Here is a 71,007-nt window from a genome sequence, read left to right on the forward strand (position 1 = left end):
TGGAAGGAAGCTCATTTTAAAAAGGGGTTTAGTGCAAAATAGTCCTTAATAGTGTGTGAAATTAGATAAATGTCAATATTTTTAATTTTGTAATAAAATAGCCTAGCCATCTTTTTATTATTACATATTATCAAATATGCCATTTAGCAAATTACTATTTTATTCAAAATATTTTAATATTATGGTATATGTACATTAGTTTTGTTTAATTTGTTTTTATTTTAAAGTTATTTAAAAAAAAAATTCGTTTTTTTATAGGTTATTGAATGATATATCATACCACGTTGAAAAATAATATACCGACAAAACTTACAAAATTATTACTAAAAAATGTATATACAATGATAACAAAATTATATACTACCATTAAAGTGTATAAACCATGATACACAATTATATTATATAATTATGTATAATAAGATATAAACTAAATATCATAAAAAATGATATATCATACCACAAAAAACATATACACTAGTTGGAAAATAATATAACAACCCATAAAAAAGTTAAAAAATCAATATAATTTTAAAATAAAAACTAATATCCATACACCACTATATTAAAGTCATAGGGTTCTACATAAAATAAAAAATTACAAAGAACAACAATTTAAGTAATCAACCCTGTAAAATTGTCATTTTTGCAATTTAGCAATTCATTAACTTCTTAACGCCACTGTCTCGGTCCATTTACCATAATTTCCTCTTTTAAAAACTCACGCCCAAAGTTAAAAACTCATCCAACCAAATCATAAATAATGTGGTTTTTAACTTTTACATTGGCAAATTGACTTTCTTGTCGTTTAAACTTACTCTCTTGCAAGAAAATTGTCGTATAATAGAAAAAGTTTTGTTTTCCCGTAGTTGGCAACAGAAAGCATTTCCGCATCATTATTTATTTATTTTGAAAGATCCGCATCATTATCTACCAGCATACGACCATAACGAACATAAAGCATATTCAATGCCACACACAAAAAAAGATAAAGAACAGACCAAACTCACAGCAACACAAGAAAATACCCAATTGACATGCAAGTATTTGTATCTAAATATTCAAAAACGGCTTAAACATTCTTTACACAGTGAACACAAGATTTAAACAAACTGGAAATATAATACACAGCAACACAGAATATGATCTTATGAGTTCATGGTACAGCAAGAAACTTGCATTAAATGACAATGGTGGTACTGCTTTGATCGCCACCACAGTACAGTAACACCCCAATAAGAACCTCACTTTTGTTAACAAATACACTCATAATAAGCATTGCCTTATCATTTGGCAGCACAATTCATTGGCCCAAGATATCCGATACTGTTTTGTTAACAATTTGGAAAAGCTCTTCCCTGTAAGAAAGAGAAGAAAGTCCATGAAAGTCATTGCAGAGTATAGAAAAGAAACTACCAAGTGCTAATAAGCTGCTTCGTTTTGTATGATTTTTAAGTATTAGAGACCAGTACATAATGGTCATGCATTTGGCTTAATCTTACACAGAACCAAACGAGAAAGTTAATCTAAAACTAGCAACAATACTTAACTGGTTTATATATATTTTTATTAATATTTTTGAAGTATGATAATATTCCAGTTAAGATTCTTACAAACTATTGCATTACATTAGTTCATTTTCTCTAATATTTACTTCTTAAACTTAAATTCTCTATACTCCACAAGAGTAAGGTATAGGTATGAATGATCTACTAAAAAGTTAAGGGAATGATAATCGTAAGGTGAAATGTTACTTACCTATCAGGTTTGAATAAGAGGTAGCGATAGATAAACCACTGAAAAAAAAGCCGAGAGGTTCTTGTCAACTTTTGAATGTAAATCTATAATAGACAAAACACACATGCTCTGGAGAAAAAGAAACCAAGAACTAGTTTCTTTCCATTCCAAGAGACAAATAGAAGAATGCATCATATGTACGTATCATGATACTTACTGAAGAAAACAAAATGCCCACAATTTCAAACACGCTTGGGATAACAGGCAGCTTGTCAATGGCCTAGTCAGTAATTGGAAACAAGATTAGGGGAGGAAGAGGAAGACAATCAGAATCACACTGCATATGATTAGCATCTCAAAGAATCTTAGAATTTGAGCATCTCAAGCTCCACTCGAAAGCCGAAAAAGGCTACCATTTCCAGTCTCCTTTCTATCAGCAATACTAACTCATCTTCTTGAAGAATATAAAAGAAGAAATAGCTTAGAAAATTACTGAAACCACGTTAACTGATGTCCATAGAGCTGCTATAGCCGCAAACCCTAACCCGAAAAGAGCTGGCCTGTCTTCAGAATTATCCCACTGTTTACAATAAAAATACAAACCCAAATCAGAAAATGTTACGATATAAAAACACAACCATTAACTTTTTATAGCTACCTTTCAGACTTAGTCTAGCTGAAATCACTACAAACAAGTTTCTTCACTATCTCCTAGTGAAGAACAAGAATCCTTGCAAGCCAATTAGAAAATAACTCACTATAAGAAAGCAATATTTATTTGGCTGCTTTGTAACTTGGAATAACACGAATATGGGAAAATGAGAAACTGAGAAAGAGAACTTACTATGTTTTGAACTGACTTTGTAACACTTAGGGAGCTAGATGACTCGGAGTTCTCCCCAGTAGCCTTAACAGCAACAGAAGCACGGTTTTGTCTCACTGCAATATACAAAACTCAGTAGACCGAAATGCAAGGAAAAAGAGCATCAAAGAGATAAAGTGCATAGAACTATCAGAAATCATATCCAGCCATTTTAACATAATTACCAACCTTTCCAGCTCTCTAATAATTAGAAGTTCGTGTTTCAGAAATCAGCTTCCAATGGACTTCACATTGAGTTCAGTCCAAATCTTGTTGGCGAGTCCCACAAACCAACCTAAATTATTTGTTCTCACTTAGAACATTGAATGAAGTTCCCTCTCTAGGTTAATATGATAATTTTACCGGAATTACTATTGTGCAAGTTTTGGGTATCTTCTTCTTTTTTTTCTTTTTTCTTTTCAATATTACCATTCTGTTTAAATCATATAATCCAATTTTCCACAATCTTACAATCCAAATCTTATGCAAATATATATAACTATGGCTCTTATATAGTTAATCCCCAAGAAGAACATTCTTTCCCTATAACCCACATCTTATAAAAAATAAATAAAATAAAAAACCCTTACTCCACTCCAATTAAACTTGTCAAAACGAAACTTCAAAATAAAATCCAAAACATCGCTTAAACCACTGTTAGGCTTACCTTGAAAGGAAGAAACTGGAAGCTTTGAGAAAGCCCTTGAGAGGGTTTTACTGCTTTTGATCAATAACAGTGGAGGTAAGCTTACAACAATGGAAGCCATGTCTGCCTGTGAGAAAATTTAAGAAAATAATGCCAAAAGTATTTTCTTTGTATATATATGTGATGAGAAATGAGCAATCTAATTGGAGGTTCAGGATAATTATGGATAAAGCAACAGGAACAGGAAGAGGAGAGCCGGAAAAGATTCGGATTTGACAAGATAATGATGATATGATATTATGATAGTGTCTCTTCTCTACACTACTATCACTAACATTGCTAGCTCTGTTCTTGTTTAGTAAGCACCACACAAAATTATTGTATTTTTATTTTTATTTTCAAATTAATTAATGTAAGTAAGGCCTTTGGAGGCAAGCAGAGGGTTACTTTCCTTGTGCCAAAATAGATTACAATAACAAGCCTTCCCACCCCCACAAAAAAAAATAACTTTAAATTTTATTAAGCAAATTTAGATCATTTTCGATTTTTTAGTTTAATCGTCTAACTCGTTTATTATTCCATTAATTTCGGATAGATCTCTTTATACTAAAAATGAGTATTTAAAAATTCTCTTAATTTTTTTAAATTATATATTTATTTTCAAACAGTCATCATACTTATTTTTATGAGATTTTTCTTAAATACATATATTTTTTTATTTTTTTATAATTCTTATTTTATTTTAAAAAAAATATGTACTTACGTTTTCAAAAATATGATTTTCAAAGTTTCATAATTACGAAAATACATTTTTTTAGTAAAAATAACTTTAAAACAAGGGGCAACGAGCAAAATAGCTCCAAAAACAATCATTATTTAGATAAATGTCATAATTTTAAAAAATATCAACAAACGGCCATGTTGACGCGGTTCTTCGGCAACAGATAATTATACGAATAAACGGGATGGATTAGTGCTAGATGATGAACCGTAATATGCAAATATTTATATTCTAAACTGGCGAGAATAGTATAGGGGGAATGTTATACCTCCTTTCTTTTTAGGGTGGTTCGAAAGTTAAAATCCCTCTAGTCCACCAGCCAATATTATTGATATATCTCTAGTATTCCTTACAGGGGGTTTCTTTACAAACTAGACGCCAACCCCTTGCAACGTCCAGGGTCTCCATATTTATAGGGAGAGGGCACCTGGGTGTTGGTAAAGGGGGTCGTCCCATGACCTTCTTACCCATCATGTCACTTCTGTGACACTTATGATTAATTCCTAAAACCTGACAATGAAGTGTTGTTTAATCAATAGATAAGGGGGATAATGGGCCGCATGGCCCAAACCAGTCGTGGGGTGCCTGAACACGCACGTTTATGCTGCGTGTCCGAGAATTCAGGAATGGAGTAGACACGTGATGTCTGATATGCGCACGTTTACATTGTGTGGTTGACTTCATAAATGGTCGGGGGTGTCAGCTCTATGTCATACCTCGAGCTTGATGTAGTTCCAGCTCGTGGTGTCCACACTGCTGACCCGATGCCTTCGAGTAATCTTACTAAACCTTTTACTACCTCGAGCTAAAGAGGTGTAGACTCGTAACAGCAGCTCCGGGTAGGTGGCTTCCACGTGGCGGATAGAATTATGCCATTTTCCAGCTCGCTAATAACCCATGGATGTTTAGGGCGTACATTTTCCCCCCAAGCCCCTGCTCGTGGCACGTGACGTCACCTGTGGCCACAGTGGGGGCTTTTAGGCTTCCTTGTCGACTCTTCATGTCCCGCCTATTGCGCTGGTATCGGATACGTGGAGCATCGTGGTTGGTGACGGTCCGTCTTCCGAGAATCGCATTAAATGGCCTATTCTATCTTCGACCTTTGTTTCGTCTTTCGAGTTGTGACCCTCGTATCCCACATTAAGACGATCGAACGACCCTCGTTCCTTTGCCTTTTACGTATATACAAGGTTGGCCACCTTTCGCATGAGCCACCCTTTATTTGAAAATTTTACTCATCTTCTTTCTTCTCTCTTCTCTCTTCTTAGCCCCAAAACCCTTTTTTCTTCCGGTTATCGTTCCAGAAGTCCCTAAGTTTCAAATACAAGGGTTTCTCCGTGACTCCGGTTCTAAAGGCTCCACCAGGATTCCAAATTTTACGCCCTTTTCGACTTTCCAACAGCAGAAACTTCTGTAAGTCTTCTGCCTGCTGTATGTTCAAATGTTTCCGTTTTTTTTTTAGGTAGACTCCTTTTTTAGTTGCACACTGTAGGTTGTTTTTTTTTTTTCTTTTTGGCTGGTAGTTTATGCGTAGGTTTTTATCCTAGGGGTATCGACCATAGGAAAGAGAATGCTTAGGAACATGACGCGTAGGACAAGATAATTCTGGGGGGATTTTTCTGGGTAATCTCTTTAAATGCCTGTTTGGAGAGGGGAAGGCAACGAATTTCTAGGGTGCAAAACCGGGTAGCTTAGGGGCCACGCTTCCCAGGCGGTTTTGCTTTTTGGAAACTTTCCCTCCAAGGCAAGCATTATCCTGAACCTCCTGACACACGGATCCCGAGCAATCGAGGACCCGTTGGGAGCATAGGCGCGTGTTCATAGAACTGCGTGGCCTCACTCTTCGCGGGCTGAGATTACCTCAGCCCGTGTAAGGAAAATCATTCCTCGCGCTAGATTCCCTTTCTTAATTTTAGGTTGCCTTTCTAAACTTTCTTCATCTTTGTTCGTTAGGCGACCAGATGGGACCCAGGAAGAATATGCCCAAGAAGAGTGCCGCCAGCTCGTCATCCCAGCAGACCAGTAAGGGGAAGGAGGTGGCAGCAGATTCCCTTATCCCCCACTTCGGTCCCACCATGGAGAAAGAGGTCGAGGTGGGACCTGATGCCTTCTTTGAGGCAGAGAGGATCGCCTCGAAGGTTACAACTCAAGGGAAGGTCAACAAGATCCTGCTTTCCCATAACATCGAGATAGGGGCAGGCGCTCTTGTTGCCCGTCCTCCCCTTGAGGGCGAGCGGAGCTGTGCACCGCTCGACGAGGAGTTCGCAGCCTGGAGCGACGAACACCTCAAGGCCGGGGCCTTTCTTCCCCTGGACCAGTACTTCGCGAACCACATGAACTTCGTGAAGCTGGCCCCCTTTCAACTCCCCCCTAACTCCTACCGCCTGTTAGCGGGGCTGAGGTACCTATTCCTGAAGCAGGAATGGGAGGTCCCTACACCGGCGGACATTCTCTACTTCTTCTACCTCAAGGCCAGCCCAAATCAACGGGGGCGAGGTGACGAGTTCTACTACTTGACCCGTTTTCCCAACTCTGCCGCAGTCATCGAGCTGCCCAGCCACCCCAATGACTTCAAAGACCAATTATTTATGTCGACGGGGTTCCGCAACTGCAAACACCATTACTTCAACCGTCCTCATAAGTTCTTTCTATCCTCAGCTCACAAAATCATCGCGAACTTGTTTCTTTCCATGCGTATTGACTTGAATACTATCATGCAGCTATTTTTGCGAGGACGGCTAAATCGGTGACCCTCGGGGGTCAATACGAAACCTTGGCGGGGCTCCCTCCAAGAGAAAAAGACTACCGCCAGCTCGTGTCTGATGAGACGATGCTGGCGTGTAAGTTAATTTCTCCGGGCTAGACTCTGGCCTTGAGGAGGCTGCGGATCACCCCAGTAGCTCGCGAGATGGCGCCCATCCCCGAGGAGGGGGCCGCGGATGACTATGAGGAGGACGAGGAAGACGAGGTGCCGCTCGTGCATCGGAAGCAGGCTCTTGAGGTCGCCCATGGGGTCAACGTGGAGCGGGCCCAGTCCAGGGCAGCAGCCGATCCCTCCGGCCAAGGTAACCCATACTTGTTTAAGAATTTAGACAGAGCTACCGCAGACCTACGACTTGCTAGGTTTAAACCCAGCCAACTCGTTCGCCGTCACCGAAACGACCCAGATCGTAACATAACTCTACTCCAGTGCGTTGACCAGCTAGTGTTGCGTCATGACATGGGCCGCCCTAGGGGCACTGTAGTAGTAGACAATACCCTGGCCTTTACGTCGGCCTTTTTTTAGGAGTACGGGACCAACCTTAGGTTGTGGCTCTCCCTTCTGGAGGGTATAGTAGCTCCGGGGCTTAGGCAGTATGTAAAGGAGTCCAGTCCTGAGGCGGATCCGGACCCAGAGCCCCCTCTCATTCGTGAAGTTATAAACTTAAACTCCCCCGTAGGAGCTCCGCGGCTGGAGTTCGTGACAATAGATTCCTCCTCTAGCTTGGAGGGTAGGACCTTTTTCAATATATTCGTCTGGACCCTTGGTGAAGAGGCTCCAACTGACCAAGAAAACTCCCCCTCTCGGGACCACCTCCAAGTCTCCTGCCAAGGGGAAGGGCCAGGGTCCTTCCACCACAGAGAAGGTGCCTCCACCCTCTTCTGCCACAGAGAAGATGGCTCCACCTCCTCCGCGACCTCCTGTCTCGACCCGGGAATTGGAGGTACCAACCGGGACCTTGCCAGCTCCGACTCCCACCGTGTGCGTCCCGGTTAACACTCAGGCCTTCGAGAAAATCCCCGAGGCCTTTCGGGGGACGGTTTACGAAACTGCAACCGATATGGTGGATCACTGCTACAACGCCAACGCGAGGGACTTGCGGGAGATTGAGACGAGGAGCCCCGAGAATGTTTTGGAGTCTTCACTTGGGATGACCCTCACGGTAAGTTTGCTTTACCAATGGTTCTCTTTGCTTCTTCTAAAGCACTTGCCTTGTTATCTTTTTATCTTGCAGGCGGTTTTGGCTCTCCACCGAAGCATATCTCGGTCCAGGGCCAGGATTGACGAGATCAAGGGCGAGCACCAGGCTGCCCAGGCCGCCCTCGCATCTACTCAACAGCAAGAGCAGGATGCCAAAGCTGCCCTAGTGACTGCCAGGGAAAGCGAGAAGGTCGCGAGGCTGCCTTGGTTGCTGCGCAGGCCGACCTGGAGGCATCCTGGGCGAAGCTGCTAGAGGCTGAGGCTACCAAGGTTGCCTTGGATGCCGCGAAGGTCAAACTTGAAGAGGCCAAGGCCGCCCTTATGGCGGAGAGGGCATCTTCCAGCTCCTCCATGGAGGCCATGTTGTATCATTGCTGGGCCTTCAACCAGGATGGTGACTTTTCTTTCCTGGGGCGAGAGGTGTGGGAGTCCTTCCTAGAGAAGTTCAAGGCTCGCCTTCAACAAGAGGCGCCCTCTGAGACTGGGGAGACTTCCGCTGCAGCTGAGCAGGACGCCGAAGGGGTGACTTCGTCGGAGCGACCTGGTGGGGCTTAGGACTTCTGCTCCTTTTTCTCTTATTAATATTTTTTTTATTTGTAATTTTATACCACGAGGTTTTTATCCTTGAGACAATTGGTTTCCTCAGATTTACTTTAATCTACTTATATATATTTTTTGTGGTTTAACTTTATTGTTACTCCTCTTAAACGCATTTGGTGAGAACTTAGTCTCTGTTGGTGTTATGATTGACATCTCATGCTTTTTAGGAAAAAAAATCTATTAATCAATTTGAACCAACTTCTAAGTTTTAGGATCTGGTTGTATCCAGGGCATTGATTTTAAAAACTTAGTTCGCATTAATCCTTTATTGATATCTCGCGCTTTTTAAGAAAAACATCGATCAATTAATTTTAATAAACTTCTAAGTTTTAGGACCTGGTTGTATCCAGGACATTGATTTTAAAAAACTTAGTTCGCGTTAATCCTTGATTGGTATTTCGCGCTTTTTAAGAAAAACATCGATCAATCAATTTGAATCAACTTCTAAGTTTTAGGACCTGGTTGTATCCAGGACATTGATTTTAAAAACTTAGTTCGCGTTAATCCTTTATTGATATCTCGCGCTTTTTAAGAAAAACATCGATCAATCAATTTGAATCAACTTCTAAGTTTTAGGACTTGGTTGTATACAGGACATTGATTTTAAAAACTTAGTTCGCGTTAATCCTTTATTGATATCTCGCACTTTTTAAGAAAAACATCGATCAATCAATTTGAATCAACTTCTAAGTTTTAGGACCTGGTTGTATCCAGGACATTGATTTTAAAAACTTAGTTCGCGTTAATCCTTGATTGATAGTTTGCGCTTTTTAAGAAAAACATCGATCAATCAATTTGAATCAACTTCTTAGTTTTAGGACCTGGTTGTATCCAGGATATATGCCCCCCCAAGTAATCAGGAAATGGCCTTTCATGGTTACTTGACGTTACATCCATAAACATATACGATAGTGCGAAAAGATTATCTCTTATTACTTAATAAACAAAGGTGGCTTTTCTAACTAAGCCTTACAAAGATATTACTGATGATATTTCTTTAGGTGTATAGCGTTCCAAGTCCGTGGGATTGCTTCTCCATTAAGCCGATCTAACTTGAAGGTTCCTTCTTTCACGACCGCTGTTATTTGATAGGGCCCTTCCCAGTTTGGTCCTAACACTCCGTTCTTGGGATCCTTACTGGCTAGGAAGACTCTTCTAAGTACTAGGTCGCCAACGCTAAAGACATATTTCTTGACCTTTGAGTTGAAATAACGAGTGATCTTTTGTTGATAATGCGCGAGCTGCAACTGTGAAGCTCCACGTTTTTCATCAATTAGGTCGAGGGATGCGCAGAGCAATTCGTCATTCCGGTCTTGGTCAAATGTTTGGACTCTATGTGAGGCTACCTTTACTTCGACAGGATGGACTGCCTCACTCCCGAAAGCCAGGGAGAAAGGAGTATGACCTGTTGAAGTTCGGTGTGAGGTCCGGTATGCCCACAGTACCTGGGGGAGCTGTTCGGGCCAAACTCCCTTGGCTTCATCCAGTCTCTTTCTTAAGGCTTGCTTTTAGCGTCTTGTTGACAGCCTCGACCTACCCATTGGCCTGGGGATAGGCCACGAAGGAGAAGCTTTTAACAATGTCGTGCCTCTCGCAGAATTCGGTGAATAGATCGCTATCGAACTGCGTTCCATTATCCAACACGATCTTCTTTGACAGCTCAAATCGGCAAACAATATTCTTGACCACAAAGTCGAGGACTCTCTTTGAAGTGATCGTCGCTAGGGGCTCTGCTTCTGCCCACTTAGTGAAGTAGTCGATAGCCACCACCGCGTAGCGAACTCCTCCCTTTCCAGTAGGGAGGGCACCAACCAGGTCAATCCCCCAAACCGCGAACGGCTATGGGGACGAGATCATCTTCAGCTCGACCGGAGCAGCCGGGGCAATTGTGGTGAATCGCTGGCACTTGTTACACTTTTGGACGTAGGAGATCGATTCCTTTGACAGAGTGGGCCAATAATACCCTTGCCTTAGTATCTTCAGGGCCAGGCTTTGCCCTTAGTGTGATCCCCGCAAAATCCCTCGTGCACCTCCTGCAAAATGGTCTTCGCCTAGCTTGGCAGAATGCACCGTAGGAGAGGTAAAGAGAGGCCACGTCGGTATAATATCCCATCTATCACTGTATACCTTAGAGCCTGGGAAAGTACCCTCCTCGCGTCATTTCGCCCATCGGGTAACTTTCCTGCAGTGAGATACTCGAGGATGGGAGTCATCCAAGTCGGTCGGGCGTCGATCATCTTGACCTTCGCCCTGATTTCCTCTATGCTTGTTCTTTCCAAGAACTCTACCGGCACCAGCCCCAAAGTCTCCGCCTCCCCAGAGGTAGCGAGCTTTGCCAGGGCGTCCGCATTGGCATTCTGCTCCCGAGGTATCTGCTCGATTGAGCCGCGCTCAAATGCAGATAGCCCTTTCTTTACCTTGGCCAGGTAAGCAGCCATCTTGGCTCCCCGTGCTTGGTATTCTCCCAACACTTAGTTTACCACGAGTTGGGAATCGCTGTAACACGGGACGGAGCTGGCCCTCAGCTCCTGGGCCACCCTTAGCCCAGCCAATAAAGCTTCGTATTCGGCCTCGTTGTTGGACGCTTTGAATCAGAATCGTAACGCCGAGTGGAATCGATGTCCCTCTGGGGATATCAATATGATTCCAACCCCGGAGCCATTCTCGTTAGACGAGCCATCTACGAAGACCTTCCATAAGGCCTGAGCTGACTCTTTTACCGGATCTTCTCGTAACCCTGTGCATTCTGCCACAAAATTAGCCAGGGTCTGGCTTTTTATTGCAATTCGCGGTATGTACAGTATCTCAAATTGGCTGAGCTCGATAGCCCACTTCAACAGACGCCCCGATGCTTCAGGTTTCTGCAAAACCTGCCTTAAAGGTTGATCGATTATGACGTGTATTGAGTGAGACTGGAAATACAGCCTGAGCTTTCGGGAGGCCGTAATAAGGCAAAAAGCCATCTTTTCCATCAACGGATACCGAGATTCAGTTCCGAGAAGCCTCTTGCTGATGTAATAGACTGGCTTTTGAGATCGGTCTTATTCTCGGACTAATACGGTGCCTACTGCATCTTCCGTGACAGCTAGGTAAAGGAAAAGAGGTTCTCCTGCCGTTGGTTTGGATAACACGGGCAGTTCGGCTAAATGTGCTTTCAGGTCGAGGAAGGCACGTTCGCATTCCTCGGTCCACTCGAATTTTTTATTTCCCCGGAGCAGGTTGTAGAATGGCAAACACTTGTCGGTAGATTTAGAAATAAATCGATTAAGGGCCGCCACCCTTCCTGTCAGACTTTGAACGTCTTTTCGTGACCGAGGTGGGGGCATCTCAAGTAGTGACCTGATCTTATCGGGGTTCGCTTCTATTCCCCTGGTATTGACGATGAAACCCAGGAATTTTCCTGACGCAACCCCGAAAGTACACTTTTGGGGGTTTAGCCTCATGCCGTATTCCCTCAAAATCTTAAAGCATTCCTCCAGATCGAAGACATGGTTATCGGCAGTTTTTACTTGACTGACATGTCATCAACATACACTTCCATATTCTTCCCGATTTTATTGGTAAACATCCTATTTACCAACCTCTGGTACGTAGCTCCTGCGTTTTTCAGTCCGCAAGGCATGACCTTGTAACAATAGATGTTGGTTTGGGCCATGAAGCTAGTGTGTTCCTAGTCTGCCGGATTCATGGCGATCTGGTTATAGCCCAAGTATGCATCCATAAAAGACATGAGCTCGTGCTCCGCCGTGGCATCTACCAATTAGTAAATCCTTGACAAGGGGAAGCAATCTTTAGGGCAGGCTTTGTTCAGATCGGAAAAGTCAATGCAGGTCCGCCATTTCCCGTTGGGCTTCGGGACCAACACAAGATTGGTGACCCAGATCGGGAACTTTGCTTCGCGGATAAAGCCGCACTTTAAGAGCCGGGCTACTTCCTCCTCTAGGGCCTCAGCTCGGGTCGTTCCTAGGCGCCTTTGTTTCTGGGACTTTGCAGGCACGTTTTTATCCAAGTGGAGGGTGTGCATGATGACGCTCGGGCTGATCCTTATCATGTTTCCATGAGACCAGGCGAACACATCTAGATTTTCTTGCATAAACCTAATCAGCTCCGCCTTCCTTTCGCTACATATATTTTTCCCGAGCTTTACCACCTTCGAGGGGTCTTGTGGGTCGATATTTACCTCTTCGAGCTCTTCGATGGCCTGGAGCTCGGATCTATCCTCGCCTACTCTGGGTTCGATATCATTATTTAAGATGATATCCTCCCCTTTGGCATTCTGAGGTTTTTCTATCTCAGGACTAGGTACAATTTCCTGAGATTCCTCACTCCCGCCCTGGATGGTCATTGTCTGCTGCCCGGGTTTTGATTTTCCCTTCATAGAAATGCTATAGCATTCCCTGCCAGCGAGCTGATCACCTCGGACGGTGCATGTCCCTATGGAGGAGGGGAATTTCAGTGCGAGGTGACGGATGGAGGTTATGGCTTCGAACGCTACCAATGTAGGTCGGCCCAAAATAGCATTGTACGCGGCAGGACAATCGATGACCACAAACTCGAGGAGTTTTGAGACAGTCCGGGGTCCCTCTCCCAAGGTAATCACCAACTCGATCGTTCCTATTGCTGCCGACCTTTCCCCAGAAAATCCATATAGCATCATGGAGGTGGCTTTCAACTCGGTGACAGATAAACCCATCTTTTCTAGCGTAGACCGGAACAGCAGGTTCACCGAGCTCCCATTATCGACCAGTATCCTCCTAACTCTCTGGTTGGCAAGCTGGGCGGCTATGACCAGAGGGTCATTATGAGGGAACTAGACGTGACTAGCATCTTCCTCGGTGAATATGATTGGTTGCCTCTCCAGTCGTTGCTGTTTGGGTAAATGCTGCTCTGGGACAAACTCCACTCTGTTATGAGCTTTCAGTTCGTTGACATATCTCTTGTGGGCACCTCTACTCGTGCCGGCCAGATGGAGGCCTCCGAAGATCGTGGAGATCTCTCCTCCTATCACAGGAGGAGGGGTGTCTTGATTTATCTGAGACCCGGGCTGACTTATCAGAGCTTCTGGAGCGGGTTGACCAGCGGGAACTCTATTCCGCGCATACTGAGCCAAGGGCCCGGCTCTGATGAGAGTCTCGATCTCATCCTTCAGGCGCCTACAATCGTCAGTGTTGTGGCCAATGTCGTTGTGGAATCGACAAAACTTGGAGGGGTCCCGCTTAGGCTTCTGGTGCTTCAAAGGCTCCGGCTTCTTCCAGGGGAGGCGAGCAGAGTTTGCTAGGAAAATGTTCTCCCTAGTATAAGTCGCGTAGACTGGCTTATTCTTTTCTACGGGCTTGTTCTTCTTCGGGCCGTGCTGGCTGCCCTCGCCGCTCCCTTTTCTCTTGCCTCCACCCAACTGATTATTCTGTGTAACGGTTTGAGCCATTTTTACGACATCCGTTTCCACTCCAGCAGGCTGTTCAGGGGCTTGGCTGGTTCCCGCCACTGATGCTCGTGCCTCCTCTAGGTTTATCCATCCCTGGGCCTTGTTTAGGAACTCATCCACGGTGCTGACACCTTTTCTCTGTATCTCTTTCCAGAGTCTGCACCCAACGAGGATCCCAGTCCTCAAGGCCATAAGCTTGGAACTATCGTCCGCGTCTCTGGCTCGAGCCGGGACGTTGGCAAATCTGCTCAGGTAAGCTTTCAAAGGTTCCTCGGGCTGTTGCTTTACGTTTTCCAGGGTGTCGGCTTTGACGTGGGCAGCCTGAGAAGCTCGGAAGGCCCTCTTGAAGTCGGCAGAAAAGGTTTTCCATGAGCTGATGGATTGTTTTTTATTCTGCTTGAACCATTGTCTAGCCGGCCCAATCAAAGTGGAAGGAAATATTAAACACCTTAGCTCGGGACCGATGTTGTGGGCCATCATCAGGGTGTTGAACATTCCCAAATGATCTGACGGGTCCCCGTCTCCATCAAACTTGGACAAGTGAGGCATACGGAAACCAGGTGAATACGCCGTAGCTGCTATGTTGGGGGCAAAGAGCTCGAGTTCGTCCCCCGAGTCGTACTCATCCTTTTCTTTTTCCGATAAGAGCTTCTTTATCAGCTCCTCCATCTGAGCTAGACGCTCTAGTGTTTGGTCCTTACTTCCTTGGTTGTTATGGGGCTGTTCAACAGCTCAAGTTCCATTGAAAGCGTTAGGCGGGTTATCGTCCCTCCTAGCTTGAGCTAGGTTATGTGGGGCATTCCCGCTGTCACGTACTTCCGACAGACCCTCCCCTTGGCGAGCACGACTACCATTTCTAGCTGGATCTCCTCTCTGAGAGTTGAGGCGATCTCGAAGGTCGACCCTTGGGGTGGCCCGAGGGCTTTGAGCCAAACTCAAACAATGGCGCAGGTCTTCGCCGGAGATGTCACTTCGATGACTCCCGGTCCAGTAACTCCAGTTTGAAAAACTCGGAGCCCGCTGCTGAGGGTGAGGATCCGGGATTTCCCCGCGCGTCCGACTGCGATGGGAAGGTTCGGCGGAAGGAGGATTTCTCCTGCTACTCCCATGAGCTGGAATGTCTCGGACTGGACGGGGAGGAGATGGGTATCTTATTGGTGACAAGGGGTGCCTAACTGGTGATGCGATCCTGGTCCCGTTAGGGCGGACTAAGCTAGGTCGTGGCTGCCTCGCTCTACCATTCCCCGCGTCCTGCGCTTGGTGGTTTGACTGTGGTGCAAAATGGCTGGCCGGGGCAGGCTGTCTGTAATGCCCCAACCCCAGGGACCGTTACGATGTGCCTTGTAAACAGTGCTAAACTCGCTAACCGAGTCATTTGGCCAAAAAAACGTGAACTAAGTATGATTAGCAGTTTAGGGATTAAACATTTTGGATATGATGTAACGTTTCACTAGAACGTTTAATATATACATTGGGATCCCGAAAATATAATTTCAGAGTTTATTACAGAAAATATTTACAACAGGCCGTTCTAAGCGGCAAAACAGGGTTCAACCCTAGTTCCACTTTAAACCTCGGTCGTGGCGGACGAGCAGCTGCATACGTACACGTCATCACCTAAGCTCTCCAACTCAAGGATGGTCCAGCTTCCTTTTGCCTTTACCTGCACCACGTAGCACCCGTGAGCCGAAGCCCAGCAAGAAAACACAATATAACATGATATAATATCAACTATAACCATAGTAACCATTTGGAACCAATGGTCCATCCAGATAGGTGACAATAGCCAAAAGTCACAATAATGAGCATCGCTCCTTTTAGCCATGTGACGATAGGGTCACTAGGGCTTAACTGATAAGTGATCCTTTCATAAGTTTGATTAGGACAGGTGCAAGGTGATTAGTCACCGACATAACCTTCCTCACGACTCTAGAGTCGAAACTAAGGACAGTGTCCCCCAGCCATGTGACAACCAGTCACCGGGGTCATATACCTTGGCTGAAATCATCTGGTCTCAGACCAGGCAAGCACTTATAGTTCTCATTGACCTTCCGGTCGGTCTAGCATTAATACCCCATATGAGTCATTCAATGCCGACCTCGATTAGATCTAATCTTTATTTGGCCCAGCGTTCACAACGCACTGCCACTTCTGACCCTTGGGTCGGTAAAACACGACCAGTGCTCAGCCCGCAGTGAACCTAACCAATAAGTCATAGCTTCACAAGCGGATCTGGCACCATTGTCGATTCTGACTAATAAGTCAGCGCTATACACAGGTAAGCCATGCCACCAAGCATATATCACATGTCCAATATCCATAAACAAGTTATTTAGCATGCTTACTAACAGATACCAGTACAATTAGGACCATGCACAACCACAGAGGCTCAAGCTCTGAACAATATCATACCCAGTATACAAAGCATGTCCTAACCACATGTTTCTCGTGCATCACATGCATCATACTCAACAATCCAACATGCACCAATAACCGCCATGCATGTCACGATCAACAATTAACCAACATGCATCAAGAATAGCCATGCATGTCATACTTAATAATCAATCCACATCCATCAAGAATAGCCATGCATGTCATACCTAATAATCAACCAACATGCATCGTAATAGCCATGCATGTCACATATACACAGGGTGCAGTTTTCTTACCTCAAAGTTGAGCTAGAACGATTAGAGGAACGACCCTTGAGAACGATCAACTTTTAGTCCTTTAGCGGTCACCTTGTCATAACCAGATACAATCTCCAATTAATGAAAATCACCAAAGATAGGGTCTTAACCTAAACTCCACTCTCGGGACCTCGAAACATGCCCACACGGTGAGTAGATTCGATCCCGGGCCTTAAGGATTGAAACCCTAAGCCAAAAGCCCTTAAAAACACCCAAAACAGGGTTATGAGGGAACAGGGTAGCGCTACAGCGCTGCCCTTCTAGCGCCCCAGCGCTCAAGGCAGAACCACCAACCGCCCAGCCTCCCTGTAGGTAGCGCTGTAGCGCCCTACACTGGGCGCTGTAGCGCTACCTTCAGCCAGCCAATTCCCAGATTTTTCCCTCTTTCGATTCTACCATTTCTAACCCAATCCAAAAGCTTCCAAACATCAAACTAACTCCCAAATGAACCTAAATACCATCTCCACATGTCCTAGGGACCACAACCCCAAGAACCCTAGCCAAAACTCCAACCAATTCCCAAGTTTCCAACCCAAAAACCAGCTGAAACTTAACTTAGAAAACAGAGCAAAATCAAGAGTTCTAGTGGCTAGAAACTCACCTTAATCTTGGCAACATACCCTCTTCAATGGTGGAGCACAACCCTAGCTTGGCTAAGCTTGGTTCCTTGGCTTAATTCCTCAAACTGAGCTTTAAAATCCAAAGAGAAAAGAGGAAGAAAATCTATCGGGAGAGAAGGAAAAGAAGCTCTGTTTTTCCCCTGTACTTCCACAGCTTTCTAACACTTAAAAGCTGATATAAATCCTTAGGGTCAAAAGACCATAATGCCCTTAAGCCAAATAAACCCCTTTAAAAGCTTCCAAGGGTAAAACCGTCTTTTCCCGTCTATCTCGTTAATTATAATTAACGCTATCCAATTCCTGCTATTCTTAATATTCCCAAATACTAATAAATCATACTCCATTACCTTTAATTCCCGGTAATGCTCTAATTATTAAATTCACCCCGAGACTCACCCCGAGCCCCAAACTTAAACCCGTTATGACTAGACCGAACACTTACATCTCATGATCGTCTCATGCCAAAAAGCTCGAGCCATTCCACCTTATAATGTGGCTGTATTAATTAATCACAACCATGCACCCAAAATATACAATTACGCCCACAGTGGCCAAATTACCAAATTACCCTGATAATTAATATATGAACCCATATGCATGCATTCACCATCATATAATAATATAATTCATGTAGGCATGCATATAATCATTAAATACCATAATAAATCAATTATGGCCCTCCCGGCCTCCTAATCAAGGTCCTAAACCTTATTAGGAAATTCGGGGCATTACACTGTCGTTGCGAGCCCTCCCCAGATCTCCTTCACGAGCTGCCTCGGGCCCTCCTGGGTGTACTCGAGGGGGGAACTGAGCTAGGAGTTGAGGTCCGGACTGATCGACTGAATTGCTGGTCAGCCCTAGGAAGTTCCTCAAACACAGTTTCCTGGTGGTGTGACATGGGAGTAGAATTCGATGTCGAGGTTCTGACCGATCGACTGGGCCTGGACCGGTTACCCCGGCAGGACTTATGAGTCCCACTATGCCTCTTTCCGACGTTAGCGTCAGTTGTAAGAGGGGGTAATCGGGCCAAGACCTCTTCGATCTGCTTGTTTGCTTTCGACACCTGGCTCCTCAACTGTGCATTTTCCATTTCTACCGCCGTGTAGAAATCCGGGTTCGGATTGGGCGGCCGGGGAGCCAAACTTCCAGTGTCGCCCTGGCCCATTGGCTACTTTCCTGGTCGCTGCTGAACCTCAGGGTTTTGCTCATCGGATACGGCGGCATGGTGGGCCTCCTGCCCATCACGTTGATCTGCTTCATTACCATGCCTCGAGCGAGTAACCACCATGGTTGGGTTTCTGCAATAACACCAATCTAAATCCTCTCAATGAAAGCACCAAACTATTGACGCGGTTCTTCGGCAACAGATAATTATACGAATAAACGAGATGGATTAGTGCTAGATGATGAACCGTAATATGCAAATATTTATATTCTAAACTGGCGAGAATGCAAATATGCAAATATTTATATTCTAAACCGCATGGCCCAAACCAGTCATGGGGTGCCTGAACACGCATGTTTATGCTGCGTGTCCGAGAATTTAGGAATGGAGTAGACACGTGATGTCTGATATGCGCACGTTTACATTGCGTGGTTGACTTCATAAATGGTCGGGGGTGTCAGCTCTATGTCGTACCTCGAGCTTGATGTAGTTCCAACTCGTGGTGTCCATATTGCTGACCCGATTCCTTCGAGTAATCTTACTAAACCTTTTACTACCTCGAGCTAAAGAGGTGTAGACTCGTAACAGCAGCTCCGGGTAGGTGGCTTCCACGTGGCGGATAGAATTATGCCATTTTCCAGCTCGCTAATAACCCCCAATACAACAAATTAATATAGAAAAATTTCACATTTACCCTTACCCTCATTAACCTCTTTAGCCTTAGGTAAACCCTAATATTCACTTGGGGCTTGGTGCAAAATGATAACTTAGGTAATCAACAATATAAAATGGTCATTTCTCTAAAATTTTAAAGATGAGGACATTAACTTCCTCATGCCATTATTTTGGGTCATTAACTATAATTTCTCTTAACACAATTCACTGGACCAACTAAACATCAATCCAAAATAAACCTAAAAACAACGTGAAAACACAAAAAAAAACTAAAAAACAACGTGAAAACAACACACAAAAAAGACAAAATCATAAAAATGTAAAAAAAATTCTTAAAACTGTAAAATTAAAAAAAATATTTGACCGTAAAAACGTAATTTTTTAGCGAAAATTAGTATTTTATGTAAACATCTCTATTTTTATTGGGGTTCGATCACGACCCATTATTGACCCAAGTTCTCTCCACCCCTCGTACTCATGCTCGACAGTTTCGTAATAGAAGGTTTCATTTTGAGGATGCATGGACTCAAGAACGGGGATGTGTATTGAAATTATTGAGCACCAATGGGGTATAAAGGAAGGTAGTTGTAATGCCCCGGATTCCCTAATATGGTTTAATGGCCGGATTAGTAGGCCGGGAGGGCCATAACTGTTTAATTATGCTATTAAATGTGTTTATGCATGCTTATGAGAATTATATTATAATATGATGTTAAACGCATGCATGTGAGTCCACATTTGTTTACAGGGGTGTTTTGGTAATTTGGCCCGTTGAGGGCATAATTGTATAATTGTACGCATGTCGATGATATATGTTGAGACCACATTATAATGTGGGTTTGTTCGAACTATTCGACATGAGACGATCTTAGAATATTGATTAGAGCGTTACCGGGTATTAAAGGGTAACGGGTTGTGAGTTATTGGTGTTTGAGATTATTGAGAATAGCGGGAATTGGAGAACGTTAGTTATGATTAACGAGATAGGAGGAATGTACCAAATATGCCCTTGGGAGCCTTTAGAAACTATTAATTGACCTAGGGGTAAAATGGACATTTCACCCCTAGGATAGATATATCCTTTGCTAGCTGAAGAAGATAGTGGAAAAACAGAGCATACTTTGGAGTTCTCCCGTACCTTATTCTTGTGACAGTCAAAATCCCGTGATCCGTAAGGGGAAAGACCGGGTAAGCTGTGCAATCCCACACCGCCTGGGGAAGGTCAAGTGTAATGATTCTAAGACTATGTAGGTATGGGACTACACAGTCAAAGAGGGCTTAAATGGATTGATGGGTACTACCTATATCAGGAAGGTGCATCTTCTTTTCGGTAGCCCATCACTTGAGAACTCCATGGTTAAGCATGCTTGGCCTGGAGTAATCTAGGGATGGGTGACCTCCTGGGAAGTTTTCCCAGGAAGTATGCGAGTGAGGACAAAGCACGCTGGAAAGACTTGTCTTGGTTTGTAGGGCCAGCCGTCATTCCAGAAAGCAGCCATAGTGATGTGGGGCGTCACACTTCTCTTCACCATTCTTTGTGGGTTTTTGAACCAATTTTGAGGATTCAAGCTTAGGAAGCAAGCCTTGGGAGTTTGGGAGTGTGTTCCATCATTGAAGAGCATCATAAGCTGAACTTTGGGTAAGTTTCTAACCATGGATTTCTCTGGTTTGCCTTGTTCTGGTTCTGTTTTGCAGCTGGGATTTCTAGGGGGAATTCTTGGTTTTGTTGGGAGTTTTGGCTAGGGTTCCCATGCTTGTGATGTTTAGGGTGTGTTAGAATGGTTTTTGGGTTCATTTGGCATCAAGAATAGGATTTGGAAGCTTGGAAATCGAGTTGGAATCGAAGGAGTTGAAGAAGGTCGGTTCAGAGGGAGTTTGGGTCTGGAGGTAGCGCTATAGCGCCCACCCTAGGGCGCTATAGTGCTCCTCAGGAGGCTTTTTGGCATATGGGTGGTTCTAAGTATAGCGCTGGGGCGCTAGGGGTTGAGCGCTGTAGCGCTACCCTGTTCCTTCTAAGACCCGTTTTGAGTGTTTTTAAGGGTTTTTTACTTGGGGTTTCAATCCTTAAGGCCCGGGATCGAATCTACTCACCGTGTGGGCATGTGAATGGTGCTTAGGTTAAGACCCTATTCATGTGAATTCTCATTAATGGAGGTTATATTTGGTTGTGACTAGGTAACTGCTAAGGAGCTAAAAGATTGATCGTTCTCAGGGGTCGTTCTTATAATAACTTTCACTCGAACCAGAGGTAAGAAAACAGTATATGGATACAGATGCACCCTGTATATGTATATGACATGCATGGTTTGTTATTGAAGCATGCTGGTTGGTATATGTGGACATGGATTGCATATTAAATGCTAGTGCACGCTGATTACTTGTTTATTAGTCAGGGACTGACCCTAAAGTCGATGAACATGCATTGAATGGCTCTACGACATTAATGCTAGACCGACCCTAAGGTCGAAGAACTTATAAGCGCTTGCCTGGTCTAAGACCAGATGTTCATAGCCAGGGCATATGGCCCCGGTGACTGTTTGTCACATGGCTAGGGGACGCTGTCCATAGTTACGACCCTAGAGTCGGGAGGAAGGTTATGTTGGTGACCAATCACCATGCACCTATCCTGATTAAGCTTATGAAAGAACCACTTATCAGTTAAGCCCTGGTGACCCTATCGTCGCATGGCTAAAGGGAGTTGTACCCACTTTTGTGACTTTTGTTATTGTCTCCTATCTGTTATGGACTGGTAGTCCTGAATGGTTGTTATGATCATTGTTGATATTATGTCATGCTTTACTGTGTTTTCTTGCTGGGCCTTGGCTCATAGGTGCTATGTGGTGCAGGTAAAGGGAAAGAGAAGCTCGCCCAACCTTGATTGGAGAGCTTAGGCGGTGTTGTGTACATATTTGGCCACTTGACCACCACGGTCAGGGAGTTCTCAGAGGAACTAGGGGTTTACCCTATTTTTGCCGCTTAGGTTGGCGGGGATTGTAAATTTGAAATAGTAGCGACCATTTTGTATTGTAAACAACTTGTAAACATTTTGATTAGCTCATGAGCAGTTTATTTACTTAATGAAATGTATCCTTTCCTTTTTACTGGTTTTTCACCTTAGCCTGTTAATAACACTTAGATCACGTTTTTAACCAAAGGACTCGGGTAGCGAGTCAAATTTCTGGTTCACTGTTCACCATAACTGTTCTGGGATAACCAGGGCGTTACAGTAGTAATATGGAAAATGTGGTTCAAAAAATATCTCGGGTTTCTCATCTCTTACCGAATGGAATAGAACCACATATCGTCGACATAAGAAAGATATTCAGACGAAAAAAATGGGAGATTGTCGTTGTTGATGAAAGTCTCTCCTCTAACTATTGGGATCAGTATCATACTCTTGAAAAAGAGTTTGATGTGCTCCACTACAAATAAGAAAAATATTGGGCATCCCTTTCTAAGTCAAGTTGGCTCCATCTTGGTGACCGGAATACTTCTTTCTTCCACCACAGTACATCTTGTCGAAAAAAGAACCACAATCAGGGCCTTTTTAACTCAAACAATATGTGGATCAAAGGTAAAGATGAATTAGTAAATGTTTTCTCCAATTACTTCACTACCTTAATCATGTCGGATGAGCCTATCTCAATGGAGATGGATGAAGTTTTATCCTCAGTCCTCACTAGAGTAATAGAATCAATGAATGTGAGTCTTAACATGCCTTTAATGGAGGATGATGCGAGACATGCCTTATTTCAAATGAGCCCCAATAAGACCCCAGATATTGATGGAAAGTCGACTTGTTTTTACTAGAAATTTTAGCCAACAGTGGGTGGAGATGTAACTCAAATCTCTCTTCAATTTTTGAATGGTGAAAGTTCCTTGGAAAAGATAAATAAAACTATTATTGCATTGATACTGAAAATTACCTCTCCTATAAAGGCGTCTGAATTTAGACCCATAAGTCTTTGTGATGTGTTATACAAAATCATTGCAAAGACTATGACTAATTGCATGAGAGAGGTTCTTTGGGACATCATTTCATATGAGCAAAGCACATTTTTTCTAGGGCGCCTTATCTTTGATAATGCAATGATAGGCTTTGAATGTATCAACATCCTCAAAAGACAATCAAGAGGACGAATGGTTTTCTTGCACTCAAACTTGACATGACAAAAGCTTATGACAGAGTTGCATGGGATTTCTTGTGTAAAATGCTCTCCAAGCTTGGATTTCATAATTAGTGGGTTCAAAAAATATATAGATGTATATCATCAGTAGAATATTCTTTTGTCCTTAATGGGGAGGTATGTGGGCAGATTAAACCATCACGTGGGCTGAGACAAGGTGATCCTTTTTCACCATTCTTGTTTCTTATTTGTACCGAGGGACTCTCTTCCCTGGCTCGTGCCTATAGTGACCAGAATTTGTTATCCGACCTTCAGTGTGGTCAGCATGGGCCATCTATATCCCACTTATTTTTTTTGCAGATGATAGTCTTTTCTTTCTTCTTGCAACATATGAATCTTGTCTCCATTTTGCAGATTAAACAAATGCTTGGGAAATATGAAATAACATATGGCCAACTGGTAAATTTTAATAAATCCTCAGTTTGTTTTAGCCAAATGTTACCAACATTTATTAGCTTCATTTGGCTAACCTTCTTAGGGTAAATAAAGTAGCATGTCATGCCAAATATTTGGGTTTACCTTATTACACATGTAGAGATAAGAAGAGTCTCTTTCAAGGGAATAGTGATCGAGTTTGGAAGAAACTATTTGGTTGGAAATCTAAACTATTCTCGGTAGAGGGACGGTAAGCATTGATAAAGTCCGTGATCCAAGTCATTCCTACCTATTCCATGAACTTATTTTGCCTCCATGTGGGGTTAGTTAACGAACTTCACAAATTATGTGCTCGATTTTGGTGGGGTGGTGTAACGCCCTGGGTAACCAAGACCGTTACACTGTATATTTAAAATAGTGCAAGACTTATTAATCAAGTCGTTTGAACATAAACGTGTTTCTAAAGTCAACTGACAGGTTAGGGTTAAAAGATTTTGATCATAAAATGGTTGACTTTCATTAAAATAAGAGTTTGATACATGAGATCCCAGAAACAATGTTTACAAAGTGGTTACAGCCCTCAAAAGTAAATACAACTGCAGCCAGCCTAATTGGCAAAATACAATTTTGGCTCTAGTCCCTGTAAATCCCTCAGTTGTGGCAGTCGAGTAGCTACCGATGTACACACCGCCGCCAAAGCTCTCCAACTCATGGCTGGTCCAGCTTGCCCTTGCCTTTACCTGCACTACGTAGCACCCTTGAGCTAAGGCTCAGAAAGAAAACTAAATTCAACAAGCATAGATAACAACAAAATGTGCATAGTAAACTTAGTTTAACCAGTTCAATCAACAGCAGAATACAAGCGACAAGCTAGGCAACAGTTTACAGGTTAATCTAAACATATAATTCAATCTTAATACAATTAGTTAGGTGTCAGGGCCCTTAGGACAAGCCCTCTAATTATTTAGCTGATCTCGGCTCGCTTAGGCCGAGCTATATTCAGCACGCTTATAATTAGCCTCGACTCCCTTAGGCCGGACTGTCACATTAAACATAACAGATATACAGTTTGCAAACACGCAATTGAAAGTAACATGAACTAACATGCCTATCCCGATGTCTCCAATCACAAATACATTTATAATTTCACATATGTTCATTATAGAGGATCTCATCCCCATTCACAACTCGGGTGTTGTTTTCTTACCTTGGATCCCGAGCTGAAGATGTATAGCGGTCCCGAGCACGATCCTTAATTCAAAGCCTTAACAGTAACCCTAGTCACAAGTGAAAATGGATAACTATTAAAATCCAACCCAATTAAATGCTTTGGAATAAAATACTAGCATCCGGGACCTCAAATTCTACTAAATCGGGTAGTAGAATTCGTCTTGAGCGCTTAAGTTTAAGTTCTCGAGCCCAAAAACCTATTTTGGCTAAGGCTGCCTAGGCGTCCCGTGACCTGGCCCTAAGGGCCGCATTGCATCCCCAGGGGTAGGCGGGCAATGACTTGCCCTTTAGGGTCGCGGCGCGCCTACGAAACAGCAAGCCCCTCAGGGCTTCTGGGGGTCACGCAGGCCACGACGCCCAAGAACTGGGTTGCAGCGCGCCCCCATGAACCCATAAATCCTGGGGCTTTTCCAGCGTTTTCTCCCAACCTACTTCATCAAAAGTTCCTTGTAACTCTGAACTAAACCCATAATTGAGTCTAGGACTCTTAACCACACTACCTAGGCTTTATAATCACCCAAAAACTTACTACAATTACCACCCCAATTCAACAATCAAACAACATCCAAAAATCCAGCCAAAACCTGTAATGCCCCAAAATCCCTAATGAGGTTTAATGGTCGGATTAGTAGGCCGGGAGGGCCACAATTGATTTATTATGTCATTAAACTATTATGTGCATGTTTATGTGAATTATATTATTATATGATGATGAATGCATGCATGTGGGTCCACATTTCAATATAGGGGCATTTTGGTAATTTGGCTCGTTGAAGGCATATTTGTATACTTTCATGCATGTTGGTGAACTATTGTTGACGCCACATTATAATGTGGATTTGTTCGAGCTATTCGGCATGAGACGATCTTTGAATACAAGTTATCAGTTTGGTCATAACTGGGTTGAATTCGGGGCTCGGGGTGATTTGATAATTAAAGCATTACCAAGAATTAAAGGGTAATGGGATATGATTTTATTAGTATTTGAGAATAACGGGAATTTTAGGGCGTTAATTATGATTAACGAGATAAGCGGGAAATGACGGTTTTGCCCTTGGGGGCTGTTAAGAGATGAATTAAGCATGGGGGGTATTTTGGTCAATTGACCTAGGCTATATATAAGTTGAAGGCTATGGAAGGTTAGCCAAAACAGAGCCTTGTATTTCCTCTCTCACGATCATCATTTTTCCCTTTTCTTTTCCTTTGAATCTTGAAGCAAGTTTGGGGATTCAAACTTGGAGATTGAAGCTTGAGGTCTTAGGCTAGTGTTCAACCATTGAAGAGGTTTCAATTCAAGCTTAATGTAAGGTTTTAGTTCAAGTTTATGGTTCCTTGCTCTGTTTTTATGTTATTTTTTAGATTGGAGTTTTGATCATTGAAATGGGAATTTGATGAAGTTTTGATTGGTTTAAGGCTTAGGTTTTGATGGTTATATGGTAGATAAGTTATGGTAATAGTTGGTGACTTTGCTTTGTGATATTGGGAGTGTTTTAATAAGGTTTTGAAATGAGTTCGAAGGGGGAAAACAGGGGTTTTTGGCTGAGTTTCAGGTGGGGTCGCGGCTTTTTTCTAGAGCGTCGCAGCCCAAGCTCATTGAAGAGGAAGGGTGGAGCTGAGGGGTCGTTGGGCTGCGGCATGGTGAATGAGGGCCGCGGCTCGTGTTGGGGATTGAAGGGTGGCCGCTTGTGTTTGAGGAGGCGGGCCGCGGCCCTTAGTGGAATTTTGGCCAGAATTGAGTTTTTGGCTTAGGGAATCAAATCTTAAGCCTCGGGATCGTTCCTACTACCCGGTTTAGTAGGATTCGACGTCCCGGAGGCTAGGTCTTGGTTCAGAAACCTTTTATTATTCATTTTATTGATGGAATCCCATAATTGGTTATGACCAGGTGACTGTCAAGGAACTAAAAGGTTGATCGTTCTCAAGGGTCGTTCTTTTACTAATTCTCGCTCGAACCAGAGGTAAGAAAACTGCACCCCATATGTGACATGCATGGTTATCTTTGAGGCATGTTGAGTGTTTAAATGTGGACGTTGATTGTATATCAAATGCTTAGTAATTATTTCTTACTTATGAATGACACTGACTTATTAGCCAGAATCGACAATAATGTCGATATTAACTGTGAAGTTGTGACTTACTAGTCAAGTTCGGCAGTAGTATGTTAGGACTAGTTTTGGTATGTTTTTAGGGCATGTGTTTAAGATGAAATTTTAGTCTTTTATTTGGTTTTGTGCGATATTATGTCGGTGTTTATTGTGTTTTCAGGATTAAGTGTGGTTATGAAGGAAATAGCTTGAAATTGGAGGGAAATCGCTTAATTCTTGAAGAAACGGTGTTAAACGGGTTAAGGAATGGAAACTAGGCGAATTCGGGGCTCAAATTGATGATTTGGCGAAAAAAGTGGAATTAGAGCCACAACTCTATGGTGTAGAGCCGCAGCCCTAAGAGTTTCAGAAAAGAGAAAAAAAATCTGTCAGCATTAGAGCTGCAGCTCTATCAGATAGAGCTGAGGCTCTATTAAAATCTGAATTAGAGCTGCGGCACTATCAAGTAGAGTTGCGGCGCTACAAGAACCAGAGACGAATTTCGGATGGCAAAGTGGACTAGAGTTGTGGCTCTATCATATGGAGCCGTAGCGCCAGTCCGTACGGAAACCGAAGTTAGGGCATTTTTCATGGGAAATTTTGTCCTTTCGCACATAATTAATTAGGGATTATAAAAGCTTTCTTAATGATGTTTTTAAGAGGAGATTAACCCTAGGAGACGGCTGGAGGCACATTGTGGAGGATTACAAGTTGAATTGAAGAATTCATCACAGTTTTCTTCTTTTCTACTTTGAATTTCTGTATTTTGGATGCTTTTTATTTCTTCTATGGTTATTATGAATTTGATCATGAACTAAACTATTTTTCTAGGGTGTTAATGGATTCTCCTGAACCTTTATTTTAAATTAATGCAAGTTTTATGATTTCAATTTTATCTTGTGATTTATTCAATTTGAATCTAATTCTTGTGAATGATTGATCACCATTGACATGAAATATATGATTTTGATTCGAAATCTAAGAAGTGAGAATTAAATATACTGTAATTGAATAAACATAGATTTCATATTAGGACGAGAGTACCTGTGTGGTCTGTGTAGTTTTAGGGTTGTTAATCTTAATGCCTATCTTAAGTTTATTTATCACAGAGATGTAGAAAATTTGCATAAGATTGAGACTTATATATCCTAGTACGAATATAAGTTATTATTGTTGACCTGCTATCACAAGAGAATAATTGAATAGTAAGATTTATGTTAATAAGACTTAAAGAGGATGGTTGATGAAATTGATTGCCCTAGTTTTTAATCCATTGAATTTTCTGAACGTTGTTTATTTTCTGTTCTTGAAGTTAATTTTAGATTTTTGGTTTAACAATTTTAGTTAATTCTTGTGACTCAATTAGCATTAGCCAAATAGAAATAGGAATTAAGTTTTGGTACTTTATATACAGTCCTCGAGGGAACGATCTCACTTACTCTTTATTACTTGTTACGATTACGTGCACTTGCGTATCGATTTTACACAACATAATACCGAGCACTGGTTGTATGGCATTGACTTATGAGTCAAGGACGGTTTTAGCGTGTTTGACGCAAGCCGATAAAGATTAGATCTAATCGATATCAGCATTGAATGTCTCATCATGAGCATTAATGCCGGACCGACCCCAAGTTCGATGAAAACTAAAAGCGCTTGCCTAGTTCCATGACTAGTCACTCAGAGCCAGGGCCAGAAGGCCCAGGTGACTCCATTGTCACATGGATAAGGGTACGGAACCCACGCTAGTGATTCCATGATCATTTGGTTTACATTAGTGACTTGATCATCAGTCACTCACCTGGTTTAAGCTAATGATTCGATCACTCATTTGTAAAGGGTGCGGAACCCACATTAGTGACTTTTACATCTGTCACTCATCTGTTTAGGGTTATAAGTCCTGGATGATTATCTTGATCATCATTTGATATTATATACATGTAGTAATGAGTTTTCTTGCTGGGCTTTGGCTCACGGGTGTTATGTGGTGCAGGTAAAGGGAAAGAAAAGCTCACCCTGCCTTGAGTGGAGAGCTTAGGTGACGATGTGTACTTATGCGGCCTCTTGACCACCACGGCCCACCCTATTTTTGCCGCTTAGGTCGGCGGGTTGTAAATTTTACACTGTAATGACCATTTTGTATTGTAAATAACTTGTAAACGTATTTATGGGCCCATGAACAGTTTTATGTTTTAAATCAAATATATCATTTCCTTTTGATTGGTTTTCACCTTAGCCTATTAATAACACCTAGATGCACGTTTATAACCTAAGAACTCGATTAGCGAGCTAAGCATGGCTCAAAGTTCACAGTAACGGTCTTGGGGTAACCAGGGCATTACAAAACCTATCTTAACAGTCATAAATTTTAGAAGAATCAAGACATAAATCTTACCTCAGTTAATGGCTTTGATCCTCAGTTGTTCCTTTGCCTGCTCCTAGCTTAATTCCCCAAATTCTCAGCTCTTTTCCTCAACAATTTTCCTAAGCTTCAAAGCACAAAAGAGGGAGAGAAAGAACGTGAGAGTGAGAGTGAGAGTGAGAGAGAGAATGTTGAGAAGTGTTTTTGATTTGTTCTGAAGCTTTCCTAACTATATCCTTTAACCTAAAGACCAAAATGCCCCTATAGATAACTCAACCCTTTATTGTACGTACGGGCAAAATGGTCATTTGCCCCATTTCTTGCTAATTCCTCGAGTCATCCTACAAATTCCCAATTAATCCCGACATACCCAACTAATTACCAAATACTTACCTGTTACTCAATAAATCCCAAATATACGTTAAGTGTCCCAAAATACCCCTAGGCTCACCCCGAGTTGGTTATTAAACTCTGTTGTGACTATTCTGCTAATCCGCTCACTAGGATCGCCTTGAGCCGAATACTACAAATATATCCACATAATAATATGGTCTCAATCATTTAACGCATGTAATCACATTTATGTCCTCAATGGGCCAAAATTACAAATATGCCCTTATAAACAAGAGCGGGCCCACATGCATATTTAATACACATAAGCATGCATATATATATTCATATTGTCATATAAACTATGTATGCCACATAGTCACACATTTAATCAATTAATCACACACATATATCTGATTATGCCCTCTTGGCACGTTAATCGAGGCACTACACCTTATTAGCATTTTTGGGACGTTACAAGTGGTAATGTGGGAAAAAAGAAAATGCATTTGTGCACTTGGGACTGTTTGTGTTGGCATAAAAATGATGGTGGTCTTGGATTTTGAAATTTGGATTTGTTTAATCAATCACTCTTAGCAAAACAAGCATGGAGACTTCATTACAATACTGGTTCTCTTGCTGGACGTGTGATGAAAGGCCTATATTTTCCAAAATCTACTTTTTTGGAAGCAAAATCAAATTCAAGATCATCATTTTTTGGAAAAGTATGCTATGGGGTCGTGAATTAATGAAGGAATGGGCTCGTTGGCAAGTGGGATACGAAAAATCAGTATTGATCTATTTTGATAAAGGGATCCCCAAAGGTGATGGCTTACTATCTTCTTCTTCTAGAGTTCTCCCTAAACATGCCACTGTTGATTATTTGAGGCTTCCTGATGGGTCATGGAATGAGTCCCTCATTCGCCACTCATTTCTTGACTATGAAGTTGATTCTATCTTATCCTGGCCATATGACCTATCATTCCCACTGAAGACTTCCTAGTTTGGCACCATGATGATAAATGGATTTACACTGTTAAAAGCAGCTATTGGTTAACTTCGAGGCAAAAGGGTAGAAGTTCAACATATTTTTTCTAATAATTGTGCACATTGGTGGAAAATTTTGTGGTCATTACTCTTGGGAATTGTGCCCTGAAAGCATATGTAGTAGACATTGTTTTATGAAAGAAATAAATAAATTGAATTTGTTATGCATATATTTTATGGACTATATTATTCTGTGATAAGATTAAGTAAATATCAGAAAAATTCATAAGTTCATATATGTGATCTCAAACACGTATTGGTACAGGAGGATTGTGTTGGAGATAAATGAACTTGAATAGTTCAAAGTAAAATAAAGTTATGGAATCTTTAGATTAATTATTGCAAGTACGGTCCACTAATATTATGAATACATGTGATCTAGATCCAGATCACTAGCGTAGTAGGACACTTTAGTAGATGTACTTTATATATGTAACGCCCCGGTTACCCTAGGACCGTTACGGTGAACGATGAACCGTGAATTTAACTCGCTACCCGAGTTCTTTGGTTAAAAATGTGCTTCTAGGTGTTATTAATAGGTTAAGGTGGAAAACCAATCAAAATGGAAGGATATATTTTATTTAAAACATAAAACTGTTCGCGGGCCCATAAAAAAAACGTTTACAAGTGATTTATAACTCAAAATGGTCATTACTGTTTAAATTTACAACCCGCCGACCTAAGCGACAAAAATAGGGTAAACCCTCTAGTTCCTCTGAGAACTCCTTGGCCGTGGTGGTCAAGCGGCCGCATATGTACACAACACCACCTAAGCTTTCCACTCAAGGCTAGGTGAGTTTTTCTTTCCCTTTACCTGCACCACATAGCACCCATGAGCCAAAGCCCAGCAAGAAAACACAATATAGTATGAATATAATATCAACAGTGATCATAATAATCATTCAGGACTTTCAGTCCAAAATAGATGAGTGACAGTTGAAAAGTCACTAAGGTGGGTTCCGTTCCCTTTAGCCATGTGATGATAAGGTCACCTGGGCTTTACAAATAAGTGATCCTTTCACTAGCTTATCAAGATAGGTGCTCGATGAAATAGTCACCAATATAACCTACCGCATGACCATAGAGTCACAACCGTGGGATTCCGCTCCCTAGCCATGTGACAAGCAGTCACCTAGGCCTTAGGTCGTGGCTCTGAGTAACTAGTCCTACACTAGTCAAGTGCTTATAAGTTTCACCGACCTTAGGGTCGGTCCAACACTAATGCTCCTAGAGTCATTCAACGCTAATATCGATTAGATCTAATTTTTTATCGGCCCTGCGTTCAGGACGCTTATGCCGTTTCTGACTCTCAGGTCAGTAATATGCGACCAATGCCGACCCTGACTAATCAGTGTCATACACAAATAAGCAAGATTTGCTAAGCATTTAATATGCAATCAATGCCCACATTTAATAACCCACATGCCTCAACAATAATCATGCATGTCATATACACAGGGTGTAGTTTTCTTACCTCTTGATTCGAGCGAGAGATAATATAAGAACGACCCTTGAGAACGATCAACCTTTAAGTTCCTTAGCGGTTACCTAGTCATAACCAAATATGGGGCACCATCAATAAAATGAATAACAAAGGTTCCTGAACCAAGATCTAGCTTCGGGGACATCGAATCCCACTAATCCGGGTAGTAGGAACGATCCCGAGGCCTAAAACTGAGTTCCCATGATCAAAACACTCAATTGGCCTAAAAACCACTCAAGAGTCACGACCTTAGAAGCTTGAGCCGCGGTCCACAGCCACACCAAGAGCAAGGGCCGCGACACCCACTACCAAGTGCTGTGGCGCCCAGCACAGGCAAAAATCCTCCTCCTGCTTCTTCGAGCTTGGGCCGCGACACCCAAGAACAGGGTCGCGGCCCCCACCTGGGAACCTGCCATAACCTCGATTTTCATCATTTAAAACCTTCCAAAAACATACCTAAACACTTCCAAATCCAAAAATCAAAGTTCCCAAACATCCCAATGATCCAAAATCATCAAATCCCTAAGCTCAAACGAATCAAAAACTCATCGATTCACAAAATACAATTCAAAGATTAGAAACTCTAAAAACTCAAAACTTAAAGCTTAGATTAATTTTGATTGGGTTGTTTCTCGTTAAATCCTTCGGTCAATAAACTTCTAATCTTTCCTAGGATCGCTATGTCTCGATCCTCGCTTGATTCCGACTCCTAGAACTCCAGATTTCTTCGAAATTGCCACAAACGTCACAAAGGTTAACGAGAGAGAGGAAAAGTGTTTTTATAACGTACGGTTCAATCTGGCAAACTACTTCAGGCTTAAGTAACCTCAAATAAAAGCTAATGCTCGGGGTCCCAAAAACACCCCCGGGGACATAATAGTCAAAATTTCCAAAATTTCCTCTTGATCTCAATAACTCCCAATTAATCATCGAATAATCACTCCCATTAACTAATATCCCAATAATTGACCCCGTTATGACAAAACCGCTAATTTTCAATATAAGATTGTCTCATGCCGAATAGCTCGAATATATCTCCATAATAATGAGATCTCATCCATAACTCACAATATGCACCAAAATACACAAATATGCCATCAACGGGCCAAATTACCAAAATTCCCAAATAATCAAATGTGAACCCACATGCATGCATTTAACATCATATTATAATATAATTCACATAAACATGCATATAATCATTTAATGGCATAATTGTAACTGGTTACCCCAGAACAGTTACGGTGAATCGGAAATTTAACTCGCTACCCAAGTCCTTTGGTTAAAAACGTGCTTCTAAGTGTTATTAACAGGATAAGGTAGAAAACCAATCAAAAGGAAATGATATATTTTATTTAAAACATAAAACTGTTCATGGGCCCATCAAAAACATTTACAAGTTATTTACAACTCAAAATGGTCATTACTGTTTCAAATTTACAAACCCGCTGACCTAAGTGGCAAAAATAGGGTAAACCCCCTAGTTTATCTGAGAATTCCTTGGCCGTGGTGGTCAAGCGGCCGCATATGTACACAGCACCACCTAAGCTCTCCACTCAAGGCTGGGTGAGTTTTTCTTTCCCTTTACCTGCACCACATAGCACCCATGAGCCAAAGCCCAGCAAGAAAACACAATATAGCATGAATATAATATCAACAATGATCATTATAATCATTCAGGACTTTCAGTCCAAATTAGAGGAGTGACAATTGGAAAAGTCACTAAGGTGGGTTCAGCTCCCTTTAGCCATGTGACGATAGGGTCACCGAGGCTTAACAAATAAGTGAACATTTCACTAGCTTAAACAGGATAGGTGCATGGTGACTAGTCACCAACATAACCTACCTCATGACCATAGAGTCATAACCGTGGGATTCCGCTCCCTAGCCATGTGACAAGCAGTCACCTAGGCCTTAGGCTCTGGCTCTGAGTAACTAGCTTAAACTAGTCAAGCGCTTATAAGTTTCATCGACCTTAGGGTCGGTCCAGCATTAATGTTTTAGAGTCATTCTACGTTGATATCAATTAGATCTAATCTTTAATCGGCCTTGCGTTCAGGATGTTTATGCCGTTTCTGACTCTCAGGTCAGTAATATGCGACCAGTGCGTCCTTGACTAATCAGTGCCATACACAAGTAAATAACATCCGCTAGCATTTAATATGCAATCAATGTCCACATTTATCAACCAACATGCCTAAAACACAATCATGCATGTCATATACACAGGGTGCAGTTTTCTTACCTCTGGTTCGAGCGATAAATATAATAAAAACGACTCCTGAGAACGATCGACCTTTTTATTCCTTAGCGGTTACCTAATCATAACCAATTATAACCTCCATTAATGAAAATAAAAAATAAAAGAGTCTTAACCTAAATCCCACTCTCGGGACCTCGAAACATGCCCACACAGTGAGTAGATTCAATCCCGGGCCTTAAGGATTGAAACCCCGAGCCAAAAACCTTTAAAAACACTCAAAACGGGATTCTGGAGGAACAAAGTAGCGCTACAGCGCTGCTCAATAGTGCCCCAGCGCTATACTCAGAACCCCAAACCGCCCAAAAAAATCCTATGTAGCGCTATAGTGCCCTCTGATGGGAGCTGTAGCACTACCCCCAGTGAGATACTCCCCTGAAATCTCTTCCTTCGACTCCTTCAATTCCAACTTGATTACAATGCTTCCAAACCTCATTTTTGGTGCCAAATGAACCCAAAACCCATCCTCACATGCCCTAAGCATCACAACCACAAGAACCCTAGCCAAAAACTCCCAACAAAACCAATCATCCAACCTAGAAATCTCAGCTGAAAACCAAAGCTAAAATAGAGCAAACCAGGGAATTTAATGGCTAGAAACTTACCTCAAGCTCAGATTATGATGCTCTTAAATGGTGGAACATACTCCCAAACTCTCAAGACTTATTTCCCAAGCTTGAATCCTCAAGTTAGGCTCAAAAATCACAAAGAAAAAGGAAAGAAAATAGGTACGAGAGAAGCTTTTGAAGTTACTCTGTTTTCTCTTCTTTCTACAGCCTTCAATGGCTTATATCTATCCTAGGGGTGAAAAGACCAAAATACCCCTAGGTTCAATAAGGATTTCTAAAGGTTCCCAAGGGCAAAATTAGTATTTCCCACCTATCTCGTTAATCATAATTAACGCTTTCCAATTCCCACTATTCTCAAACACCAATAATTCATATCCCGTTACCCTATAATTCCTAGCAACGCTCTAATCATTAAAATCACCCCGAGACTCATCCCGAGCCCCGAGCTTAAACCTGTTATGACTAGACCGCTAATTAATATTTCAAGATCATCTCATGCCAAATAGCTCGAAAAAACCCACATTATAGTGTGGTCTCAACAATAGGTCACTGACATGCATACAAATATACAATTATGCCCTCAACGGGCCAAATTACCAAAACACCCCTGTAATGAAATGTGGACCCATATGCATGCATTTAACATCATATTATAATATAATTCACATAAACATGCATATAATCATTTAATGGCGTAATTAAACAATTATGACCATCCCGACCTACTAATCCAACCATTAAACCGCATTAGGGATTTCAGGGCATTACAATAATTAAACAATTATGGCCCTCTCGGCCTACTAATCCAGCCATTAAACCACATTAGGGATTTCGGGGCATTACAATATATTAGAGAATATATAGAACTGGACCAGATATATTTATTAATACTTAGTTAAATACTATTTCGAAGTATTAATTAAATATATCAACTGATGATCATATACAAATAGATCTTAATCCTGAAGTTACTATGAACTCATGTTTATGTTATATGAGTTCTTTGATTCACTCGTTAGGGTCTGTCAGAATGATCAGGCTAGAAACTTTTGTTTTGGGAACTCATTACTGTAAATGACTGGGGACATAGTATACAGATATGGAATCTATGCCTTATCGCAAGAGATTGAATAATTGTTCTCTTAAGGGTTGACTTTCGAGACTGAAAATGTTATTGAGCTCAAATTCATAATTTAGTTATGAATTAACCTTCACTAGTAAAGTCAATGGTACTTAAGGAAACAAGATATAATTAAAAGGGTAAAATTGTAATTTTATTCGCGATTAATTATGAACCATTATTAGAGGATTAATTTGTATGCAATGATTATATCAATGGACGCTTTATCATTGTTATCCCAAAATTTTATTCGGTGATGTGGCAATAGGATGGGACAAGTGGCAATACATGGTCAGTAAATAATACATTAATAGTCAATAAATGTGTTGACTAAAGAAGTGAAAAGGTTGGGAGTTGACCTGCGAAATTGTGATATTACTGGTTAGGAAGTAAATTTAGCCGACCAGAGATGTGCCATGCCCAACAAGAAATGTGTCATGCTAGACCAGAGGTGTGCCATGCTCAACCAGAAATGTGTCATGCTAGACCAGAAATGTGTTATGCTAGACCAGAGATGTGTCATACTAGACTAGAGATGTGTGCTAGAGGTGAGTTTTTCCTATGCCGACCAGAGGTGTGCTAGATGAGAGTTTTGCCTATGCCGACCAGAGGTGTGCTAGATGAGTGCTTTGCCTATGCCGACCGGTGGTGTGTTTGGCGTTGTCTTGGCCGACCAGTTACTTCGGGGATGAAGTTGGTTCTAAGAAATTACCATCTAAGTAACTCAGTAATAACTTCAACCCGAGTCGTTCGCAACTGTCGTAGGAATATCTCACACATCCCAGAATAATAGCTATATTGTTGTAATTCAAATTTATTTAAATTTTATTAATTAAAGATGGGTGGAAGAACCAAGGACCCCGTCAAAGGGATATTTCTGATGTACGATCCATGAGCCTATAAATAAAGGGCTCATGACATCATTTAAGGGATCTGATCTTTTGAGACTAAGAGAATTCTCTAGTTTTGAGAACTTGGGACTGTCATTTGGGGAATTTTTGGGGCATTTTATGAGAAAACTTAGAGAGAGAAAGTTTGTATTATCTAGAGAGAGAAACTCTGTATTTTTCCACCTACACTTAAGAAACTCAGTTGGCTCAAGTTCATCTGATCTTAAGTGTAGGCTACATATATCACAACTCTAAGTGGATTAGGCTATTACCAATAAATTGGGGCTGAACTACTATAAAAATTACTTGTGTTATTTACTTTCTATTCAAGGTTATTGTCATTTTTGCGTCTACTCGCAGTTGGCCAAAATCGTGGTCAACAATCATTATAAAGTACTCAGTAAATGAAATGTCTATAATTACAAGAGTGTAGTCTCATAAATGTTATCCTAAAATTTTGTTCGGTGATGTGGCAATAGGATGGGACAAGTGGCAATACATGGTCAGTAAATGACACATTAATAGTCAATAAATGTGTTGACTAAAGAAGTGAAAAGGTTGGGAGTGGACCTGCGGAGTTGTGATATTACTGGTCAGGAAGTAAATTTAGCCGACCAGAGATGTGTCATGCTCAACTAGAGATGTGTCATGCTCAACTAGAGATGTGTCATGCCCAACCAGAGATGTGCCATGCCCAACCAGTAGTGTTCCATGCCGATTGGATGTGTGCTAGAGGTGCTTTCCCTATGCCGACCAGAGGTGTGCTTTGCCTATGCTGACCGGAGGTGTGCTAGAGGTGTGCTTTGCCTATACCGACCAGTAGTGTGCTTTGGACAACCGGTGAGTTGTCTTGGCCGACCAGTCACTTCGGGATGGATTTGGTCGGTCCATGGATCAGAATCTCAGAAGTTAACGTCTAGTGACTCTTCAGTAAAGCTTCAGTAACAGTTTCAACCCGACTCGTTTACAACTGCCGCAGGAATCTCTCAGATATCCCGGAATAATAGCTATATTGTTGTAATTTGAATTTATTTATATTTTATTAATTAAATTTGGTTGGAAGAACCAAGGACCCCGTCAAAGGGATATTTCTGATGTACGATCCATGAGCCTATAAATAAATGGCTCATGGCATCATTTAAGGGGATCTGGTCTTTTGAAAGAAAAAAGAGCTATCTGGTTTTAAGAACTTGGGGCATTCTTGGGGCATTTTCTAAGAGAGCTTAGAGAGAGAAAGCTTGTATTCTTTAGAGAGAGAAACTCTGTATTTTTTTACTTACACTTGAGACACTCAGTTGGCTCAAGTCCATCTGATCTTAAGTGTAGGCCACATATATCACAACTCTAAGTGGATTAGGCTATTACCAACAAATTGGGGCTGAACTACTATAAAATTATTGGTGTCATTATTTTCTATTCAAGGCTTATTGTAGTTTTGACGTCTACTCGTCGTTGGCCAAAATCGTGGTCAACAAGTTGGACCTATTAAAATTTTGAATGATGTTTTTAGTTTTATTGTTTGGTTCAAAAGTTTGTTTTATTTTACTATATTTATGATAATTACAAAACTCCGGAGTTTATTTCATTTTTAAATGCTTGGATTGTTATTCATGTTGATTTCTTTATAATAAAAGATGTTTTACTTCAAAATTATTTATTGTATGAGTTAGTTAACGTCTTAAGAAAATTGAGGCGTTACATTGTGATTCGCCTATAGCCCACAACCCATCATCCTTCAACCTTTGCCCATAACCTATCATCGCTATTCGCCCATAGTCATCGTCCTCAGCGATCAGAGAGGAGAGAAACGACTATCGCGTCATCGTCGATCTATTATCGTAGAGGAGAGAAACAACTGGGATGAAGGGCACTTGAGGTGGAGAAGATTTAGGTTCAGGATTGGGGACGAAATGCAGCAGATCTGCGCCTCCCCATGCGCACCACGAGCCTTAAGCTCTTAAAGAAGAAGATAAGAGAGACGAACAAGAGAAATAAGAGAAAAGAATGGGAACATCATTACCATCACCATTACTAGAGAAGAACAACATGAGAGAAAGAGAGGATCAAGAAGGAAGGAAGGGGAAGAGAAGAGAGAGGAGATAGAGAAAAAATAAAATTAAATATTTGTTTTTTTTTTTATTTTTTATTTTAAAATCTACTTTTAATTATTTAATAATTTATTAATTCAAAAATTTAAGGGTATTTTAGTCATATTGAAAAATTATTTGACCAAAATCGAGTTTATGGTATCATTTTGTTCCACTTTACAAAACACAAAATCCGAATTGTTATTCAACAAAACATAAAGACCAATTGAGTATTCGAGAGCAAAAGAGAATAACCAAACTCTTATTAAGCTTTACTCTCCTACACATAAACTCATGCAACATTTGAGTTGTCCAAAAAATTGATTATGTTTTGAAATTTGATGCTTTATTTATTTTTAATGGGAAATTTTTAAAGTTTATTAACCAAAAAAAGACTTTAGATTTAAAAGAAATTAAAAAAAATGCAAGGATAAAAAAAATCGTTAAAATAGAAAAGGTGAAAAAAAACGACTTTGGAGGGTGAGAGGTGAGTGGGTTTTTCGAATTCACTCGCCACTTTCACTGAACAAAATGCACCTTCCTTCCTCCTTTCAAATTGGCGCCTTCAATCCGTTTAAACGGCACCGTATTCTGTGAGAAACGGAGATCACGAGTCAATTTTCTCTCAACTCACTCATTACTCATATTGGATTGGATTGGAGGCCTACCCACCCACGCACTCAACTAAAGGTACTAGTTTGTTTGCTTTCCGAGAAAATCTGCCATTTTTATATACAGTTCTGTTTACATTTTTTAATTGTTGAGTTGAGTTAGCAGCGAATGTTTGATTTTTATTTTATTTATTCTTTCTGGCAAGTTTAATTTTATTTGGTTACCGGAAGATGACGATTTCAATTTCAAGTTAATCAGTAAATGGTTATTGGACTTGAATCAGTATCCACTGGTTAGTTGCATCAGGATTAGTTTATGAATTTAAATTTAACTTGTTCTCCTTTTTGTCCAAAACTACAAAATTACGCATTGAACTGTTCTGTATCATCAGTGTATAGTTTAATAATTTTGAATCATTTCTTTTTTCCAACTTATTGATACCACAATGTCCTATCAGATATATGCACTAGGGATGGAATTTCCTCATCAAGAGTGAGATTTTTTTGTTTTATTTTTCATTTGTGTTTGAGAGTGATCTAACAAACTGTGCTGAATATATTTTAGGGTGGTTGCATTGTCTTTATATTTGCTCTCACTTTCCTATTAGATTAGCAAGTCACTCTCTTGATGAGGAAATTCCATTTACATCTTTATAGCCCTTAGAGCTATCCTTTAAAGTAGCTATTTATATATTATATGCTTTATAACACGAGCACTGGCTTCAGCTTAGGAAATTGGTTATTCTGATGTCATGTGAAAGATTTTTTTATCAAAGAAGTTCATTTTCTCATTATTTATGCTACTTCAGTCAGTCGAGCCTTGAAACATGAGTTGACTCATTTCCACAATAAATGTTTTGACAATTGAAAGAAATATACCTTAATTTGAAAATCTTCTTGTGATTATGGTGCTCTTAGTTTGGGTGGACTTCTGTCATGTCACCATTTTATTACATTTCTTCTAGAAGAAAAGTGCTTTTTGGCGGCACACTGTTGCTGGTCTTTCATAAAAGGGATTAAACTATTTCTATTGGCTTAAACTTGCTTGATTTCAATGACTCCATAATGGAAATAAAATTTGCTTGAAGTCATTTGAGTTATACTAGGTTAAATTTTTTAACTATAAGAATAGGATACAACTATTTTATTATTAATATTCTTTTTAATCCTCCTGTTAACTCTACAATCTTTGGAAAAAAACTTTAGCATATTGTTAGTTAGGTAGGCCAAATGAAGAATTAAACCTCATGCAAGTAAATTATGGAATTGACCACTTGATCTATATCTCGTAGATAGGCGGGATATGCTTTTATTGTAGGTTAGTAAACGATTTGGGTTGCCATAAGTTTTAGATCACTTGGTTTTATTCCTAATGGTCTATCTTCTTCATCAGTACTTTGGTTATCACAAGTTGTTGGTGGTGGCTTATCCAACATAGGTTATTTACTTGTTATTTGTTTTTCTCTATTTTAGATCTTTAATTATTTTATTTTCGTTATTCTATCTATTTGCCCTGTAAGAATGGATTCTTGATTAGATTTGTTCGTCTATTTTTAAAAAATGTCCACAGACTTGAGTTCTAAGTTAAAAAATGGCTGCATAAACGGGTTTCCATTTGCATTACTTTTACATTGGATATTGCCAAAGGTGCTTTATACATTTGAGCAGCATGGCATACAAATTTTTTAGTTGTAGAATGGTAGTTGTTTTACCCATTTTCTGTCATCAATTTAAAATGTTAATTTGGTTGAGCATCCTGATTATTCAAACCAATGTACACCCATCCATTTAATAGGGTCATTGAGATCCTTGCTAATCAATTCTTTTACTTAACTATTTAATAATAGGATGCTTGGGGCTCTTTGGCCTGATATTTTGCCTGTATGAATGACTGATTCTGACTACATTTTATTACTTTGTATTTTGAAATTTCTGGACAAAAGTTGTAATTATCAGTAATGCACTGTTAACAAATGTATCAAGAAAAGGCATGGATATGATATGGTAAGACCCTAGTAATTTTCGTGACAATTTAGAGAGTTGAATCAAGTTGAAAGAAAAATGTTCTTTTGACATTCTAAACACATCGCACTAAACAGCTGATACTATATTAATTTGACTTGCTGGAATTGTACCTTTATTTTCTGTTATTTGGAATGCAGTAAATAAAGTATTTATCTCTAATTTGCTCTAGGTTATAGTTAATGATGATGTATATGGTTTTCCATGACAATTAATTAAAAATTAATCATAGCATATTTAATGTCTTAAATTTTGTTTGATCATATTGATTGGTAGATTTTGTTTTCAAAATTATTCTTGTTGTAGTTTGCTGTTCCAACCATCCTTCTGCTTTTGCAGAAACCAATCTCAATTTTTGGTCTCTAGACGACAAATAGAGGTGAGAAATCTATTATCCTTTCCTTTTTAAGCAACTTGTCTGCTATGGGCATTCATGAATGGGTGACATATAATGGTTCATTCACACACAAGTTTAAAGATTTGAAATATTATCCTAGGCAATTATTTCCTTCTTTATTGGCTGTCTGATCTTGCAAAGCCCATTTGGGGTTAACTTTTCACCTGACTTCCAAAACTACCATTTCATCTACTCTTCAAAAGCTAACTGTCTCTCAAAGTTGGATAGGAGTCAGGTCTTGTTATTTATTTACAAGGTATTTTTTTAATGCTAAAATAGAGTGCCAATGCATCCTTCTTTGACTCACCTCTCAATATAACCGCAGCCCATATGGTCTTTATGTTATGATGCAACGATTCTATCGCCTATCAGCACATTGCTTGCGTGTCGTATTGGTATTTATTCATTAGCTTGGTGATTGATTGGAACTTTTCATTTAATATTATATTTTTTGTCTTAGAAGGTACAGATTAATATATTTGATGATATTCATTAATGTGAAGTTAAATACATGCCTAACCGTGATAAATATCTTCAAGTCATAGGAACTGTTGGACTAAAAAGAATCATAAGAGTGTGGGGAGGCTCAGTTAGGTGGCTACAATTCCTGAGAATTTTTCCCTTGTAGCTCATTTCACGTCTGGTTTAGTTGTAAGATTGTTTATCAGATTTAAATCTTTAAATCGAGCATGGAATTACAGGCGCAGCTAAACTAGATAAAGTTGGTTCCACAATTCCACTATTTAAATTGTCTGCGATCTTTCGTATGTACGTAAGAATCATCTAAGGTCTACATTTTTTGTCTAGTTATCTTCTCATGACATGCGGTCAAACGAAACAATGAAACCAAAATTTAAATTCTTGGAAAATCCACTGTGAGTATTTTTTTATCTTCCCTGGACAAATAATCTGCTAAGTTGGTTTTATTACAGAAAGTGAAAGAGTCAAAATGTTATGTGGCTTGTATAATGAGGAAAAAACATAAAGGCTAAGTTGAAAGACACAGTAAAACTCAAGAATAAAATGCTCTATTTGTTTTTTGGTCCCTTTTCTCTTTTTGTTGAGTAAGAATAGAATTATGATCATGGAGTATTTATGTGAAACTTCATTTGTGCAGGCAGGACAAGTGGACAGTACACTCCTGTTTATTTGTGGTACTTTCTACTTTGCTATTCTCTTTATACTTGTATTTTTTTATTGGCTGAGGTGTATTTAAAAGTGGGTTCTTCCTAATGGGGTATCAGTATGACATCTTTCCACGTTGTTAGCTTTCTATCAACACCATTTTTGTGAAAGTAACTTATAGTTTTGTATTCATCTTTGAACACCCCCCGAAAAAAATCCTTTTTTTCTCTTTTCTTTGTAGGCTTTTCCCATTTTCTCATAGCTTTTCTTTCAACACATCATCTCCATATCTTTTTTCCGATCCTTAATTTATCAAAATTTCACAACCTTCCACTAAGTTGTCCCTATATATATTTATATTTCTCAAAGCTTGTTTCATAAGAAACCTGAAAAGGCTTAACAATAGAGAAAGCAAGAAACCTCTTTCTTGTGGATTTCTGGGTTTCTCTTTTTGCTTTCTCGTTAATGGGGAGATGAGAGAGAGAAAAAAAAGTGGTAGTGCATGGATTGTAAGACTGAAGAAAGATAAAAGTGGAGAGAGCAATCCAAAAGGAACCTTAAATCAATTAATACTATATTTTTTCTTTTTCTGGTTTGTACTACTAATCATGTGATAGTTTCATATCATCTACCATTCCTAACAACCATGCAAAAAATTGTATAAAGAACATATATATATTAATAATAAAAGTGAATAATACACTGATGATTTGAATTGCAGATAAACTTAATCATTACCCATATGGCACCAAAACTTTTAATTATGGATGCTGTTGGCACATGATAGCGTTGATGAATTTTTAGAATTTCTCAACAACATTTAACTATAATCAAGGTTTCTCTTATGAGTCTAATTTTAAGGACCGAAGGTCAATGGTTAGTTGATGTAAGAGAATGTAAATTAAGTAAATTTCAAGCTCAAAATTATGACTTCATTTTTTTCATGTAGTGGGGACTCTCTGTTGGGCAAGAATAATCAAAGATTATCCACCATTTTCCGAATATGCTTGCCGTCCGATAATTTTTTTTCCTTTTGAAAAACTTTTACTAGATAAAGTCATCCACAGCTTACTGTTCTATCTCACAAGATTTATTATTTTTTTTTTTTTTACAGCCTGAAAACTGGTAATAAATGTTTGATAAATACTGGTACAGCTGTTAGTGACTCAAATAAAACTACACTCATCATTACATCAAACTATGGTAGCCGAAGATACTCATAATAGTCATATTGGGTGTGAAGAGTGCATTTGTTTTATTGGAAGTTTATGTCTCTTCAAATTAATAATAGGTAATTTTAGTCTCACTTCAAGACAGTAAACTTCAATTAATTTTCCGAGAAGGTCTTGAGCCGAAAAACAAAGACAACAAAGAAATGGTGTGTTCCTCTTGTGGTGGTGCTGTTGAGAAATTTAATATTTGTTATTATATTGTCTGCAAGTCTAAGCTAACAGGATTAAGCATTTGACTTATCCACGTTGGAGAGTATATATTATTTTGAATATTATATAATATTGATGTATGTATAGCTGAATGAATGCTTGGAAGCAAATTCATTAATTGCATTCACTTCTTTCTACCTTTTAAATGATATAAAGACATATATATATAGTACACTATTATACAAATAAAAAAAAGGGGACCACAAAAGCTAACACTAATTCCATATACTATGTCTGGTTGCTAATGACTCCACATTTTGACTTAAAAACTATTGGATGAGCGGCTTCTTTCTTTCTCTTATGGCCTCTCTACTCTACTGGCTAGAGTCCAAGCCGAGCTCACTTGTACTTACTACTACCACTACAACCTTTTTCCCTCTCCCTCTCTCTCATAATAAATAAATAAATAAACAAATACACCAGGAAAAAACCCTTAAAACATGTATTTTATTATAACTATTAAAGTTGATACCTGCCCCTTAACAGTTTAAACGAGAGTGATGAAGTCGAATTTAGTGAATTTGTTTTGGAGGGGAAAGTTAAATTATTGTATTAATCATGCATAAATTATGTGCATCAATAACAAATAAGGACATAGTAGAAATATATAAATAGAATAAAATATAAAAAAATTACATATAAAATCTAAATATAATTATGCAAAATAAGATTAAAAAATGCTAAGGAAATTCACTTTTCCAATTTTTTTACTTTCTCATTCTATCATTTGACATGTGTATTTTATTGATTGTTTATGTGTGTTTTTTGTCAACTAAGAATTGAAGACGAAATAAAAGCTTAAAAAAAATACAAATTTTTAAGTAGTTTAGATTATTAATTAATCCTAATACACAAGTTAATTATATTTTGGATGAAGAACTTGCTAAATTTAAGTGCTTTTAAGTATTTTGGCAGTATTTTAGTATGCACCAAGTTCGAATCCGTTACAAATGAGTACCCAATTCTATTTATAGGCGGCTTGGGGATTAAGAGCTCTAATATTAAAGCTAATTACATTAGTGTAGCTAATCTGCGAGTAACAATGTGGTTTGCAAGGGAATTACATGGTGCACGTGCATGGCCCATGAGCTTTTACGTGGAGTGTGAGGTGCACAATCGGTATGTGTGCTATCGGGTGTCGACTTTTATGAGCTACCTTAATTCTTTGGCTTTCTAGATGATTGCTTCTCGTGAGTTTATCGACTAGCAAGTGTTGCTGGGAAATATACGTGCCTGCTAAAACATTGCACGTGCTAAGTTACTCGAAAAATACAAGTAATAACATTTCATAAAAAGAGTGCAAAAGAAAGTATGAATAAATTAAAGTTTTTTTTTTAATATTTCTCAATAAAAAATGAAGGGGCAGCATTGATTTTGCTAATGGTCGAATTGTAATGCTATGTTCATAATTTGATAAATAAAACTATCATCGAGTAATTATGTATCATTGAAAATTTTGGAATCATTTAAAATCATTTGAGCTAAACTTCAAGATCAATATTCAACCAATTAATTGTTATATAATATTTTCCTTACAGAAAATTGGAACGCAACTGTCGAGCATGTGTTTTTGGGGCTATAAAACAATATTTTATTTGCTGACATTGAATAATAATTGGTTTTTGAATAAATTAATTAAAGTTAATTAGAATTGTTTTAAGACAACTTGCTATATGTAAAACAATATTTACGACCATCAGGTGAAATGGCTATTTTTGGGTTATAACCGCCTAATCAGATTTTTATTTAATAAGTATAAAGGGAATTTGATTCATGCAAGTTAAATGGGTTTAAATTAAACTTTAATTTGTATGAAAAAGATGATAATGTTATGTGGACCAGTGAAGATATGGTATAATGTTTTGGTGCGTTTTAATGGTCTCTAATGCCCCAGCTTGAAGGAAATAATTATATTGTGAAAGTTATATAAATATATATATTTTGATATTTGGAATTACAAAAAATGAAATATCAAAATCTCTCTCATCTGAAAAGTCTACTACATCGAATGTGAAAATGATACATCAATATATAGTATCCTATAATCTAGACTATTCATTTAAATGTCACTACTTTCTAATTCAATGACTCATCATTTTTATTTTACCTATATTGATATATACATCTTTTTGTTAATATGCACCCACGAGTAGTCAGTAAATTATTGATCATCATTATTTCCAAAACTGTTTTGAAGTGATTAAGAACTTGATATATACTACATATCTATATAAAGCCATGCACATGCATGAAATCTATACATGGGACCTATATATTGAACTGATCAAACTAAACCTAGCTTTACAATCAATAAACTAAAATTTCCATCTCAATTTAATGACAGATAATAATAATATATAACGTACGTACAATAATTAACTAGTACTTCTTGTTAATAATACTAATTATTATATTTAATCACACAAATAATTATCCTACGTCCACTTACGTTGTTGTTTTAATTACTCATGCTTCAACTAGCCTTCATTTCATCATATCACACTCAACACAAGTTATTGACAATTTTCTTTTAAAACTCATCATGTTTTCTTAATTTGTTTCTATAAAATCATTACCAATAAAAGACTCATTACCATTAAAAGACAAAACTTAAAAAGAAATAAAAATTGTAATCATATTAGCTAATAAGGAGGGAGAAGGTAGAACGATATATATAATTTATTTTTGTTGTAGGCCTAGCTAGCAAGAAAATATCATACCCCACAAACTAAAGAAGAAAAAAAAAACCTCATAATAGTATGCCATAAATGAATGCTATCTACCCCAAACACACCTTATATAAACTACTTCACCGAATAATAATAATAAAAATAATAATTATTATTATAATAATAAAAAAACAAGAAGATGAAGAAGCTGGCTTGAGCCGATTGAAGAGGGGTAAGCCGAGTGAGAATATAAAGAAGCAAACAAGCTAGCTGGCCATTGCCCATCCAAATTAGAAAGATAAAATACCGTTGAAGCGTTTAGATTCAACTGCTTAAAGTTAGTTGAGTCTCTCACATTCCACTCAGAATATCTAACAGTCAACCCCTACCAGCCCTCAAAGCCAAATCCCTCTTTTTTTTTTTTTTTTCTTTCATCTCTATTCTTCTTTTTCTCCCATATTATTCATAATGACAAAGAAATACAAACCCTTTCAGTTCATTTTGTTTTTATATTCTTTAAACAACCAAACCCCATTTCCCATCTCTCTCTTTCTCTCTCTTCCTCCTCCTCCTACTTCGTCTTCTTCTCTCTCTAGCTCATTATTCATATAAATAAAAACAAACCCAACATATACTCGTGACCTTAAAACATAAACAACACCACAAGAAATAACACCCTTGCCATGGGCGTGGACATGTCGAATAATACTCCACCCAATTCACGAACCAAAGACTATTTTGCTTCTCCTGCTCTCTCTCTCAGCCTTGTAAGCAAACCCTTTTAAGCTCTCATCTTAATTTTGAGTATTATATTCACACACATATTTTTTTTTGTTTTTATAAATATGTGAGTGTGTGTGTGTTTTTTCATGTAAAGGCTGGGATTTTTCGTGATGCGGGAGCAGCGGCAGCGGCGGCGGCGAACATAGAGGTAGAAGAAGGAGATGAGGGGAGCGGTGGCGGAAGGAAAGACGACACGGTGGAGATAAGTAGCGAGACTTCAGGCCCGGCCAGGTCAAGATCAGATGATGAGTTTGAGGCGGAGGGTGATGAAGACGATGGAGATGGAGACAAGAGCAAGAAAAAGAAGAGAAAGAAGTATCACAGGCACACTGCTGAGCAAATTAGAGAAATGGAAGCGTATGTTCTTATTTTTTTTTCACTCTTTAATTAAGCTGTAATTTTTGCTTTGACAATATATGATATAATTTACTTCCTTTTTTCTTTCATTTTTCTCTTGATTACAATATAAAAAAAAAAAGGTTAAATATGATGCCAACTATATGTTTTATATAAAAATTATGCATTATTGCCAATTGGGTATTTAGAAATATAGGTGGGGGCAGCTATAATATTGGGTAACTTTTCGAATTCCATAAGGTGCATTGTTTTAGGTGGATATGATTTTGGAAGCACATGAATTATTATTTTTTATCTCTTTCAAAAAAAAAAAAAAAAGAATTATTATTTTTTATTATTTTGTTAATAAGGTCGGTTAAAATTGCCTTACATATGCAGCCTAATAGGACAGCCTTAAAAGTAAAAACTTTAAAAATGTACGGTTACTAGCCCTAAAAGACTACACATATACGAGTTAGTGATAACCTTGAACCAATGATTCCACATAAATGTTTTTCTTCTTCTTCTTCCTTTTTTCTTTATTAAAGTGAAGCTTTAGTTAATACTTTTTAGCATTATATAATGCATATGCACCGATTAAAAAAAATGTGTGTTGTTTTAACATCAATATATGTCAGCAATTTGTCGGTGACTAGTAATGATATTTGGCGTCTTCCCCTTGATATATAGTTGTAACGCATATTAGATAGAGAATGGTTATTGTTATTGTTATTATTTTTTGACATTATGATGATATGAATTATTTTAAGATTAATGTATAGTATTACACTTGCATTTTAGGCTATTCAAGGAGTCTCCTCATCCTGACGAGAAACAAAGACAACAATTAAGCAAGCAATTGGGTCTCGCTCCAAGACAAGTTAAGTTTTGGTTCCAAAATCGTCGAACCCAAATCAAGGTATGTACACACACATATATATATATGGTTATATAATGTCATTGGCCACAATCAATATAACTTTTACTTTTACATATCATATCGTTATAATTTATTTTATTTTTGTTTTTGGTGATTTATAAGGCCATACAAGAACGGCATGAAAACTCATTGTTGAAATCTGAAATAGACAAACTACGAGATGAGAACAAGTCACTTCGAGAGCAAATCAACAAATCTTGTTGTCCTAATTGTGGATCGGCCACTGTTGCCAGAGACCCAACCAACTCAACCGATGAACAACAACTTCGTATTGAAAATGCCAAACTTAAAGCCGAGGTATATATAATAATGAATTATATATATAGGACTAAAAAAATATCAAGCTTCATATGATCGATAACAATGGTGATTGTGTATTATTTAGGTGGAAAAGCTGAGAGCGACTATAAGAAAGTACCCGATGGGGACGTCGTCGCCGTCGTGCTCGGCGGGAAATGAGCAAGAGACAAGGAGTTCATTGGAGTTTTATACTGGTATATTCGGACTGGAAAAGTCTAGGATGATGGAGATAGTGAACCAATCCATGGAGGAGCTCATTAAAATGGCCACAGCCGGAGAGCCGCTTTGGATTAGGAGTGTGGAAACAGGTCGCGAAATACTTAATTACGACGAGTACTTGAAGGAGTTCTCCGTCGAAAACTCCGCCATGAATAATGGTCCCAAGAGATCTGTCGAGGCCTCTAGAGAGGTCGGCGTTGTCTTCGTCGATCTTCCTCGACTGGTTCAGAGTTTCATGGACGTGGTAATTACTGATTATATTAAAAAAAATATCATTTCATTTGGTTACTTGTTGTGACATTTTTAACATGGAATAATCACTCAAGTTCAAGTGTGATTTTGAATGAAAAATATAAATTAACCTGAATCATTTTTTTAAGGTAAAAAAGTTCTTCTGATTAATTAATATTTTTATTTTTTTTTTTGTTTGGGCAGAATCAATGGAAGGAGATGTTTCCGTGCATGATATCCAAGGCGGCCACAGTGGATGTTATCTCCAATGGCGAAGCAGACAACAAGAATGGTGCCGTGCAATTGGTGAGTTTAGTCTAATATGATATTGATTTATTTATTGGGTCCCTTAGCATTAATTAGCTCGCACTAATACATTTCTAACCAAAGAAGAAAAGGGTCACCTGTGACTCATTTATTTATTGAGAAATGATTATTGGTGATTTGTAAAAGATATTATAATCTCTCAAAAAAATACAATTTAACTTAAAAAATCTAGAGGGTATAAAGACAGAAAAAAAAAATCCTATTAATAGAACAAAGGCTAGAAATAGTAAAAATCTTATGTACATATTTTACATTTAGGAAAAAGGAAAAGAGGATGATTGAAATTTTGTGGATGTAGATGTTTGCGGAGCTGCAAATGCTGACACCCATGGTGCCCACAAGAGAAGTCTATTTTGTCCGGTATTGCAAGCAATTAAGCGCGGAACAGTGGGCAGTCGTTGACGTTTCCATTGATAATGTCGAAGAAAACATCGATGCCTCCTTGATCAAATGTAGAAAACGTCCCTCCGGTTGCATTATTGAAGACAAATCCAACGGCCATTGCAAGGTAGTACAATGCTTGTACTTATACCAATTAATATCTATAATCATATTCATAATTAGTACTTTTAATTGATCACATGAAAGAAGCTTCTTTTGACTGTGGGTTCTGGTCAGGGAATGGAAAACAACTCGAAAATGAAAAGGGAAACATAGAGGTGAAAATGATTAATGGGGTGGAGAATAAAATCCTTATTGACTGAAAGGAAAACAAATCGAAACTTTTTTTTTCTTTTCCACAGTAGATATAATATGGATTGGTGACGAATATATGACAGGTGACTTGGGTAGAGCACTTGGAATGCCAGAAAAGCACAGTTCATACAATGTACCGTACCATTGTAAACAGTGGCCTAGCATTTGGAGCCAGGCATTGGATAGCTACTCTGCAACTTCAATGTGAAAGGCTGGTCTTCTTCATGGCAACTAATGTTCCCATGAAGGATTCAACTGGTAACATTTCCAAGATCTTTACTTTGTATGGACCGAAAACCATGAGCTAAAGAACTCGTTACTTACGTTAGTCTTTTACTTGTTGAACTTAACTAGGCGTAGCCACTCTCGCCGGGAGGAAGAGCATACTGAAGTTGGCACAGAGGATGACATGGAGTTTCTGCCGCGCAATTGCAGCCTCGAGCTACAATACTTGGACCAAAGTGTCGAGCAAAACAGGGGACGACATAAGAATTACCTCTAGGAAGAACTTGAACGACCCTGGAGAACCTCTTGGACTGATACTTTGTGCCGTTTCCTCAGTATGGTTGCCCGTTTCTGCTAATGTGCTATTCGATTTCTTGAGAGACGAAAATCACCGGAATGAGGTTCAGTCCTACACTTTTCGTTTTAGTATGCTAATCTAGGAAACATGTTTGAGAAGTTGTTTTGACAAAAAATATTTTATTACAGTGGGACATAATCTCAAGTGGAGGTTCAGTTGAATCCATGGCCAATTTATCCAAAGGACAAGATCGTGGCAATGCAGTTTCAATCCAAGTAAGTCCTTGGCAATAGATATTCTTTTTCCCATAAATTGGTTTCTTGATATTCAAACAAAGTACTAACGTAGGTTGGGATTTCCATTTTTTTTCCCTTCCAGACGGTTAACTCAAAAGAAAACAGCATGTGGGTACTCCAGGATTGCTGCACCAACCCTTTTGAATCCATGGTGGTCTATGCTCCGGTGAATATCTCAGGAATGCAATCCGTGATGACTGGATGCGACTCCAGCAACCTTGCTGTGCTGCCGTCCGGATTCTCAATTCTTCCTGATGGGATAGAGTCAAGGCCTCTAGTGATCACCTCTAGGCCAGAGGAAAAAAGTTCAGAAGGGGGATCTTTACTTACAGTAGCATTCCAAATACTAACAAATTCATCCCCAACAGCCAAACTAACTATGGAATCAGTGGATTCTGTTAATACTCTTATATCATGTACTTTGAAAAATATTAAGACAAGCTTGCAATGTGAGGAGGGTTGATCTACAATATAGTAGTACTAGATAGGTAGACCCAGCTAATTGATTGTAAAGCATGTAGGCTAAGCTGTTAGTGGTTTAAGCGAATTAGCTATGTTCAAGTGGGTTTGTTTTCATTCATTATTTGGTTCGAAGGAAGGAGCATCTGTGGTTAGCATTGTAGAGAAATAATTATTCAAAATCTACATGGATCTACAGAACGGATATGATATATCCTTCCTTGTGTGTAATATAAATTATATGATAATTTTGATTGTATTCTAGTCTCAACTACAAGTCACAGAACAATAACCAAAAGTTCACAACTTCTCATGGTTCTACTTACACAAATATATGTGTATATAAAAAAAAACACCAAGTTCTTTTCCAATAACAAATAAAAAAAACCATTTTATACAATTTGATTAAATATGCAACATCATACTAAAAAAATATCCCTTTAAATCTTTCCAACAAAATACTTTCTAGACAAAAATGCTTCGAATTAATTGTTGACAATCATCGAAAATATCACTTAAGAAATGGTTGAAAATGATCGAAATTATAATGGCCTTTCCTCAAATTTGAAACATTACAAATTATAATGGGGTTTCTCAATGATTCTCAACTCAAAAGCACTAATTAAAACCCCATTGGTAACCAAATAGTAATACCAATTTTTTTTTAAAAAAAAAAACCAGAAAAAGAAGGCAAATTGTTAAGTTTTCCATCCAAAACCATTGCCAAAACCCAAAAAAATTAACACACAGTTCCACAGAACAGTCGCTCCACCCTATTAGCTAAATCCATCAAACAACACCAATGTAAGAGAAAAACAGCTCAAATTTATAAGAGACTAGAGTTATCAATTCAACAAGGGCATTCAAAGTACACTAAAATTTGAAACATTATCATAACAAGTAAAAACAAAGCAGTCAAATTCACAAACCAATTCTGAATTATAAACCCTCACTCTAAGGCCTAAACCGGTTGTTGCTGAGACTCCAAGGGAATTCCAAGCTCTTGGGGCGATTGAGCTTCTTCACCACTTTTCTTCGACGAATTTCTTTCGGGAACAGCGACAGCGACGAAGGTCTTGGTCTTGCTAATAGGTCTGCTCTTCTCCAGCTGAACAATGTCCCCAACCTTGAACTGGTTATCTGGGTCATGTGCCTGGTACTTCTTCTTCTTCCTGACCCGCCTCTTGTACTTGGGATGAGGAGCTAAACGCACCACCTCCACGGCCACGGTCTTATCGTTGGTGGAGCAAACGACGCGTCCCCGCATTGATCTCATGGCCCGGATTAGGGGAAGGAAAGAGGGCGGCGCCAGAGTTGGACTGGTGAGAGCGGAAGAGGGTTTTGAGAGGAGAGAGAGGGGAGTGGAGCCATGGAGAAAAGGGGTGGCAACGGAAGAGGAAGAGGAAGAGGAAGAGGAGAGCTTGAGGGAGTGCAATGGAGGGAGCTGGAGAAGTGAGCCTGTGATAGACATCTCTTCTTTAGTTATGAAATTTGGGTTGAAAGGTGAAGAAGATAAAAGGATGAGGTACTGTGCTTTCTTGGATTGGATACTTTGGCTGATGAGCCACGGTCCCACATCGTTAGGAGATCTATATTTTAGTTTAACAGTATAAACAACCTAAATTTGTATCTTAATTGTAGAGGCCGTCTAACTTTGTTATCCCTGAAAAGGCCCATCTATAGTTAATAAAATGGGCCGAATATGAAGCTACGGAAAAATTGCACTTTTTACTAATTTTTTATTTTTTATAGAGAAAAGTTGACAACTATCCATTTTTAGGAGTAGTTAACTAAAATTAGACACTAAATATATTTAGTTGAATTTTACCCATTATTATTATGAGATTTCCCAAATTACTCTTATTTGAGTACATGATTCTAAGTGTTGTTGTAATATGTATTATATGTGTCATATTATAGTTAAATTAGAAATACATTCTAATTGTAGTGTGTTTAAGGAGAAAAAAAAAACATGTAATTGAAGGGGTATAATGGGTACATTAATTGAAAATTTGGGTACTAAAATAAGAGTTAAAAATAGTGGGTAAAAATTAAAATGGATCATTTAAAATGGGTATAGGATTTAATTTCCACTTTTTTTTAAAGCCAAAATCCTACAAGAATACACAATTCAAAACTGATAGAGTTACTAAATTTTTTTTCTTATTACACAATTAATATAGTTTTTTCTATTTATATTTTTTTAGTATATTTATATGTTAAATTGGTTATATTTTTTTTTTAAATTTAAAAGTTATGTCTAATTTAAATTTGGAAGTAAATTTATTTAAAAATATAAAATTTATGTTTGATTTCAATATATCACCCACTTTTTTTTTCTCAATTGTTTTATTAATATCTTCTATTTTTAACTTCCCTACCACTATTACTCAATTTTTAATTAAAATAAGAGATATTATAATATTAAAAAAAAAAAAAAAATACATCTTTATCTTTTTCTCTCATTCTTCCCATATCTTTGTTCCAGGTTATCTGAGTTAAGTGTGTAATGAAGCTTTGTTTATGAGATAAGTAATAGACTTATATATTTTTAGTTTATTTTTGCTTTGAAACAAATTCTTATAAACTGTTTCGTTTATATCGTTATTTAATATATGAGAAATTTTTTAGAGTAGTCTCCTTATTTGTTTTAGAAATATAATGTTTAATCTGCTTATCTCAAATATAAAATAATAATTAAATATATGTTTCATAATTATTAACATGCATATTTAAATTGTTGATCAACTGTTAATAATATAAATTTATTGGTTGTAAATTATTGCAGCATATTATAAACATATTAGTTTATGTTGCAATTGGTGGGCATTGTATTATAAACCTATTGGTTTATGTTGCAATTGGCATGTCAATAGTTTTGAGTCACGAGAATATGGATTTTTTTTGCAAATCTCTGCCATAATTTTTTTCTTTTGTAATTTCAAATGCATGAATGAACAATGTTTTATTTATGGTAAGGATTGATTTTTTATTTTCATTAATGCCAACTACCATTTCGAGATTTTCTAACCTGATTCAATTATTTTTGCACTAATAATGAAAATTGAAAAAAAAAATCATTTCTTTATAATAGTTGTATCCTTATAAAAAAAAAAGCTTATTTCTCAGCATGGCCAACAGAAATAGTGAATTTTATCAACAAAAAAATATTATTGAATATCCAGTAAGGATAGGCTTATCCAGCTCTCGTCCACGTGGCAGAATTCATATGACACTCCATATTCTCATGAGAATACCCGTTTTGCCACGTGTCTGGTTGAGATCCATGTAAAAGCTCAAAAATACCACTCCTTCTAAGTTTCTAACTCCCCTCCCTACAACTCAACAGTCTGAAACACACTCACAATTAGAGAAAGATCTTAGCTAGGCCATGGCATCTCTGGCTACCTTAGCTGCTGTGCAACCAGCCACCATCAAGGGCCTTGGTGGAAGCTCCCTCACAGGAACAAAGCTCTCCATCAAGCCCACCAGCCAGAGTCTCAAAACCAAATCCTTCAGGTATCTTCTAACTTGTAACCAACATTCAAAATTCATAGCTATATAAATTAATTTGTGTAATGTTTCTTTACCTTGTCATTTATAACTGATCTTCGATTCTTTTTACTTCTGGTTAAACAGAAGTGGTGCTGTTGTGGCCAAATATGGAGACAAAAGTGTGTACTTTGACTTGGAGGATTTGGGCAACACCACAGGACAGTGGGATTTGTATGGTTCAGATGCACCTTCACCATACAACTCTCTTCAGGTATGTCACCAACTCACCATAATCAGATGCATTTTGGATTTGTTTAAGGCTACGTTAACAACACAACTATGTTAGTTGTTATCATGTTCAGTTAGTATTGTTAAATAATTAAAGTCAAGTATAGTTTCTAAACTCAATTAAAAGGAAGCTTATTGAGTTAACACAAATATGTATATGCAATCTTTTTGACAGAGCAAGTTCTTTGAGACATTTGCTGCTCCATTCACCAAGAGAGGATTATTGCTCAAGTTTTTGATCTTGGGAGGTGCTTCCACCCTTGCTTACCTTAGCGCCACTGCCTCAGGCGACATTCTACCGATCAAGAAAGGTCCTCAACTTCCACCAAAGCTAGGACCACGTGGCAAGATCTAAGCTCATTTGGTTCTTTCTTTTATATTCCCGGCTTCAATTTGTATGTACCTTTTCATTTTAGAATTTGTAAGTATGTTCCAAAAAGCGTACTTAAGACCCCTTATTTGATTAGTCAAACAAATGTATCTCAAATGCAATTTGAGGGGACTGCTTTATGTCATACTCTGAAGATTCTGGACACTCATGCGTGTAAAATGGTCAAATTTCAATCATCTGTTGAGTGTGTTTCTATCCTCCTACTTAACCAATATCAGCTGCATATTTTAATCCAAACAAAAACGACATTTCAGTACTTCAAACTACAAAACCATCTCTTGTACAAAAGAAATATCATATTGTAAAATGCTTCAATTCCAAATTGGCTTCCCTATATACAATTAACTTCATCATGAAAATAGGTAACCATAACTTGGACAACAACACCCTCCATATGGGGTTCCAATTAGTAAAATTTACATTTGAAAGCCGGTATTTTTTCTCTCTTTATCATTTTCCTTTTACCTCACTATCACTTTCGAACTTATCTCTTACACTGTCTCTACTTCTTCTTCCACACTTCCCCTCACTCTCTCTTTCTCTCTACCATTGTCATCAATGGCGTGCCGTTGGACTTCTCAACCCTCCCAAGGTCTCAAGATAAGAAGTCTTCTTGTTGGTCACAATGTTGGCTATCTTTTGCATATGCGGATGCTTTACTCCTTCACTACCCTCTTTTGGAATTTCTTCAAATAATCCTGCTAGCTCCTTCTTTGCCGCCTCCGGGTCTCCTACCTGATCCAAACCCCATCCCATGAAATCGGACAGTGTCATGGTCTCGGCTGCAGAGATGGACTCATCTCTGGGGCTGGAGAATCTGTCCTGCGGAGATGTGCATTGAGGGGTAGCCGCGGCCGTGGATTCTCCCAAAGAATTTCTCCTGCATGAAGCTTGTGATGGATTTTGAGTCACGTAATCTGCATAGAGAACGTCTTCAATCCGGGACGTGACGGTAAAAGCTAAGCTCTCTAAAATTCTTGAATAGCTTTCAAGAACGGCTTGTCCTACATCCTGTAAAAGAAAACCAAAAGAAACATTAAGAAGAGAAGAAGATTTGAATATGAAGATTGAATATGACTACTTTTTTATTGGTCTCTTACGCGGTTGTATTGGATTTTACTGATGTCTAGTGCAGACTGAGGGATTCCAGGGAACCTTTGCTTGAGAAGGAGTAAAATAGTCTCAGCTCTCTCTTCAAAGAGTTCTCTCTTTTCCAAACTGACGGCTGAACCCCAAGCTGATTTCCCATCTTTTTGGTTCATTTTCCTTTTCCAAATTACAATGGAAGCTTCAATTCTGTTCTTGAGGTCTAGAATCTTGTGTTCAGAGGATAAGTCAAGGGTGGAAAGAAATTGATCCGGGTCAAAGAACTCAACTGTTATACTTCTATAAATTGAGTCCCCTAGACTTGCCCTTCCATTCTAAACAAATATTAGAAAAAAGGGTCAGATTGACAGAGAAAAATAAAATAAAAATTAAAACTTATGGTCTCTAATTCTTTACCTTGGGGAGGGATTCAATGTAGTTATCTGGGATTTCCATTTCTGATAAAGTTTGAGCATTTATGGCCATTGCTGCTTTAAGCACTTGGTTGACACAATCTTTCTGATACTGCAAAAACTTTCTGGACATTTCTGATAGACCATCCGGGGGCACTTTAGGAGTAGGTAGCCACCATTTATCATCTTTTCTCTTTGTATTCCCTTTCTCTGAGTCAGGTGCATCTCTTGACACATAAGAGAATTCATTTTGGTCCTTGAAGTTATCGAGACAATCCTGCTCATTTCATTATAGTACTCCGTTAGAGATTAAAAACATTGACTAGGCAAGACAAACAAATGTATAAATATATACATCATATATATATATGTGTGTGTGTATGTTTGAAAAGTTAACGTTCTTACAATGAGCATGGCATCAAGCTTGCGAAGTGCGGGAATGTTCATGTGAAGATCAGTCCGTTGCCTTGTCACCATAATCTTTAGAAAGCACATAACAATATTACTCATCAAAATCTGATATGAGACAGAGACAGAGAAATAATTTTTGTTTATTTATTTTATTACCTCCATACTTATTCCATCTTTGGATTTCTGTTGTGAAGGGACAAATTCCACAATGTAATCGGTGACCGATAAGAGCCAATCGATTTCTTTTCTCCACCTGGCTTTTCTTTCTGCTGACATTGGCTCTAAACGCCATTGTTCGCCAAAAACAGAAGCTGCAATATCGATCAAAAATTAAAGATAAGCATCATCAATAACCTTTAATTCACTATTTGAAAACAAATTAGATATTATATATATAGAGAGATATAGATATATCTATTTGAATGATCACCTGCAAGGTTTGTAATGGCGTTTGATAATGCTAAAGCTGAAGAAACACCCTTTCCTCCACCAGACATGTCCTCACCCAAGAGCAATTTAGCAAACCTCTCCTTCATCTGTTCCACATCTGGACCCAAACCAACCAGAAAAAATAAAAGACGACTTTAAATTAACCAAAATTTATATACTGACAAATTCAACCACATCCTTTAATTCTAACCAATAAAACAAGCATAAAGTATTGAGTTGTCAAACAATTTGAATAAATATAATATTTTTTTTGAAAGAATATTAGACAGCTAACATATTGTTATAAAATTAATATACTTTTTTAAGACAATTTTCCTTAATGGTGTCTCCTCCACTAATCCATCTTCTCAACCAAAAATTGCAATATAATTATATTGATCTAAATTATCTATTTGGAATGAATTTGCATATACTGGAGAAAAACTACTCACCTGAGCTCTGAGCTTCTTTGACAACAAGCTCTCTAGACCCAGTAGCCTCGTGATCTTTGCCGATACGAGAGTTACGGGAGAGCTTTGAGCCTTTGTCTTTTTTGATAAAGGCCGACCTTATTCTCTGCCTTTCGAAGTCGTTTAGGGGCTTCCCTCCTTGACTCCTTGAAGCCATACGAGGGTCGTCCATCACCTCTTCTTCGTCCTCCTCCTGACATACCAAAGCGCCAGAGCTCTCGATGCCGAGACTATTGGCATGTCTCAGCCCAGCGGTGGAAGCCGTGTTATCGTAGTCATCATCGTCGTCGTTCATTTCATTACGAAATGGCCTCGAGCTGTAGCTCTCTTGATCCTGCTCCTCCTGGTCTAGCGCCCGAACCATTCTCGGCTAAGTCGTTTTGACACAACAAAGAATGAGAGTGAGATGACCAGAGGAGGAGAAGGGAAGGAGAAGAAGGAGTTTGCCTTAGCCTCCAAATGGTTATTTGTTTGTTTTTTGGGGGGTTGATTAGTGAGTTTTGGGAAAATATGGAGGTCATTGAGTAATGTTTTTTTTTAGTTTGGTTGGGGAAACGTGGGGTGCATAATGAGAGAAATTGAGGCGGGTTAAGAGTGATTAATGCAAGAAAAGAAAATTTATTTTTTATTTTTATTGTTTTTTTTAAAATTTGCTTTATTTTTAATTATAATTTTTGTTAAGGTGTAGTGGTAATTGTATGGTTGAGGATTAAATTTGTTTGGGTCAAAGGGGTGCTAAAGCCCCGGGAAGACAGACGTGCATGGCGAAGCTTAACTACCTCCTTTTTCGTCTGAATTCTATATTAGACATAATGTTTTATATATTTATTTATTTTGTTTTTTAGTTGAAAAGTGATAGAATTAGAAGGAAAGTAAATTAGACCGTTGAGATGGGTCAAGTCAAATTGATAATACAAATGTTCAATTATATATGGAAAGAGGAGGAAAGGTATAGGGGATTGATTTGCCTTGTTTTCTCACTCCAAACGAATTTATTTTCCATTTCCAATCATTGTTATTGAGCCACCTGCCTACATTATAACACATTAAAGTTTTTTTTTTATTTGTGTGAAATGTTTGGAATTTTTGCATTTACAAAGATAATATATAGTGAATAGTGATGTCCTAATATGAAAATACACCACATGAATATGGACCCCATAATTTCAATGTCATATGTGATATTGACCACTATGAAGTGCCATATATCAATACTCAATATTTAAGGGTTAGAAAATAGAAGCTTATACCCTCCATTTCCAAATATTTAATCGTCATCAAATGTAATAATTGTTAATGGATAACATTACCAATAAGTTATAACCATCCTCAAAATTGTTTTACTTCTACGGTAATAAATTTGATACCCCATTCTTTTCCTTAGTCTATAAAAAAGAAAAAACATTACTTCCAACTTTGTCCAGAATAAGTGGTAAAAAATAATAATTACAATTATTATGTAGTATGCTTATTCAATACACACATGCCACATGTCACAAATTGAAGATTACTTATCGCTTTAATTAAGAAGTTAATATAAGAAGTCACAGCACTCGTTCGTGTCCCACTAGAATAAAACTTTCCATTAGGGGGTTATGGCCACGAATTATTCTTGTTAGTTTATGTTAGGATTAGCTGAAATACAATGTCTAAGTGGTTTTATATAAGCTAATTGTAAAATTCAAAATGGTATCATATAGTGAAGAAGTGAATTTGACTTTTTGTTATATAGACATTTAAAATTGTGTTTTTGGGTCTAAAGTAATAGATTAAGGTGTCTAAGGATGTCCAAAAAGTTTGAGAGAAGTGTTTATGATTACTTTTAAAAAGTTGAACCTGCCTAAGTGGCGTTGTGTCGCCTCTTTGGAGGCGATGTATCACCTAAAATTTTAAGTTTTGGCGAAATGCAATAGACGACGCATTGCCTGCTAGTAGGCAATGCGTTGCTCATTGTCTAGCAGGCAACTCATCGCTTATAGTCAGACGATGCATCGTATGACATGTCTGTACAAATATATGTTTTAAGCTCCAATAAATGATGTATTAATTCTAAAGCTCTAATCTCATTGGTTGAACTTAATGATGGTGTCTGCACTATAAAAAGTGTTGTCTAAGAGTTTTGGTAGACTTAATCACTTTTTCAAATCTCTCTCTAACCTCTCTCTCTCTCGTTAGCTCTCAAGATCATAAGTTTTCTCTAATAAATTCACAAAGAAAGTGCTTGTCTTCGTGAATTTTAAGGCTTGTCAATCCCGATTCCCTTTCCTACTAGAAAAAGTCTCAAGTATCCCTTCAATGATTAAGAAATAGAGAATTTGGACAATAATACATCTCATGTATAAGCCTTATTTTTTGTTCTTTCCATCAAATGATATAAATAATGTTCTAATTAGGGTTCGAATCTTGCAAGAAGAACAATGAGTTTTGTTCTACAACTAGAGTTTGTATTTCTCAATCAAGTATTATTGTGAGTAAATTCTTATTATTGTGGTGTGTAATCTTTCTCTCTCCCAACATTTTAGTCATTCAAATCTTAGAAGGTATAATGATAGGAGCCAAAACAATACAACACTCATAATTTATTTAATGAATTTTGATGCTATCTTAAAGCTAGTAAGGTCCTATTGAATTTATATTTAGTATTTAAAGAAAAAAAATATTATATATCCAATAATAGGATAATTATGGGTTTTTTTATTGAAAAATTATAATAAATGACCCAAAATAATAACATGAAGAAGCTAATGTCCTTATTTTTAAAATTGTAGAGAAATAATTATTTTATATTGTTGATTACCTAAGTTATCATTTTGCACAAAATCCCAAGTGAATATTAGGGTTTACCTAAAACTAAAGAGGTTAAAGAAGGTAAGGATAAATGTGAAATTTCGTTATATTAATTTGTTGTATTGGACCGTTTGTTAATTTTTTTTAAAACTGAAGTATTTATCTAAATAATAATTGTTTTGGGATTATTTTACTCGATGTTCCTTTTTTATTTACTATTAATTTAAATTTATAAAAAAATTTATTCCAATATTTACGAATCAATCATTATATATCCCGTAGACAATATACGTGATTACACTATTATTTTATCTTTACTGATACCCAATGTTGCCAGCCCAGCATTAACGGGCTTTGATTCGGACCTCTGTAGTAGGTTTTAGCTTTGATGAGACACTGACCCAAATGCACATCCAATTTATATATCAGAAGATATGTAAGTTTAGGTGATCAGTTTTCTTTATTTATTTATTTTTAAAAAAGTTGATATTTTGTGGTTCGTGAAATTTGCTGTCAACTAAGTAGTATGCACACGAGTCAGATTTATTGGGTTTTGAGTTTTCAGATTAAGAATTTTATGGGTTCAGATTTTTTAAAAAGCCTATCGATACCTGTCTAAAAATACTCGAATTTACTTCAGGTTCAGATTTCAAATTTCATGTGAGTTTCATATTTACTCAAATTAGGCCTCAAGCCCAAATTAAATTAAAATATCAATATTTAAAATTTTCATTTTGCCACTTTTTTTAAATTAACATTTTAAAGTTTATAATAAGGTGTTGGATCTCTTCATTTTGATTATAATTAAAATATTAACCCAATTAAATTTAAATTCTTTTGTATCATATTTTTCTAAATTAAAAAAGGCTTTGGAGATTTTTTTTTAATTAGTTTTGTTATGCAATTCAAAATTATAACTTAGGCTTTGGACCTAAATTGTATTCTAGTTTTATTTTATTATATTAGTTTAAATTTTAAAATCTTAATTAACTCGAAAAAAATATAAACTAACTAGTAACTATATGAGCTTGGTAAAAAAAATTGCAGAATTCATAAAAAAAAACTTTAATAAATTAGATCAGATCATATAAAAGGATAAAAAATTTGATTGAGCCAATTTCACTCCTCCTGTACAAAAGAAAAGAAAAAAACTAAGAAAAAGTTAATGAGTACCTTACTATGCATAAAAAAATAAATAATCAAACAAAAAATCTGTAAAAAAAAAGTAAGAACATTATAGAAAAAAAAGCCATAAATCTAAGATATAAAACAAAATTCCCAACCAATTCTCTGAAAAGAAACTAAATAATACATTTATACATGTACAAAATGAAATGAAGCTAAAGAATATTCCCAATTTACAAAATAAAAACTCATATCTGTCATATACAATGTCTCAACAAAAATATATATACAAAACCTAAATTTATAAATCATCAACATATAAACAACAACTTAACAAAATAAAATAAAAAATCAAATTAAAAATCCATAGAAAAATAAGAACAGTAGAGCATAAACAAAGAACATTGATTTGATAAAGGAAAAAAGTAACAATCTCATTATTCACATTTAAGAACTGAGGTGTGATTTTAGTTGTTTTATTTTATTAAATTAAGTTGACTGAATCTCAGGAAAATCTTTTTTGGAACACCAAAAAAATAATATTAATATTTTAATATGCTGCACGCACTTCATGGTCATGGTCAGGCCCGTTGTATGGGTAACTGTACTATTATACGGGGTCGTTTAGTGATTATGTTATATAATTATTGGCTCACTCACCTCACCCAATCTGAGATCCGAATCACGAGTCGAGTAGCGAGTGAGTGAGTGACTCAGACGATTTCAGAATGGAACCATCCATAGGCGTACTGATGCCAATCCCAATCTACGAAGGTCTGCGGAGAGAGCTGAAGAAGCGATTCATAGTCTACAAGCTGTGGGAGGCGCCGAACAAGAGCGAGTTCATCAAGGAACACGCCCACTCCATCCGAGCCTACATTGGCACGTCTGGCTTCGGAGCCGACGCCGACTTCATCAACGCTTTGCCCAATTTAGAAATCATTGCCAGCTTCAGCGTCGGAACTGATTTGATCGATTTGGAGTTGTGTAAGCAGAAGGGGATTCGGGTCACCAATACACCCGACGTTTTAACTGATGACGTTGCCGACATCGCCATGGGACTCATACTTGGTGTTTTGAGGCGGTTGTGTGATGCTGATCGGTACGTGAGGAGCGGCGGCTGGAAGAGCGTTGGGGACTACAAGCTTACCACTAAGGTTTGTTTATCTATATTAAATCATAGACAATACCGTTTATTAGTTAATAAAAGAGACAACTTTATATAGAAAAGTTATTAGATTTATTAATTAACTCGACACTATTAAATTAACCATTTGACCTAAATCTATTTGTATAATTTTGTATTAATTTTCTTTCCAATTACAAAAATATTATAAAAGAGAAAGTTGGGTCTGCTTAAAATTTAGGTAAAAAAATGACTAATTGAACATATGTGCGCTTTGAAATTTACTTTAAAAATTCCTACTTTTTCAGTTCACTGGAAAAACAGTAGGGATCCTTGGGTTGGGGAGGATTGGCGAAGCAATAGCGAAAAGGGTGGAAGGATTCAACTGTCCCATAATATACCACTCTAGATCAGAAAAGGCAGGAGTGAAGTACAAGTACTACCCAAGTGTGGTGGAGTTGGCTGCCAACTGCCAAATCCTGGTGGTGGCATGCTCTCTAACGCCTGACAATCACAACATCGTGAACCGCCAAGTGATTGATGCTCTTGGGCCAGAGGGTGTCCTCATCAACATTGGGAGAGGCGCTCACGTCGACGAGCATGAGTTGGTGTGTGCTCTAGGTGAGGGCCGATTAGGTGGAGCTGGACTTGATGTGTACCAAGACGAGCCTAATGTTCCTCCACAACTATTGGAGCTTGATAATGTCTTCTTGTTGCATCATGTTGGAAGCAGCACCTTTGAAACTCGCATCTGCATGACTGATTTGGTCATCACCAACTTAGATGCTCACTTTTTTCATAACAAGCCACTCATAACTCCGGTGGTTTAGCTTGGCAAATGATTATTGCAAATAATAATGATCTTTTAGCAATGCTAAGAATAATACGATCTGCGCTTCAAAATAATTAGGGTAAAACTCTGATTATCCTATTAAGAGCCAAGAGTTCAGCAATTAATTATTTAATTGTATTACAAGCGATTAATTATTTAATTGTATTACAAATATATAACATTTATTCATGATTTTAAATATGTTGTTGTTGACAGTCATTCAAATTTCGATATACTATTTTCATTTTCCACAACATCTCTCAACACTTTTACCTTTAATGAAAGAATTCTAAAAAGTCTAAGTGAAGAAAAAGAGCAATACAAAGAGTACTCTTAGATATAATAATCTCTGTAGAGTAAGAAGAACTTTTATTTATAAAAAAATTGTTTACATTACAATTAACAGATTTGTAACTAATCACACAAATTCAGCAAGACAGTTACAACAGCCAATCAATATTCTAACCAACTTCTAACTAGTTGGAATTCTGTTGAGTGTTTTCTAAATGTGTCTCAACATTCCCCCTCAAGCGAAAGGGAGAGATCATCACTTGCAGCTTGTCTCTTAACCAAAGGAAATGCTCAACAGATAACCCTTTGGTAAGAACATCAGCAACTTGCTCAAACATTGGAACATAGCGAATGTCAACAAGTTTATGAAGAACCATGTCTCTAACAAAATGCACATCAATCTCAATGTGCTTAGTCCTTGTATGATGCACATGACTTGCTGCAAGAGAAGTCGCTCCCAAGTTATCACACCAAATCACAGGTGTGCTTTGTACAGGAATGTGCATTTCTTTGAGAAGAGCTTTCAGCCAAGTTAACTCAATAGCCACATGAGCAAGTGCTCTGTATTCCGACTTTGTGTTGGAATGTGCCACTATTGTTTGCTTTTTCGAACTCCATAAGATCAAGCTAGAGCCAAGATAAACACAATAAGCTCATGTAGAACATCTGTTGTAACGCCCTAGATAGTCAGGACCGCTACACTGTGTACTTATAAAGGTGCAGGACTTGCTAATCAAGCCATTAATTTAAAAACGTGTCACTAAACATGTATGAGTTAGGGTTAAAAAGGTTTTGGTCTCAAAAGTTTCTCTTTATATAATTAAACAGCTTTATGCATGAGATCCCAAAAAGAAATAGAGTTTAAAAGTTGATTTACAAAATCTCCAAAATACAGACAACTATCAGCCATACTAAGGCAAAATAGACATTTCTGATTCTCGTGTCCCTGCCTAAACCCCAACCGTGGCGGCTGAGCAGCTAGTCATGTACATTCAGCTCGCAGAGCTCTCCAAGTCAGGGCTGATCAAGCTTGCTCTTGCCTTTACCTGCACCACGTAGCACCCGTGAGCCAAGGCCCAGCAAGAAAACATAATGCTCAACACAAACATCAATAACAGGAAGTCAATTCTTTAAGCATGTTCAATTATTAAATACTCCACATTAACCATTAAGCACATACTCAGAATCAAAGATGCAACTAATTACAAATAACATTCAGGTCTCATAATAATCAGGTTACATAATAGTCAGGGCCGACACTTAGGCCGCACCCTCTGTTTATCCCACTGACTCCAGCACGCTTAAACCGAGCTCAGTGCATAATAAGCTGTCCTCGGCTACCAGTGGCCAAGCCGCGCCCTATGCGCTAGTGTAACCCTTTGCACTCTTAGGCCGTTGGTTCACTGATTACACGGCATAATGCCATCTTTTCAAGCATACACATTAGGGAACCCTTAGTCCCATTACAGATATACAACCAGGTGCAGTTTTCTTACCTTTAGTCTTTGCGTTTACTGATTACGAGCGACGCTCCTCAAGCACGATCCGTTCCCGAGCCCTAGCTTTAACACCTAGTCACAACCAAGGTATTGGGTTCCATTAATATTCAAGTAAAGGTTTCCAGGTACAATACAAGCTTCCGGGACATCGAATTCCACCAAGCATGGTGGGGAAATCGATCCCGAGCACCCTAGGTTAGACTCCCGCGCCTAAAATCCCCAAATGTTCAAGAATGCCCCTAAGGGCTGCAACCCTAGAAGCCTAGCCGCGGCCCGCCCCTGAAACAGAAGCAAGCCCCCTCCCAGAGGGCAGACACGCGCCGCGGCCCTGCCCTTGGGCGCCGCGGCGCTTCCCTTTGGTCGAGCCTCCCTGGCTCCTTTGCATCCTAGGGCCGCAGCGCTCTAGAACAGAGCCGCGACCCTTCTCTTCGTGCCCAAAAAATTCACCATTTCTAGCATCTAAACCTCATCCAAAACCATCCCAAAGCTCCCTAATTCAAAATCCATTAATCACAACACTTTTATCATGACTCTAACAACATATCCCAACAGAAATCCAGCCTAGAAATCTACGAAAACTCCATTTTGATTCTCTGAAAGCCAGCAACTCTAAACACCAAAACCAGTCATGCATAACTCAAATTTTAACCTCTGGATACGAATTGAAGCTTACCTCTTTTACTGAACCACCTTCTTGACAAATTCCTGAGCTAAAGTCCAAGCTTCTCAGCTTAATTCAATCCTTAAACATTAAAACCATAAACACCTCAGTATTCAGCCAAAACTCAGAATTTTAACTCCCAAAAACAAGCTCAATTCTCACCTTGATCTTGGTTGGGTGTCCCTTAGCTGAGTACTAAGCTAGACCTTCATGATTTCAGCCCAATCATAGGAATTTCCAACTGAATTTTCCCTTAGATTTTCTATGGTTTCTTGAAAGAGAAGAGAGAAGAAAAGCTGAGGTCGGTTTGTTTTATTCCTCTTTTTTTTTCATTAATTTAATCTAATCCTAGCCAGTTAAGTCAATCCCGAGGCTCGGGGTACCGGAAACGTCCCCGAGGGCAAAACAGTAATTTTCCCCAATATTCCCGCCTAAGCTTTCTATCCTCACATATATCTCCATATATTTATTTCCATAACCCGATAGTCTAAATAACTACCCGATACCTAAAATACCCCTGACTTATCCAAAGTCAAATACTAAACCTCGTTGTGACTTTTCCCGCTATCTAGCTTTTTAGGATCGCCTCAAGTCGCTCACTGCAAATCTACCCACATAATAATGTGGTTCTCACAGATATAACATTTAACCACATTTATATTTATATAATCATACAAGCATGCATTATATCATTAAATTCACTCATAAGCCAATTAGCACTCCCGGCACACTAATCAGGGCCTTTAAGCCATATTAGTGATTTTGGGTCGTTATAACTGTCATCCGGGCAACTCGCCCAATCTGCATCAAGAAAACCATGTAGAGTAAGAACTTTGGCTGAGCTTGTTTTGAAGCAAACCCCAAGTGTGGGAGTTTGTTTAAGATACCGCAACACCCTTTTGCAAGCCAGCCAGTGTGTAAAAGTTGGATTTTGAAAAAACTGTCTTAGCTTAGAAACAATATAAGCTATATTAGGCCGAGTAATAGTCAAGTATTGGAGAGCTCCAATAGTGCTTTGATAAAGACTCGGATCAGCCATTGGTTCCCCCTCATTACGAGGCAAGGTTTGGCGAGGAGCAACTGGGGTGGAACAACCCTTAGCACCTTGCATCTTAAGCTTGATTAACAATTCAGCAATGTACTTGGACTAAGAAAGGTAGATACCAGTGGTGTCTCTATAAGCTTCTATTCCTATGAAGTAATGGAGTGAGCCAAGTTGTTTAAGAGCAAAGGTACCATTGAGATCATTGACAAGCTTAGTAAGCATAGAGGTACTACTGCCTGTGACCAAGATATCATCAACATATACCAGCAGCAACAAAAGGTGATTATTCCTATGATAAGTGAACAAAGAGACATTAGCTCTAGATTGAACAAATCCCCAAGCTAGTAAAGCAGATTGTAGGCGTTCAAACCAAGCTCTTGGAGCCTGCTTAAGACCATAAAGAGTTTTATTAAGTTTGCACAAGTGAGTGGGAAACAATGTGTTATATGGAAACTCATCCTCATTAAAAATACAATTGTGTGTGACATATAATATTCAAGGTGGATGCAAGCACTTGTATCCTTTATGGTCAGCACAATAACCTAAAAAGAGACATTTTTCAGAACTAAATTGCAACTTTTGACTATGATAGGGTCTTAAATGAGGGAAAAAAGCTGAGCCAAAAACTTTTAAAAATGAGTAGTCAGGAGAAATATTGAAAATCTTAGAGAAAAGGGACTGGCCATTTAGAACATAGGTAGGGAGTCGGTTTATAAGATAAACAGTTGTATGACAAGCCTCCCACCAGAATTTTAAAGGCATAGAAGCTTGAGCCAAAAGAGTTAGAGCAAGTTCAACAATGTGACGGTGTTTCCTCTCAACATGACCATTTTGTTGATGGACCTGAGGACGTGGTTTTCGAAAAATGACTCCTTATTAAGTTAACAACTCAGTAAAGGGATGGAACTCACCTCCCCAATCGCTTTGAATTTTTTTAATTGAGAGGCCAAAATATTTTTCAACTTACAACTTAAATTGCTTAAACACAGAAAGAGTTTCGGATTTACATGTGAGTGGATAAATCCACGTAAATCTCATAATATTTATGGCCATTAGTTGAATGAATGAGAGTTGGTCCCCACAAGTCAGAGTAGATCAACTGTAAAGGTTTAGTGGTTTTATTTTGAGACAGAGGAAAAGGTAAAACATGACTTTTGCCCATAGGACATGTTGAACAAAATGATGTTTTAGTATGCTTGATTTTATTACAACTAGGTAACAAAGTAGACAATTTTGCATGACTTTATGACTAGGATGTCCTAGACGTCCATGCCAGTTACAAGCATTAGTTCATACAAAAGTAAAACAAGTTGAAACAGAGGGCCTATTACTCTGTGAACCAGTACAGTAAGATGAGTCACTGAAGGAAGATGAGTGAGACAGATAAGTGAAAGTAATGGGTTTGGGAGACAAGGAGTAGAGCCCATCCTTAAGCTGTCATTCTAGAAGAAGTGTTCCTGTGGCATTGTCCTTGACATAGCAGGCATCAGAATGAAATTCCACAAAAACATCATTCTCATTAGTCAGCTTAGAAATACTGATTAAACTCATTTTAATATGAGGAACACACAACACAGTATGTAATTTCAAAGATTTAGCAAAGCAAGTGGAAGGTAAACTGGAATAACCAACATGAGTTATTGGAATGTGCTTACCATTTCCAATCATCAGTTTCTCAGATCCATGATAGTCATTATGGAGACTAAGCTTGCCGAGATCTGTAGTGATGTGGTCAGTGGCACCATTGTCGGCATGTTATATTATTTATAATATAATGTAATATTATATTATTTTATAATATAATGTTTTAGATTAAATAAATGTGACAAAGAGTGTCACATATTGTAACATATAACAGAGAGTTACAATATTTAGATATATGTGAATATCCAAATATGTAACATATTTGGTGTTACAAATTCAGTTACAAATTTGTAACTTCAAAATATTACCAAATAATGTGTAAATTGTATATTACACATTTGAGATTGGATTTCACAAAACCATGATGAAATATGGCTGTTGGAGACATGTTTTTAACTCCCATTAGGTGTTTGGAGGTTACAAAATCATGTGGGAAAGGATTTGGGACGTTT

At 38.4% G+C, this 71,007-nt stretch overlaps 6 protein-coding genes and 1 long non-coding RNA gene across 7 annotated transcripts; 4 read left to right on the plus strand and 3 right to left on the minus strand.

Annotated features, from left to right (window-relative positions):
- Positions 1 to 1,022: 1,022 nt before the first annotated feature.
- On the minus strand, positions 1,023 to 3,580 carry LOC133795795 (protein CURVATURE THYLAKOID 1C, chloroplastic). Its single transcript, XM_062233256.1, has 6 exons — positions 3,264 to 3,580; positions 2,579 to 2,673; positions 2,228 to 2,314; positions 1,952 to 2,014; positions 1,756 to 1,793; positions 1,023 to 1,355 (listed from the first exon to the last, which is right to left on the minus strand). Exons 1-6 carry the CDS (start codon positions 3,361 to 3,363, stop codon positions 1,301 to 1,303), a joined length of 438 nt encoding a protein of 145 aa, XP_062089240.1. The 5' UTR covers positions 3,364 to 3,580; the 3' UTR covers positions 1,023 to 1,300.
- A 36,083-nt stretch (positions 3,581 to 39,663) lies between these two features.
- LOC133795801 (uncharacterized) lies at positions 39,664 to 43,667 on the plus strand. The gene is made up of 3 exons (XR_009875394.1): positions 39,664 to 39,876; positions 42,159 to 42,198; positions 43,334 to 43,667. It is a non-coding gene; the product is annotated as an uncharacterized LOC133795801 (long non-coding RNA).
- Positions 43,668 to 47,956: 4,289 nt separating this feature from the next.
- On the plus strand, positions 47,957 to 52,821 carry LOC133795831 (homeobox-leucine zipper protein GLABRA 2). Its single transcript, XM_062233286.1, has 11 exons — positions 47,957 to 48,219; positions 48,330 to 48,592; positions 49,373 to 49,490; positions 49,614 to 49,808; positions 49,897 to 50,274; positions 50,466 to 50,567; positions 50,887 to 51,096; positions 51,368 to 51,542; positions 51,639 to 51,910; positions 51,996 to 52,082; positions 52,186 to 52,821. The coding sequence occupies exons 1-11, from the start codon at positions 48,136 to 48,138 to the stop codon at positions 52,564 to 52,566; spliced, it is 2,265 nt and encodes a 754-aa protein (XP_062089270.1). The 5' UTR covers positions 47,957 to 48,135; the 3' UTR covers positions 52,567 to 52,821.
- A 546-nt stretch (positions 52,822 to 53,367) lies between these two features.
- On the minus strand, positions 53,368 to 54,096 carry LOC133795839 (small ribosomal subunit protein uS17c). Its single transcript, XM_062233294.1, has one exon. The coding sequence runs from the start codon at positions 54,031 to 54,033 to the stop codon at positions 53,524 to 53,526; it is 510 nt and encodes a 169-aa protein (XP_062089278.1). The 5' UTR covers positions 54,034 to 54,096; the 3' UTR covers positions 53,368 to 53,523.
- Positions 54,097 to 55,851: 1,755 nt separating this feature from the next.
- On the plus strand, positions 55,852 to 56,912 carry LOC133795840 (photosystem I reaction center subunit VI-2, chloroplastic). Its single transcript, XM_062233295.1, has 3 exons — positions 55,852 to 56,081; positions 56,202 to 56,328; positions 56,521 to 56,912. Exons 1-3 carry the CDS (start codon positions 55,954 to 55,956, stop codon positions 56,698 to 56,700), a joined length of 435 nt encoding a protein of 144 aa, XP_062089279.1. The 5' UTR covers positions 55,852 to 55,953; the 3' UTR covers positions 56,701 to 56,912.
- Positions 56,913 to 57,046: 134 nt separating this feature from the next.
- LOC133795832 (rop guanine nucleotide exchange factor 12) lies at positions 57,047 to 60,116 on the minus strand. The gene is made up of 7 exons (XM_062233287.1): positions 59,528 to 60,116; positions 59,077 to 59,193; positions 58,803 to 58,957; positions 58,641 to 58,715; positions 58,240 to 58,512; positions 57,837 to 58,157; positions 57,047 to 57,747 (listed from the first exon to the last, which is right to left on the minus strand). The coding sequence occupies exons 1-7, from the start codon at positions 59,907 to 59,909 to the stop codon at positions 57,292 to 57,294; spliced, it is 1,779 nt and encodes a 592-aa protein (XP_062089271.1). The 5' UTR covers positions 59,910 to 60,116; the 3' UTR covers positions 57,047 to 57,291.
- Positions 60,117 to 64,084: 3,968 nt separating this feature from the next.
- LOC133795834 (glyoxylate/hydroxypyruvate/pyruvate reductase 2KGR-like) lies at positions 64,085 to 65,634 on the plus strand. The gene is made up of 2 exons (XM_062233289.1): positions 64,085 to 64,614; positions 64,892 to 65,634. The coding sequence occupies exons 1-2, from the start codon at positions 64,186 to 64,188 to the stop codon at positions 65,411 to 65,413; spliced, it is 951 nt and encodes a 316-aa protein (XP_062089273.1). The 5' UTR covers positions 64,085 to 64,185; the 3' UTR covers positions 65,414 to 65,634.
- The last annotated feature ends 5,373 nt before the right edge of the window (positions 65,635 to 71,007 follow it).

Source organism: Humulus lupulus, chromosome 8 (genome assembly GCF_963169125.1).
Source record: "Humulus lupulus chromosome 8, drHumLupu1.1, whole genome shotgun sequence".
Lineage (NCBI taxonomy): Eukaryota > Viridiplantae > Streptophyta > Magnoliopsida > Rosales > Cannabaceae > Humulus > Humulus lupulus.

Excerpts from the sequence above, each read along its gene's own strand:
- LOC133795795 (XM_062233256.1), bottom strand. The coding sequence starts at position 3,363 with ATGGCTTCCATTGTTGTAAGCTTACCTCCACTGTTATTGATCAAAAGC. Across the intron at positions 2,015-2,227 it reads CATCAGTTAACGTGGTTTCA|GCCATTGACAAGCTGCCTGT; the intron begins GTAATTTTCTAA and ends ATTACTGACTAG. Across the intron at positions 1,356-1,755 it reads CTCTTATTCAAACCTGATAG|GGAAGAGCTTTTCCAAATTG; the intron begins GTAAGTAACATT and ends TCTTTCTTACAG.
- LOC133795831 (XM_062233286.1), top strand. The coding sequence starts at position 48,136 with ATGGGCGTGGACATGTCGAATAATACTCCACCCAATTCACGAACCAAA. Across the intron at positions 48,220-48,329 it reads CTGCTCTCTCTCTCAGCCTT|GCTGGGATTTTTCGTGATGC; the intron begins GTAAGCAAACCC and ends TTTCATGTAAAG. Across the intron at positions 49,491-49,613 it reads ATCGTCGAACCCAAATCAAG|GCCATACAAGAACGGCATGA; the intron begins GTATGTACACAC and ends GTGATTTATAAG.
- LOC133795839 (XM_062233294.1), bottom strand. The coding sequence starts at position 54,033 with ATGTCTATCACAGGCTCACTTCTCCAGCTCCCTCCATTGCACTCCCTC.
- LOC133795840 (XM_062233295.1), top strand. The coding sequence starts at position 55,954 with ATGGCATCTCTGGCTACCTTAGCTGCTGTGCAACCAGCCACCATCAAG. Across the intron at positions 56,082-56,201 it reads CTCAAAACCAAATCCTTCAG|AAGTGGTGCTGTTGTGGCCA; the intron begins GTATCTTCTAAC and ends CTGGTTAAACAG. Across the intron at positions 56,329-56,520 it reads CACCATACAACTCTCTTCAG|AGCAAGTTCTTTGAGACATT; the intron begins GTATGTCACCAA and ends TCTTTTTGACAG.
- LOC133795832 (XM_062233287.1), bottom strand. The coding sequence starts at position 59,909 with ATGGTTCGGGCGCTAGACCAGGAGGAGCAGGATCAAGAGAGCTACAGC. Across the intron at positions 59,194-59,527 it reads CAAAGAAGCTCAGAGCTCAG|ATGTGGAACAGATGAAGGAG; the intron begins GTGAGTAGTTTT and ends GTTTGGGTCCAG. Across the intron at positions 58,513-58,640 it reads AGCTTGATGCCATGCTCATT|GATTGTCTCGATAACTTCAA; the intron begins GTAAGAACGTTA and ends TGAAATGAGCAG.
- LOC133795834 (XM_062233289.1), top strand. The coding sequence starts at position 64,186 with ATGGAACCATCCATAGGCGTACTGATGCCAATCCCAATCTACGAAGGT. Across the intron at positions 64,615-64,891 it reads ACTACAAGCTTACCACTAAG|TTCACTGGAAAAACAGTAGG; the intron begins GTTTGTTTATCT and ends CTACTTTTTCAG.